At 35.2% G+C, this 72,089-nt stretch overlaps 1 protein-coding gene, 1 long non-coding RNA gene and 1 pseudogene across 2 annotated transcripts; all 3 read right to left on the bottom strand.

Annotated features, from left to right (window-relative positions):
* Window positions 1–29,821: 29,821 nt before the first annotated feature.
* Window positions 29,822–31,953, bottom strand: LOC145031228 (uncharacterized). The gene is made up of 4 exons (XR_013676897.1): window positions 31,441–31,953; window positions 31,181–31,296; window positions 30,479–30,623; window positions 29,822–30,145 (listed from the first exon to the last, which is right to left on the bottom strand). It is a non-coding gene; the product is annotated as an uncharacterized LOC145031228 (long non-coding RNA).
* A 5,224-nt stretch (window positions 31,954–37,177) lies between these two features.
* On the bottom strand, window positions 37,178–39,070 carry LOC145029906 (F-box protein PP2-B11-like). The gene is made up of 3 exons (XM_078978350.1): window positions 38,993–39,070; window positions 37,850–38,060; window positions 37,178–37,741 (listed from the first exon to the last, which is right to left on the bottom strand). Exons 1-3 carry the CDS (start codon window positions 39,068–39,070, stop codon window positions 37,191–37,193), a joined length of 840 nt encoding a protein of 279 aa, XP_078834476.1. The 3' UTR covers window positions 37,178–37,190.
* Window positions 39,071–41,364: 2,294 nt separating this feature from the next.
* LOC145029907 (putative serine/threonine-protein kinase PBL22 pseudogene) lies at window positions 41,365–42,262 on the bottom strand (annotated as a pseudogene).
* Window positions 42,263–72,089: the final 29,827 nt, after the last annotated feature.

A 72,089-nucleotide genomic window follows, 5' to 3' on the forward strand; every position in this document is an offset into this window, starting at 1 on the left:
GTAGGACTATATTAACCAATTCTAACAACTCTAACGAGTCGAATTGAAGAATCATACCTTAATTTAGACCACAACTTCGGAAATCTTAACAACCTTCTACCTCCGATTTCTCCGTCTTTTCTCTGTTCTTTATCCCAGTTCAAGTGGGGTTTCTACTCGATTTCTCGAGCTCTTTATAATGCTTAAGGTCTTGGACGTTATAAACCCTTCAAATGCTCGAATTTATTTGTTCTATTGAAGATGATGGGTTTTATTAATGAACCTCATTATTTTTCTTAAATAAACTCAATTACTCCTAATTAATCACCGATTATCTCATTTTAATAGTCAAAAAAAATTTATACCTTTATTTAATTTGAGTTATCACATGAGCAGTTACTAATAAGCAACATAGATTCTTTTGTTTTGAGAGCTTAAGTGATGTCTAACCTTTGTGTGTGATTATAATTATTCTTGAAAGTTAATAAAATCATCTAATCTCTCGTCCGCCCATGAACATAGGTCATCTTGACCGAATCATGATAAATATTGTGTTCTTTTGATTTATATTTTTCAGAAGTTTTATTTATGCAAGTTCACCGAAGATTGTTTTTGATATTTGTTTGAAGTGTTAAACTTGTTTTGCTGGCCCCAACATTTTCAAATAAATAAGTATTGATTTTGAAAAAAACTATTAGATCCTTCTTCAAACCAAAGCTTTTTCAAAAAGCTTATGAATTTATATGCTCTTGCCATAACTTTTTTTAATGGTGGCACTGTATCAGATGTTTAAAACAAATTGTAAATAGGCAACATATACAAACAACACATAAATAAACTTACTAGTAAAAAGTCTCGTAAAAAATAACTGTCATTGTGGATTCTTTTAGTTCGAATCTCGATGCCTTCCACGATAAGACCATTTTTCCAGTTTAAATGCTTAACCTCCTCGAACACCATCTCAACCTCTCCATCGTCTCCTTCATTGCACACGAATTCTCCCAACTTCAATTCCATCCACCCATCCCTGCGCTTACAAGGATACATGCGAGTTTCTTCTCGATTCAATATTCTACTACTTACCCCTGGTCTTAGAAGGTGCACACCTTCGGTCTCCATTCTTATCCCACCATAGCTCACCCTTGTTTTTGCTGGCACAGAAAGTCCCCCGCAATCGCTAGTAGTTCGAAAGATGAGATATGCAACATATGGACTGTTTGGTGACAACATTATAGATGATATTTTGCCATGGATAGCAAGCCAACATACTTGTTTAAGTAAGCACACCTCCGTAAACCTACACAATTGGAAACATATGCGGATGGTTGTGTATACAATCATCAGTTAGATCATACTCCCATTGACCATACTGTGCTTTGCTAGAGCTGTTCAATTTGGATATATGATGAAAATTAAGTGGACATTCATAGTCTTTTGCATAGATCAAAGATACAAATAAAATCTCTTCTTGGGTGGGAAAACAAATTGTAATATTTTTTTCAAGTCTTGTTGAAATGCATGTGAATATATTATAACTTGTTATATTTATTATTATGTAAAACGGTAAGGGAGACCTTGATTCAGGTATATGTTCCCAATCCCAATAGCGAGGTTCATCTTTCCATGCAATCGATAGCTCCTTTGCCCCCAACATATAACACCTTTTCCCACTCTCCCTATCTAGCTGGAAGAACTGTTATGGAATAATGAGAGACCAAATCTTAGAGAAGCCATGTTCAACAATTAAATAGAAAGAAATCATTTTCCTTATCAAGCAAGGTAGTAAAAAAAATTTAAATGTTTCATGAGTTGTATTTTAGAAAGTCTTTTAAGTTTCATGCAATTTAACGGGCACACAGATCGAAGAGGATATGTAGACGTATTTTACAAGGAAAAAGGAAATAACATATCAAAAGGATGATATGTGAGTCTGATAATGGAAAATGTGAGTCCGATAAGACCATCTGGCCTTCAAAACTTTTGCAATGCTATGTTTCCACTATTTCCAAGCCAGTTCTAGCTTTCTAAAGTTGAAAACCTTGCAAGTCTTATCCTCCTATATTTAATGTTCTATTTATACTATATATTTTAAACTATATATTTAATCTACCATTCTAATAAAACAGTTCTAACTGCCACATATAGATTTCAACAACAATCCTCCTTCAATGTTAAATTCCTAATTTGGCCTTCCTTCATATATTATGTCGATTACATTACATATACTGCTCATGTGACATTGTAACTAATATCTTATTTTATGTGATTTTCAAAAATTAACATATTCACTCTAATAAAGTCCCTGTATAACAATCAACTCCGTCAAAATCTTTTAAAATAAGGAACTGATACTCTTAAAATAAGGAAGTCATAATCCGGGTAAAAATAAGGAACTTTATTACTCATTATCATTTACTTATCCCTGTTATTTCTTAAGTTTACACTTAAACTCCCTAAGTAGTATTTATTTTAATAAGTTTCGTAAATGGTCCATATTTGTTAAATAAACAAATTCATTTTCCAAATATTTGTATGAAATTTCGACGTTACAAAACAATTTATTCACTCGAGTAAACTACCTGAAAATCAGGAAGTGATAACAATTTATTCACTCGACGTTATATTAATATTTAAATCTTAAATCATAAGAGATTTATAGTTATTACAAATATATTTGAACAATTTTCATAGAATTATGAATATTTTATTGTTGTAGACGTTTATTGCAAAACTGATGTCACATATATGCAAAATTAGTTGGCATTGTACTGATATAGATAGCCTAAACAACAGTAAAGCTACTTTTGGAACCAAAAACCAAAGAAGAAATCGCCTCACAATGAAGACTTCACGGTAATCCGAAGGCGTAAACAACTTCCAAATGGCATTGGAATCTGCCACAGAGTTGAATACTATCTACATTGCGTCAACGCAACACATATCCACGGACTTTAGGGATAGTATCTCAGGTAGTTGGCCTTCCGAAAACACTGAAATACTTATTACAAATGGCGTGAAATAACCTCTATCAATGATATTTTTGTTATGTTGCTTACGTGTATTAATTAAGGTTATAAGGCTATTAGGTGTGGACAATGCTTTCCTATCTTATTATATGTTATAACATAAATTGGGGGTGGTGTTCCCTGTGTTATTAAATGTTATAGCATAGTGTTAAAATTAGAGAGATAGAAAGAAAAAGAGGAAAACAATGATTTCATTGGGTGCTATCTCTCGTTCCCGTTACCACATCCTAATAGCACAAAGCTGCAGTGGTGTTGCGTTTTTAGAGTAAATAGACATAATGACATGAGTATGTGTTGCCCAATCCTAATAGTCTAAAGTTAGCTCTAAAAAACTATAGTGGAAAAAAGGATACCAAAAAACGTATTGATTATGATGAATGTTTTGCAATTGATAAAATCACGCATCCAATTCAACATCACATGTAGTTTCAATAAATTAATCTATCCATCTTTCTTTTGGTTATTTCTAGGTTGTACATTATTTTAATTTATAGTTTAATATTTCAAATAGTTTTTTTCCGTTTTTTTCGCCTGCCACTTCCCCACCACCTCAACCGTCACCGCCACCAACACAACCACCACCGCCATCACCACTACCACCACCTCCGCCACCAACCGACACAACCATTTTCACCTTTGTCACCTCTATCACCACCACCTCCTCCTCCACCAACAACCGTATAAGATTAATTATTTTGTGAACAAACATATATATATATATAATCATTATATTGGGCATATATGTTAAACCATGTATAATCATATATGATTATACATCTCCGCAAATGTATAATCATTTACGATTAATCATATCTCGTCATCAGAGATACTCAGTAGAAACAACGTCGTGTACACACACACACACACACACACACATATATATATATATATATATATAAGGAGTGAGAGAGTGAGAGAGAGATAGAGAAAGAGAACTTCATCTTAGAATGAAAAATATTTGAGACCACGAAATGAAGTTGGATCACACATTCCTTCATTATTGTTGCAAAGCTCCAAAGCCACCGACGAGTTGACGTTTTAGTGACCGGAAGGGTATATCATTGGGACCTCCCCCACCACCTCTACAATATCTATTGCTACTACTACCACCAATGTTACTACCACTATCGCAATCATCACCACCTTTACTGCCACCATTGCTAAAACTTCCCTCCTTCGCCACCTCTACTGCCACTACCACCATTAACGCTACCGTCTCCAATAAGTGTGACCACCGTTACAAGTACCACTAAACACCAATGTTACCTATGCTACTCTAACCATTGGTACCACTACAACCACCCGCCCACATCATCATCAGTGCCACAATCTTTGGCATAAATCATATATGAATAATTACTTGTGAGTAGACATATATTAAAAATAATATATGAATAAATCATATATAAGTATACCATTTAATATTCACTTGTGAATATATTTAATTTTGTATTTTTTTGGTTTCTTGTAGTATTATTTTCTGTTTTTGTAAGAGTTTGAATTGAATCTTGAGTTTATACATAATCATTTGAGTTTTTTGTTACCAAACAGCTTCTAGTCCAACGGTATCATGTGTTGTTCTTCCTCCTTAGAGAATGAGTATTTTTTTTTTTTTTGAGTTTTTTTTGTTGATTTTTTAAATAAGAAGTTATTGTTCATTGGAAATATTTGGTTTAAAACACTATTCCTATTCATGTGTTGTTACAATTTCTTGTAGTGCCCGCATAACAAGTGATGATTGCAAATAGCAACATTAAAAAATGACTCACATTCACTTTCTAATATCATTCCATTTCCTAATTCATGACCAACCAACTTTTTGGGTTAATTAATTGGTTTGTCATTCCAGGATGTATACTTGTTCATAAACAAATTGGACAATGGCAAGTAACCACTATATTACTGGAAATCGTATCAGTTTATGGATTAAGTGATTAGTAAAAAGAATAAATGGACTCATTTAGAACTATGAAGCAGTTGCATTTACCTGAGAATCTGTGGCAAGAATGAGTTTATGGAGGAATTAAATAAGATGATTTGGTTTCGAGACATGTACAATACAAGAACAAATCAATGTATACTTTTAGTGATACACGATTATATATATATATATATATATATATATATATATATATATATATATATATATATATATATATAAGCATGGTTAAGAAAATATCGAATAATTTATCATAATATATGATCCAGGCATGCATGATAGTTTTCAATCTTGCTATGAAAATATATTTCCTTGATAATATTGAGTAAAAGACTTACTTTAATATTCATTGCTTCCCCAATCGTCTTGATGATCCTATCCAACGTAGGGCGTTTCCTTAAGTCCAAGTTAATGCACTCATGTGCAACTTCAAACGTAGGGCGTTTCCTTAAGTCCAAGTTAATGCACTCATGTGCAACTTCATTAAATTTTTCAAAGGAACTCATATTAATATGACCTCTGATAAAGGGATCCATTAACTTGTCAAGTCCGCCAACAAGTTTATGGTCATCATAGTGGCTTCTAACTATGTCGATTAGATATCTTTCCTTAGCATCTGCAAACCGCTTTTCATAAGCCATCGTCCCACTTGACATTTCAAACATTACAACTCCAAATGAGTAAATGTCAGACTCTTTAGAGAGCCTACCTCTTTCGTTGTAAATTGGATCAATGTAATACCTTGTACCAGAAGGCATTGTACGGATATAGGTCTGTGGCTGATTTCTTGGACCTAATCTTGGCAAACCAAAATCACATATTTTGGCTTCCAGAGTATCATCTAACAAGATATTTGCACTCTTCATATCTCTATGAATTACTGTCTTGTGTTCCCCAAGCAGATCTTCAGGCGTTTAAACCTCTTGCTACCCCCAAGCAGATCTTCAGGCGTTGTGTCCATGTTAGGCAACGCCTCATATTTGGGTCTTGGAGGTGATAATCAAGGCTTCTGTTTGTAGCATACTTTTAAACTATAATTTTTCTCTTTTTCATCATCACAGTAGCCAACGATTGGGATGATGTTTGTATGGTTGAAACTTGAAACCAACTTGAGTTCATAATACTATAAAACATTGAACCCTAAATACCTGAGTGAAGGTACTTTAAACCTCTTGCTGCCCCCAAGCAGATCTTCAGGCGTTGTGTCCATGTTAGGCAACGCCTCATATTTGGGTCTTGGAGGTGATAATCAAGGCTTCTGTTTGTAGCATACTTGTAAACTATAATTTTCTCTTTTTCATCATCACAGTAGCCAACGATTGGGATGATGTTTGTATGGTTGAAACTTGAAACCAACTTGAGTTCATAATACTATAAAACATTGAACCCTAAATACTGTGTTTTGATTTGTTGGTTGGATTTATAAAGTTTGATTCTTTATTATGTTTGATTGATTGCTTTTATCTTATGTATTGAAGTTTTAATTTTTATTACCTAAAAATGATTTTTTATATACACTACTAGAAAACATGGCATTTTCCTACAGAAAATAGCTACGGAAATTTGCCGTAGCTAATTAGCTACGGATCAGCTACAAAATGGGATGCCCTAGTTTAGTAACAGAATAGCTACGGAATAGCTACGAAATCGCGTCCGTAGCTATTCCGTAGCTAATTAGCTATGGAATAGCTACGGAATAGCTACAGATCCAAAATCTGTAGCTAATTAGCTACGGAAAACCTATGGATACTAATTACCTACGTAGTATGTTTTCCGTTAGAATTCCGTACCTAATCCGTAGCTAAGTAGCTACGGATTGGCTACGAATTTATCTTATTTTCGATTTTACAAGCACCAAACGTCGTTTTTTTCGCTTCGTTATTTTCACACCTCTACTATATATAATTATATATATTTTCACCAACTTGTAGCTATTAATATCGTGCATAAGGTCGTGTGCCCCTTCGGGATCAAGTACTCGTTTCACAGTTTAACATTGTACTTTTCACCAACTTGTGATGGATTATGTTTGTATATGTATATTTATACACATGAATGAGTTGTGGTATATGTGTACGTGTATATGTGTATGTATACGTGTTTGTGAGATGTATGTGAACGTATTTATAAGCATTATAGTGTTAAACCACTAAACGAGTAATGGATCTCGTATGTGTGACAACTGTAAAATTTAGGTCAATTCAAAGTCAACTAAAGTCAACAAGTCAAACCGTTTGACTCAATTTGCCCTTGGGTACTAGAATTTACATTATGAAATTTCTACACAACTCTCTATTCTAATGAGAGATCATAAATCAAAAGTGCGAACATCTAGATCTCCTTAACCAAAAACTGTGGTACGTGGCTAGCCAAACCGATAAAACAATGTTGCATACTCATCGGGAGTGTGTAAGATCCTTAAACAAGGCTTAACGGTGTTTACGGACCTTGCATTGCGAAGCCAGACACTCACAAATGCCACACTCGAAACCTCTCTCAATCGTTTTCACTCTATCTATCTCTATTTGAAATCTCTCTAAGTATGTGAAATCTCTCCCAAATCTCTCTAAGTATGTGAAACCTCTCCCAAAACTCTCTTTGTATGAGAAATCTCTCTAAGTATGTGAAATCTCTCCCAAATCTCTCTAAGTATGTGAAATCTCTCCCAAAACTCTCTTTGTATGAAAAATCTCTCTAAGTATGTGAAATCTCTCCCAAATCTCTCTAAGTATGTGAAATCTCTCGCAAATCTCTCCAAGTATGTGAAACCTCTCCGAAAACTCTCTATGTGTGAGAAATCTCTCTATGTATGTGAAATCTCTCCCAAATCTCTCTAAGTATGTGGAATCTCTCCCAAAACTCTCTTTGTATGAGAAATCTCTCTAAGTATGTGAAATCTCTCCCAAATCTCTCTAAGTATGTGAAATCTCTCCCAAAACTCTCTTTGTATGAGAAATCTCTCTAAGTATGTGAAATCTCTCCCAAATCTCTCTAAGTATGTGAAATCTCTCCCAAAACTCTCTTTGTATGAGAAATCTCTCTAAGTTTGTGAAATCTCTCCCAAATCTCTCTAAGTATGTGAAATCTCTCCCAAAACTCTTTTTGTATGAGAAATCTCTCCAAGAATGTCAAATCTCTCCCAAATCTCTCCAAGTACGTGAAATCTCTCCCAAATCTCTCTCCAAAGTTTCCCGTAACTTTTTGGAATCATTCGGGTCATTTCGACCCTTAACTAGGTCAAAAACGGCTTAAAACGGGGTAAAAACGAGAAAAATGGACATTAGGAACCGAAACCTCTCGAGAAGAGAGAGAAGCTTCTTAGGACCCGAAGGTTCTCTTAGGGACCGAGAGCAAGAGGGCCGAACCCGAGCCCAGGAGGAACCGAACCCGAGAGCAGGTGGAACCGAACCCGAGCCCAGGAGGAACCGAACCCGAGCCCAGTAGGAACCGAACCCGAAGGTACTATTCACTACTGTTCATTCGGTTCATTTCGGGTCTGACTTCTCGCCTTTCACCTCCGGACCGAACCCTTGCCTTCACCTTCGCTTCTCGCTTCCTCACCTCCTCTCGCCTCCTCGTCCCTTCGTTTCCGGCTACAATCCTCAGCGTGGATCGAGTCTTGGCCTAGGGACCGAACCTCGGCCTAGGACCGAGAGGTCTCGCTGGGAACTCATTTTCTCCCGGTTTTCGCTTAGTTTTGCGTTTAAGGCCCGTTTTTAATTATTTTAATGCGGGATTTTCACCCAAAATCATATTTTAACATAATAAACCCTAAATATTCACAATTTAATCATATTTTCATAAAAATCTTTATTTAAATAATAAAAGAAAGTGGGTAAAGTACAAAGAGGTGGAGTGTTGACTTTGCTTTACCTTATGACACAAGCAACCACTCCCACACTCACTCTATGACCAGCCATACCTCCCCACCTTACCTAGGTCACATCAATGTCTTTTCCACTCAATTATCACTCTTTCCCACGTTTTTGAGAGCTGAATATTCATCCTCTCTCCTCACTTCTCTCATTTGCTCTCATTTCACAAGAAGATCAAACACTTTCCTCTCGCACTTTCTCTCTCTAGAAATTCGAGATTCAAGGGCTGATCTTGAGTTTTTCCTCCACATTTGTTAAGCATAATCCATTCTCTTTATGATTATCTCACTTATTTCCACTCAAATCATGGATATCTTACACAAACTCCATTATATTTGTGTTAGAGCTTCGAATCTTCAAGTGATTCTTCAAGTGTTCTTGCGTTGAACACTTCTCTTCTTCAACACTTATCTACTGAAATCACTCAAGGTGAGTTCATACCCCTACATTTTCATGTTTTCTCAAGTTTTCAGGGGGGGAATACAAGTTAAAACACTAAAAACATAACTAAATTTTTCTAACAGCCTTCATCAGAAAAGTTCAACTCCATTCACGGACTGTTTTGGGCATCTTAAACATTTTTGTTTTCAAAACTGTACAAGGTACAAATAGTTCAAGTTTTTAGCTTTAAAATGACTACTTGCACATCTCCATACGATTTTTCTACAATTTATGGTGATTTTTACAAAACTGCCTATCATTTCAAACAACAATCCGGACCAGTCTGTGATTATGGACTTTTTCACGCAAGTCGGAGGTCATTAAAAATCGTGATAAAAATTATGAGTAAACTAGACACATTTTGTGAACTTTCAGAATTTACGGATCTAGTTTTTGACTTCGTATGATTTTTCTATGATTTTTCCAAAACAGTGTAGAAAAGCTAAAGTTAGCCAACAGCATATACATATCATAACACTTTGTATTATGTTGAGCAAAGTGTGTAAATCATAAGTTCAAATTATTGAATGTGTTTCTTTGTTAGTTTATCATCATGAACTGAAACTAAGTCATTCTTAATAAATATTATGTATTCATTTTTGAACAAGTATAATAAACTATAAAGAGTATAGTTTAATAAATTCATAACACTAATACATTTCCATAAAAGAGTTCATACATATTACATACATTTTAGATAAACTATAATAGGTATAGTTTATGATACATCACTCAACACACTCGTACATAAAGGGTACATTCATACAGAAAAGATTTATATTTACACACATTTCACGTAAACTTGTTAACCTATATTGTGAGACTCTCTCTCTCTCTCCCCGTACGTCCGAGTGCGGGATATAATTCATGGTAGTTATAATCAGAATCACCTTGAGGGAGAACGTGATACTTGTATATAGATCTATATTGGGTTTGACACCCCACACCTTGCTGCTAGCTACAGTGGGACCTGTAGGTCTACGGGTGACAAATGTCATTTCAGTTTTCGCGACGCCTGAGAACGTCGTGGCAGGTTCACATAGTCATAGTATGATTATAGCGACTCACATAGGGATATAACAATCCATAAGTTTACGGGATTTTATTTTTAAAACCTAAATGAGTTTTATGTCGATTTAAAATCACTTTTTATCTCAATGAGTACAGATATTACTGTACACTTTTGGTTTTGGTAGTTACGACTACACATCATTTGAAACCACATTTATGTTGGATTAGTGTCTAAGTCCATAACTATTTTGGTATGTACTTGACCCGATGGTGCATGGTCCTTTTGGGTTGCCTTCACCAAAGCAACTTGATTGGAGAAATGAATAAAGAGAGAGAAGATAATACGATTTATTAATATGTTATAAGAATAATATATTAAAGGAGAAATCATATTTGTTTAATTAATATTGGTCAATAATTAATTAAGAATTAGTTTTGTGATCAAATGTAATTAATTAAACTAGAGGGGCTGATTTGTAATTATGTGATAGTTACAAAATAAGGTAAGGATTATCTTATTTATATGGTGGACGAATTTAAGGTTGGAAAGCCTTAGAATTCGAGTATGATAAGGATTCAAGGATTATCTTATTGGTTGCTTAATGGATAATCAACTAGATAAGGATAATGACTGAAACCCTATCTCTACACCTATATAAACACCCCTAGGGTCATGAATTCGTGTATCCCTTCCCAAGAGGTCCTAGATACGAATTCTAACCTCTCACCTCTCTCTTTATACCTTCTCCATTTGCTTATGGTGTTTGTAAGCCATTAAAGGAGTGACACTTGTGACTCTGAGCATTCCAAAGTCAATCCAAGGTGGAATTGGGATTGTTATTGCTACATAACAATCAAGGTATGATCTTAAACCTAATTACATATTAATATGATTACTTGTATGCTAGAATTAGGGTTTATAGTCTTGGATTCAAAGCATGTACAATAGAGAAACCTAGATCCAAGCATTAGGGTTTGTACGAGCACATAGGATGTCTTATGACCAAAACCCATCAGTGGTATCAGAGCCTCGCTTGGTTTCAATTGTATTGATGCATTGTATAACTGAAAAATTCGATTTTTTGGATTTTGGAGGCTGGACTCGCCGAGTCCATGGCTGAACTCGCCGAGTCCATGCAGACTCGACGAGTCCATGCCTGACTCGACATTTCTTGCTGTTTTTGCATATGGATAGTTACCTTATCATGTTAGATCAATATAAATCCGATTTTATGATATATATGACTATATTCTTGATCTAATTAAAGATAATTATCAATTAATAAGATAATTCTTTCCTTATAAGATAATTGATTAATTATTTTGAGTAAATTGATAAATTGTTTTGCAAGAAATCATTAAACAAATCAAATATGGATAATTATGTAATTAAATGTTAGTTTAGATTATTTGTTATTTGATCCTTGTTGTTATGAAAAGTTTCATATTTTCCCCTTTAGGTTTTATAGTTTAAATTTGAACCCAAAAGTTTTGGAGTTTTGAAATTTAAATAGTTAAAACCCTAATGTTTTGAAAAAGGTTTCAAAACTTGCCCTCAAGTTTTGGAATTTAAAAGTTGATTAAAGGTTTAATTAGAAATGTTAAATTCTAAAACCCTAGTAATGTTTTGAAAAGTTCAAATCACACCCTTATGGTTTTATTAATTAATTAAGGAGTATAATTAAAAGAGGTTTAATAAATCCATAAAAGTTTAGGTTGACCATTTAATTGAATTAAAAGTGTAATTGTTAAAGTTAACCATATAGTATTTTAAAAGTGTGAAATACACTCTATACTATATATAACATTAAAAGTCTAACATTATATATATGTATGAGCAAAAGTCAGTCTTACCGTTAGTAGGCCTCATTCGCGAAGCTGGTCTATAAGGGGTGTTTAAGGAAATTGCCTATAAAATGGCGATTGAATGGGTATCCACTCTTACCCACCGCACTCTTGACTAGTGGAGGGTCGTTAGCCGACCGGGTAGGATAGGACGAAACCTTCCATTATAAGTATAATGAAATACAAAGTAACTAAATGTTTTTCAAATTCCCAATCTTAGTTACTTAGGCAAAAGTGAATTGATGCAACTCCATGAAATTACACTTTGTGCCCTTGCGAAGACGTTAGTGGAGCGTGTGTGGTTTACCGGCACACTAAATGGTTCTAAGCAAAGGTAGCAAAAGGTGACTCAATGTTTGTCATAGTTCGGTGGAGCGTGTGTGTTTTACCGGCACATCGAATAGGTGATTGTAACATGTGAGGGCACCATGTAGTTTGCATGGTTATTCACACCCGCTTTGTGATCCTCGGCATCCCAGTCACAAACTAGAGGGGCATATCGAGATTTAAACATGCCATTGAAATGTTCAATGAATCTCAAAGGATCTAGGAGTTTTCATAGATTTAAAACTTAAATTTCTTTTTCGTTTTTCATGGTGGAAATTAGTGAATCGTCATTCACTTACCTTCAAATGTTCTGCAATTTGGGTTACGGCATCCCTCTCCCGAGTTGTAGGATATTGTGTTGGGTCCTAGCCTTGGAATTTCATTTGGGTGATTTACCAAGGACTCAATCAATCAACTAACTTGAATTCCTTTTTTCTCCCGATGTCAAAGTTCCACAACTATGGTCTTCTCATATCCCGTGGAACAAGCATTCCACATGAAGATGATATTCCACGATTCGATCGAGGAACAAGAAATCATGCTTCACTTCCTCCTACTCCTCCAATTATTCTCCCTAACCCACAAGATTGTAAAATTGAAATGTTCAATATCACTCAAGCCCTTTTGGCAAGTAAACATAAAGAAGGAAAGTCGGTGTGTGCACACGTCCTATGGATGAAGTCACACTGTTGGGATCTGTTGTCTGTGAGGAAATGGCTGTTGATTGGGTTCTTCAGTCACTTCCTAACTCATGTAATGAGTTCGCAAGAGAGTACTATATGATAAACCACGACGTGACCCTTATAGATCTCACCTACATGCTTATTGCTGCTGAATCAACAATGGTTTGGCGCAATAGAAAAGCAAAGTTGATTGGTGAATCTGCCTTCAAGACCTCTATGGATATAGACAATGGCAATGAAAGACATGCAATGATCGAAAAGTTTGATCATAAGAGAAAGGCGATGTATGAAGTACTTCCATGTGTTGTTCCAAAAGAGTCAATTTGCTTTTATTGCCAAGAGAAGGGGCATTGGAGATGAAGTTGCCCTATTTACCTAAGAGATCTAAGAGATGGGAGAGTCAAAAGTATGACTACGCTTTAGGTAAGAATCCACTATCTAACTCCATTAAGTTCCTATTCATTGATTCTTAATACATGATGTGATAAGATTGCATTTGAATGTTTTGAATGATCGGTGAAAAGAAAGGAAGCTTGATAAGAGAGCAAGATGAATCTAATCACAAGAGATGGATCTTGATCGCATGGACTTAAAGATTGGATTTTGAGCTTAGATAGTTATGATTGAGTTGTTAGAAATTCTTCATTTTTTTACATAGTTTTCAATGGATTTTGCATTGTAGGGACAAATGTTTTTTCCGCTGCTTTTATAAATAAAATAAATTTTGACTCACTTATTTATTTGTTTATTTCCTTGCAATGAAATCGTTATGAAAATTGATGTTTGAATATTTCTACAACGAATGGATGTGATTCTTAGTTATGTTATTTATGGAAATGTCGAGAATTTACCAAATAGGGAGAGTTTCTCATCGCCCAAGTTTCAATTGGACAGAAACTTGGAATCATGCAACTTGGTTGCATGATGAACGAGAAATTTCGTATTTGGAAATTGGACTAATTCATTGACAAAGTGTCAAGTGAAGGACTAGGAGATCGAGTACACAAAGTTGTGTGTTGATCAAGTTCACCATAAGAGTAACAAAGATATTCGTCATGATTTACTAAAGGCTTAGTAAATATGATTACACTTACAAGATTAAGTGTAATTTTGAATTGATTAAAGGGTTTAGATCAATAGCAAAACGAATAAGAAGAATCAAGTAGGCAGAAAGATAAGAGTTTCTCTATTCTAAGAAGAAGGGAGAGTAGCTTTTATGCTTTATGATAGGTCTTAATGATTAAGAACCATATCTCAATTGATCCTCTAATGAGTCTTGGTACAATTGTATGTCCAAGAAGAGGAATCAAAGATTGAAGAAATGGTCAAATCAAGAAGTCAATCATACTTCATTCCAAAACAAGTCTTAAAGTCAAGATTGTGACATTGAGTGAATAGTATTAAGAAGGTTTATAACATTCATCAATTGTGGAAAGTTGTGATGTCTTGGATAAGACAAAGACCAACTAAGACCAAAATTATGAAGTGTTTTGTTTTGATATAAGCTACACTAACTCTTGAATATTTGTTTGTCAAGAAATGTTTTTGATAAGAGAATCGTATATGTCAAGGAGTCAGTGGGAGTCTTAATAGTCTTGAAAAGTTTCAAGAACAAATCAAATAAACCTTATTGATTATCACTAGCACACGAGTTGAGGTTTACAACCTATCGTGAAGACATTATTTCGTTTCTGTGCCAATCCAATCGAGTTAATTATGCATGTGAGTCCTATGAGTTCTCATTTGAATGCATAAAAGGCAAGGACCTTGATCAATGGAAAGTACATTGATAGGAAAAGGTGAGCTACTTAACTACTTGGAAGACGTGGTGGGCAGCTGTGCTACCATAAGGCAAGAAATCAAGATTAAGAAAGTTCGATCCATATGAGTTTGAATTTGTCGTAAACTTTGGTTTTAACAAATTCACATGGATAGGAACACATACACCATTTAAATCTAAGTGTCATAAGATTTCCTCCTTCATGAAAATGATTGTGAGAAAATGCTTTCACTAAGAAAGATTTTAAAGATAGTGATTGTAAAAATGCATTCTCGAATTCGATCATGGTTACGACATCCCTTTCCATAATTTGAATTGTGAGGTTTGGCAATTAGTCTTAATTGTTAAGACACACATATGAACTATCTAAGGCAAAAGTGTATAAGTTCAAGAAGTCTTGATAAAAGATTATCAAAGCACTAAGTATTAGAAACATGAACTTAAGAAATTCAATAAGTATTGTTTTTCTGAAAGTTAAGATGTTTATGAATACATGTCGAAGCTAGTGGGAGCATAAGTGTTATGTTTTATAATAAACATCATGATAGTGGGAGCATAAATGTTATGATTGTATGATTATTAAGGCAAGTATTGCATAGTTGGCAATATTAATTATAGAAAACAAGAGTCATACTTTGCAAAGTTGTAAGAGTTGAAAGGTTGTTTTGCTATAATTAAGGGAGAGAATATTATGCTTCATTTCAAATCTAAAGGATTAGGTTGTGAAATGTTGATAAATTTAGTCAAAGGTACATAGTGCGTTCTTAAAGTTTCGATTATGATTACGACATTCCTCTTCACAATTCGAATTTTGAGAACATAGAAAATAAAACATTGTGCGTCGTGTCCCATACGCTTCGGGTATAGGATCGATTGCAAATGCTTTAATGTTTGACCATTCTAAAATTTTCCAAATGTCTAGCGCATTTAGAGGGAAAAAGGGACTAGAATTGGTTCTGACTAAAATAATTAAACAACTATCAAAGGACGATTCGAAGTTCGACGAGAATTGGTTGCTTGTGAGTAGTTGGAAGTATAGTATTGGAAAATATGGAAATGTTTCCATATTGGATGGACAATATCGAAATCATTACGAATAGATAAGATTCTATTAAGAAATTAGTTGTCATATGGAAAATATGGAAGTGTGTCCATATTGGGAAGTAAATACTTAAAATCTATGACTAGATTAGAAACCTTTATGCAAAAGGATGTTCAAAGGAATGTACTTTGAGTGAGAGACATCGTATCTAAGGAATTGTCTTGTAACAATCTTCGTTAGAGGACTTTGTAATATCATTGGCAATAGTCTTGGAGACTTTGGTGCAGTGACATTACAAAAGGATTGTTGCATAAAGTGTTAGAATCTAGTATATTCTATAAGTAACAAGAATTTGATATTCTTACACTTAAGAAAATGGATTTGGAGTTTTAAAATGAGAATGATTGGAAATGTGTTCAATTTGTCTATTTCACAAAAGTAAGAACCATAGGTAAACATTGTGTGCATGCTAGGAGCATGGGACAAGTGTTGGAATTCAAGTAAGAAGTTGACTACCCGAAACGACAAATAATGAGTAATCGGTATGGTGATAAATAAAACGTGTTTTGTTTATACTCAAAGGTTTGAGGCCATATGGGATTAGTATTATTCTTGTGTTTCACCTTGCATGTTTTGACTTCCAGAATAATTGAGTTTATTAAGAATAATCGAATTATTCAAACGGGCCACAGTCGTTCATATGTTGGAAGTAGGTATGAATGAAGATTGTCGTGAATTGGTGTGTGGATTGTCTAAAAGAGTATTAGACATAAGCAAATGTTTGCTGCAACGTTCATGAGTGCTTATGAATATGATTTGAGCATTGGATTAAACCTACGCTCACTTGTATCACTATCTCGAGTGATTAGTGAGATGATAACATCTTATATTCTTCAAACCGAGATGTGTGAGTTGTATCTTGCTAATCGGTTGCACATTGATAATATGTAAACGCACTAGTAACTTGGTGTTATAAAACATATTGTTGTGTGTGATTTGGTTAGTGAGTGCAATCAAGCATTGTATCAAAGTTTATCCGTTCCTTTTATCCAAGGTAGGATAGAAGCGATATCTTTGGGCCCCTCGATGGTTTAGTGATGACATACGTAAATGCTCGGCCGGGCTAGGGCTAATTTGATTTGTTCAATTAGTCTGTCGTCATAAATCGGAAATCGAGATATAGTACAAAGAGAATGATTAGAAATCATATCTCATACGGTATCTAGAATGGAGGAATATATGATCCCTTATCTAAGGACACGCGTATCTGATATGATCAGAGTTGACAGCGGCTTTGGAAAGCTACGATTGCAGATCGGGATCTCAAGTCATACGCAGAATAGTTGTTAGACTTATCCAAGTGGGAGACTGTTGGATTAGTGTCTAAGTCCATAACTATTTTGGTATGTACTTGACCCGATGGTGCATGGTCCTTTTGGGTTGCCTTCACCAAAGCAACTTGATTGGAGAAATGAATAAAGAGAGAGAAGATAATACGATTTATTAATATGTTATAAGAATAATATATTAAAGGAGAAATCATATTTGTTTAATTAATATTGGTCAATAATTAATTAAGAATTAGTTTTGTGATCAAATGTAATTAATTAAACTAGAGGGGCTGATTTGTAATTATGTGATAGTTACAAAATAAGGTAAGGATTATCTTATTTATATGGTGGACGAATTTAAGGTTGGAAAGCCTTAGAATTCGAGTATGATAAGGATTCAAGGATTATCTTATTGGTTGCTTAATGGATAATCAACTAGATAAGGATAATGACTGAAACCCTATCTCTACACCTATATAAACACCCCTAGGGTCATGAATTCGTGTATCCCTTCCCAAGAGGTCCTAGATACGAATTCTAACCTCTCACCTCTCTCTTTATACCTTCTCCATTTGCTTATGGTGTTTGTAATCCATTAGAGGAGTGACACTTGTGACTCTGAGCATTCCAAAGTCAATCCAAGGTGGAATTGGGATTGTTATTGCTACATAACAATCAAGGTATGATCTTAAACCTAATTACATATTAATATGATTACTTGTATGCTAGAATTAGGGTTTATAGTCTTGGATTCAAAGCATGTACAATAGAGAAACCTAGATCCAAGCATTAGGGTTTGTATGAGCACATAGGATGTCTTATGACCAAAACCCATCAATTTATACCTCTAAGTATGGTCAATACTTGTTATTGCTCGGTCCTCTAATTTAGGACTACATATATATAAAGTATTAACAAACATGAGAACATACAGAAATTTCATTTAATTCAAACACGTCCATGTCCATTTAAGTACATAACATTTTCTATTAATAAGAAAGGTTACTTATACATTTTGGTCTTCAGTCATAAGACTACATTACACAGATTTTAAAGAAAATATCGGATTTTCTGGATACATATTCTAACGCTTTTACAAGGAAAACGATTTACTTTTCTAACGAAATCTCTTATGAACTCACCAACCTTTGTGTTGACACTTTTCAAAACTACTTGTATTCTCAGGAATTCAGTGAAAACAGGAAATCAACAACGTTTTGAGGATGGGACGATAAATCGTCAAACAGTTCATTTTGTATGATAATGTAATTGATGTGAATCATGTAAACATGTGCTTTGATGTAACGTTTTCAATTATATTTGTGATGGTTGTAATTACTTTGAGCACTATTATATTCATTGTTGTGATACTCTACATGAAGTCCTCCACCCCCGGACGTTTCCGCCATCCTTGGTTTGGGGGTGTGATAGTATGTGCACACAATTTTATGAATGATATTAATAGCTATAAGTTGGTGAAAATATAAATAATCATGTATAATAGAGGTGTGAAAAATGGAGCGAAAAAATCGAAGTTTGATGCCCGAAAAATCAAAAATAAGAAAATTTCGTAGCTAATCCGTAGCTAATTAGCTACGGATGTTTCTTATTTTCGATTTTTCGGGCACAAAACGTTGTTTTTTTCGCTTCGTTTTTTTCACACCTCTACTACACATGATTATCTATACTTTCACCTACTTGTATCTGTTAATATCGTTCATAAAGTTGTGTGCCCCATCGGGATCAAGTACTCGTTTCACTGTTTCACATTGTAATGCCTATACTTTTCACCAACTTGTGATAGATTATGTTTGTATATGTATATTTATATGCATGAATGAGTAGTGGTATATGTGTACATGTATACATGTTTATGAGATGTATGTGTACGTATTCATAAGCATTATAGTATTAAACCATTAAAAGAGCAAATGGATCCCGTATGTGCACACGGCTTTGTAAATGATATTAATAGCTATAAATTGGTGAAATTATAGATAATCATGTATAATAAAGGTGTGAAAAAAACGGAGCGAAAAAACCGACGTTTGGTGACCGAAAAATCGAAAATAAAAAAGATCCGTAGCTAATCCGTAGCTACTTTGCTACGGAGCTACGGATTTTTTTTTTCGATTTTTTGGGCACCAAACGTCGTTTTTTTCGCTCCGTTTTTTTCACACCTCTATTATACATGGTTATCTATAATTTCACCAATTTATATCTATTAATATCATTTATAAAGCCGTTTGCACATAAGGGATCCATTTGCTCGTTTAATGGCTTAATATTATAGTGCTTATGAATACGTACACATACATCTCATAAACACGTATACCTACATCATCATCATCATCATAATCATCATCATCACCACCATCATCATCATCATCATCATCACCAACATCACCATCACCACCATCATCACCATCATCAATATCATCATCATCATCATCACCACCACCATCATCATCATCACCACAACCATCATCATCATCATCACCACCAGACCACTATCATCATCATCACCACCAACACCATCATTATGATCATCACCATCATCACCATCACCATCATCACCACCACCACCATCATCATCATCATCATCATCGTCATCAACACCACCACCACGATCATCACCATCATAATCACCATCACCATCACCATCACCAACATCACCATCACCATCACCATCACCACCACCACGATCATCACCATCATAATCACCATCACCATCACCACCATCACCCTCACCATCACCAACATCACCATCACCATCACCATCACCATCATCACCATTACCATCACCTCACTATCACCAACATCACCATCACCATCACCAGTATCAGCATCAGCATCAGCATCACCATCACCATCACCATAACCATCATCATTTTCATCATCACCACCATCAGCATCAGCATCAGCATCACCATCAAAATCACCATCACCCTCACCATCACCATCACCAGCACCACCATCACCATCACCACCACCACCACCATCACCATTTCCATCACCATCACCATAACCATCACCAACATCACCATGACCATGACCATCACCAACACTATCATCATCATCATCATCATTATCATCATCAACATCACCATCACCATCACCATCACCATCACCATCATCATCATCACCATCACCATCACCATCACCATCACCAACACCATCATGATCACCATCACCCTCACTATCACCCTCACCATCACCAACATCACCATCACCAGCATCAGCATCAGCATCAGCATCAGCATCACCATCAGCATCACCATAACCATCATCTTTTCATCACCACCACCATCATCATCAGCATCACCATCACCATCAACATCAGCAGCAGCATCACCATCACCATCACCAGCATCACCATCACCATCACCACCACCACCACCATCCCCATGTCCATCACCAGCATCACCATAACCATCACCAACATCACCATCACCATGACCATGACCATCACCACCACCACCACCATCATCATCATCATCATCACCATTTCCATCCACATCACCATCACCATCACCATCACCATAACCGTCACCATCACCATCACTACCACCACCACCATCACAATCTCCATCTGCATCACAATCACCATCACCAACATCACTGTCACCATCATCATCACCACCACCACCATCATAATCATCATGTATAATAGATGTGTGAAAAAAACAATGCAGAAAAAACGACGTTTGGTGCCCGTAAAATCGGAAATAAAAAATTTTTGTGGCTAATTCGTAGTTAATTAGCTATGTGTTTTTTTATTTTCGATTTTTCGGCGACCAAATGTCGTTTTTTCTTTGTTTTTTTCACACTTCTATTAACTATTCGTGTCTTAAATATGTAAGAAAATTTATCCAAAAAAAAGATTCGAATATTGAATAATAATAATAATAATAATAATAATAATAATAATAGTAATAATAGTAATAATGGAAATAATAATAATTATTATTATTATAACTATAATAGAATTAATAATAATAATAATAATAATAATAATAATAATAATAACGGAATTATAAGTGGCCAAAAATTATTGTAGACAAGGATAGAATAGATGAGGCATTCCCGGCTGGATGGTATTGTCGTTGGTTATATCTATTGAAGACGCAGGATCATGTCCCACCACCCCCATTTTTTTTAATTTTTTTGGCATTTTGGAGTTTAGGGTTTCAATACTTTTGTCCGCCTCCATTTAGAGGGATCCATCTACGAATTTTTTCATTCTCCCGCTTCTCTCTATCTCCCTCACGATTCGTTTTCCCTCTTCTCTCTCACTTCTCTTCTAGTCTTCTAGGTTACTTCCAGCCGACATTGATTTTTGATCGTTTTCATCATTGATTTTCAATTTTCATCGACGTCGATCAATAGCAAGCGGCGAGCCTGCGTGCGACGACTAGCGACCAGCAACAGCAAGCAGCGACCCTTCTTTCTTCAATCGATCGACGACCCCTTCATTGATTTTCATACCTCGCACAAGAAACAATCACAGGTCTGACTTTTTTGAAATTGATAATGGACCTCTTCTGAGAATCGATCGCATCTTTCTTTCTCTCTATTTTTTCTTGAAATTGATCATAGGTCTTATTGTTTGTACTGTTAATCTGATTTTTTGGTAATTTCTTTGTACTGTTAATCTGATTTTGTGGTAATTTGTATTCTTGAAATTGATTTCTGATTAGCTGATTTTGAATTTGAGCTTATGTGAACTTTTAGAATATGACTCTTTTGCTAATCTGTGCTCTTGAAACTGTTTGTACGTTTTTTATGTCAGTTTTTTGAGATGGGAAGACATGAACCATCAGGGCCTTGGATATAATATAAAAGAGTTGGTCAACTGGTCCCCTCTTGATTCATAAATTTCTTTGCAAGCTAATATAGGGTAGTATTTGGTATGATGGAGTTAAGGAGGGAATGAAACATGAATGAGAAATTTTAAAGATTGACTTTTGATTTGTTGTTTTAGTTAAGTAATTAGTACTTTGGAAAATTGTACCACATTGTAGCAATGTACTTTTTTGGTATAATATTGGCATATTGCATTCTTTTACGCCACCGCTGTACACTACATCTTTTTAAGCGAATCTCTAGACTAAAACATACTTATTTAGTGTAGTGAACTTTGTCTTGTGTTGTAGGTGGTTAAAATTAATCATTATCGAAACAAAAGGCAAATGAAGTTTTGAGATTAAAAGTTAAGTATATTGCTTTAAGTATTATAAAAAAAATGCATTGTTATAATAAACTAAACTACATTGCTTTTATTGTTTAAGTATTGAATTGTGTTACAATTTTTTGGGTTGATAGGTTGTGTGCAGAAGTTTCTACCATGAAACAACAACAACATTGAAAGAACAAATGGAAATGGTTATGTGGATGTTGAATATGTCTGGAAATCAACCCGATGCTCCCCCCGATAATCCACCTTAGGACAATTGATAAGTATTTTGGAACAATTAAATTTGTAAACACTTGATATTGTTTGTTTGTTTTGTTAGTGCTTACTTTTGTATGATATTTTGGAAAATTGAATGAAATGTGTCAAACTTTGTATTAGGGACGTTTTTTGATGTATTTTATATGGTTTTTGGGACAAATCTGAATTGAATGTGGTATTTGACAAAAAAAAATTGGAAGATTTTAAATTAATTTTTTTTAATAAAAACGAAGCTAGCTACGGAGTTCCGTAGATATTTAGGTCCGTAGTTATTCCGTAGCTATGTGCATCCGTAGCTATTCCGTAGCTATTTAGCTCCGTAGCGATTCCGTAGGAATTCTGTAGCTATTTATTTCCGTAGCTATGGTAGCTACGGAATTTTCCGTAGTTATTCTGTAGCGGTTCCGTAGCTAATTCGTAGCTATAATTTAGCCACGAGCCATTATGCTACCGCCATTTTTCCGTAGTAATTCCATAGCTATCCGCTTATTGCTACATAATAGCTACAGATTGTGTCGTAGCTATTGATCAAGTTTTCTAGTAGTGATAGTCTAGAGGACCAAGATAATTATATTAACTTGTATCTTAATTAGTTTATGTCCATAACTATTAGGACTAGAGATGAACCAAATCATAGGGTTAGGTGATATGATTGTGAATTTAAATGTGTAAGAGAATATTAGATATCCATGTTATGCTTCTATTGCTTTTCATGACCATTGTGATTAATCAATAGATCAATTCGTTTATAATTCGAATATTTAATTATTTATTTAGTTAGCTAATTGCATAATCATTATGCTAGTTGCTTTATAATTATTTGTATTCATTAATGGGACCAATATAACCAATCATTAAAAGCATTCGGTAATTAACTTGTCAAATCCATTGCACTTATAAAAAAATCAACTATAAGTAATTAAGGGGATTCAAAATCTAAATGAAAGTACTTTAAAACTATTATTTAAATCACGATTATTTGCTTTTGACTACTTTTGTTTAGTTGATAATTCAAGTTTAATTTATTTTAAACAAAACCTCCTTTTTTACTTTCGTGTTTCTAGTTTAATTAATTGCTTTGTTATCTAAATAAAATCATACTTATTCCCCTAATGTTCGATACTTGGTTTTACCACATATATACTCCTACACGATTATATACACTTCTTACTGTGTCCATATGTAAATAAGGGGATTCATAATCTAAATGGAAGTACTTTAAATCTACAATTTAAATCACCTTTGCTTTTGATTGCTTTTGTTTAGTTGGTAATTCAGGTTTAATTTATTTTAAACAAATCCCCCTTTTTTACTTTCTTGTTTCTAGTTTAATTAATTGCTTTACTATCTAAATAAAATCATACTTGTTTCCCTAGTGTTCGATACCTAATTTTACTACATATATATCGTTATACGATTAGGTACACTGTTTACTATGTGTTTTAGTCCGGTAGAGAATAAACCTTTCTCAACCGGTTTTATAAATTTCAAACTTATATAAATATTTACTATATAAAACCACACTTGATATTTTAAACCCTAAATATTATTTAAATGGAAAAATAGCTATATATTTTGTTCTCCTCCATGATACAATAGTATATCACACATCCAAAAACGACTTATGAAGAAGAATGAAGTAATTATTAGAACCAGGTAGTTAAAAACCCTTTTCAATAATTTTTTAAATAAAATAAAAAGGGATGAATAACAAAAGTGGTTAAGTGAGTTTTTAGCTATCTCATATAGACTATAGTAGGAGAAGGAAAAGGAAGTATATTTATAAGTAGAAAGACTTTTAATCCTTGTTGGACTTATGGAATCATCTCTCTCTCTCTCCCTCTCTCTCTCATGGGAGTGGAAATGAATGCAAAGAAAATTTGGCTGATTTCACTAAACTTAAGTATGAACGTGTCTTGTAGATATAACCACCACCACATATACATGGGCTTTTTAGCAAATATTTTTTTTAACTCCACATATACATGGGCTTTTTAGCAAATATTTTTTTTAACTGGGAATTTATCAGTTACAAAACTTGCATTAAACACAATATTAACCACATATTGTTGATTTCATTGTCAATCAAATCCATATTTTGTCCATTACTAAATTTATTACAAAATGACGGTTATAGTTGTGTCTTAGTATACATATTGTTGTCTATAGATTGAGAGAGGCAGAATACAAAAGAAACATCTCATCTTTTATTTATTTATTTTTATTTTTGAATTTTCTTGATAAGTTCAAGGTATAATTACGGCTTTGCTATGTTCGGGAGGTCAACAAGTACTGCTTTTAGTTGTTGTATTCTGAAAAACAATCGTCTAATTGCAGTCAAATTTGATTTAAGAACAGTGTATTAAACACATGCCGCATCAATTTCTTATTTTTATTGTTGTCGTACATTTCCTTGATACTTTCCGTACAGAGTTTAGTGATAGTACGCTCGACAGACAGCCTTTTGGCAACACTGAGAGACTGGTTGATTTGTTGATCATCTTTCTCTCCCTTTGCTTGTGTGTATATGTATGTTTTACAGATGGTGAATATTGATCAGTAGTTTTAGGCCGAAGCTCAATGCCCTCCACGATAAGACCATGCTTCCGGTTTAAACGCTTAACCTACTCAAACGCCATCTCAATTTCACCAACATCTCCTTCATTGTACTCAAATTCTCCCAACTTGATCTCCATCCACCCATCCTTTCTCCTATGAGGAAACACATCATTTTCTTGCCATTTTTCACTACCGTCTGGTCTTTGGAGATACACATTTTCGGTCTCCATTTTTATCCCACCAAACCTCACCATTGTTTTAGCCGGCACAGAAAGTCCTTCAGAATTGCTAGTAGTTCGAAAGACAAGGTATGCTACATATGTAGTGTATGGTGACAACATTACAGATGCTATTTTGCCATGAATGCTAAGCCAGCATACACTTTTAAGTATACAAACCTCCGAAAACCTACACAATATATATATATATATATATATATATATATATATATATATATATATATATATATATATATATATAGTCAAGATCAAATAAGAAGGAAATTTTTGGTAGAAATGTAGGAAATTTTTTATATACATATTTTCTTAGGAAAAAAATGAAATGAATCATTAGATGATTCAAAAGTAAGATGATTCACAAGAAAAAAATCCGGAAAAAACACTTTTATGATTCATTTTTAGGTAAATCAAGAAAAAAAAATTCACTTTTATGACAATTTTAGTGAATATCAACAAAATCATCGTAAAAGTGAATCATCGAAATATTTTTTCGGGATTTTTTTTTTGTGAATCATGTTATTATTGATTCATCTAATGATTCATTTATTTTGTTCGCCAAAAAAATAAGCCGAAAAAAAATTTCTTACGTTCCTACCAAAAAAAATTTCTTACCGGATCTATACCCTATATATATATATATATATATAGTTTAGCTTGTTAAGGTTAATATGTGCTTGTTATTGTACAAAAATGATATTAAAAGGGACAAAAGAGACCTTGATTTAAGTGTATGTCCCCAATCCCAGTACCGAGGTTCATCTTGCCAATCAATTAAGAGCTCCTTTGCACCTAACATATAGGACTTTTTCCCGGTTTCATATCTAGCTGGAAGCTCTGTTTATGGGATTATGTGAGACCAAATCTTAGTTAGTAGAACAATCCCCTCATCTTGCATGGTAACATTAGATTTAAAAATTCCCAATGGTTATATAGAGGTAGTTAACAAGGATGAAGGAAACATGGTATCACAAGGATGATAGATTTACCACGTAGCCTCGATCAAGGAGGATATGTGAGTCTGATAGGCAGAAGTAGAGTTCCCTTTTAGAGGCAAAACCCAGAGGAGAAACCGCCCTTTCAATAATTTCTTGGTAATCCGGTGACAGGAGCCCTTTCCAAAAGGCCTAAAAGGGCTCAGAATATGCCGCGGAGTCCAATCCACTAAGCTGCAGTGGAAAACAATAAAAAGAATGTTGGTTCCCATGAATGTTTAAAATTGAGAAAATCGCATAGATATCCTCCTCAACTACCTCACGAGTGACATTTATTTTCTTGAAAAAAATGATAAATATAGTAGTTTTTGTTAAATTTTTTCCTAAGTTTATAGTCTTTTGCTTTATCTAGTAATTGAAAAAATGTTAGTGGCTAATAATAAGTCAACACACTATGCTTGGTAATAGCAACAACCAATTTTTAATTCATGACCAACTTTTTGGGTTCACTGGTTTGTACTTATTCATGGATCCAGGCTGGAGCCTCTCTCAAATGTTTATAAAAAAATGGAAATTGAATTTACTTGAATACATGTTGCTAGAATGTGTTTATGGAGGAAAGATAAGAGGTTTTAGTTTCGAGAATGTATTGTCATAAAAAAAAAAAGATTATAAATACAAAAATGGAATAATATGTCATATATGATAAGCATTAAAGTTTTCATTCTTGCTATGAAAATACGTTTCCTAAAAAATACTATGAAACAAAAGACTTACTTGAATATTCAATGCTTCGTCAATAGTCTTGATGATCCTATTAACCGTCGGGCGTTTCCTAAAATCAAAGTTAATGCACTCATGTGCAATTTCATTAAATTTATCAAAAGATCTCATATGAATCAGATCTTTGATAGTGGGATCTATTAACTTGTCAAGTCCATCAACGAGTTTATGGTGGTCATAGTAGCTTCGAACGAGGTCGATCAGATACAGTTCCTTATCTTCAAAGTGCCTTGCATTATAAGCCATCATCCCACTTGACATTTCAAACATTACCACTACAAATGAGTATATGCCGGACTCCTTAGAGAGCATATGTCTTTCGTTGTATATCGGATCCATGTAAAACCTTGTACCAGCAGCTCTCGTACGGACATGGGTATCTTGCTGATTTCTTGGACTTAATCTTGACAAACCAAAATCACATATTTTGGCTTCCAGATTATCATCTAACAAAATATTTGCGATCTTCAAATCTCTATGAATTACTCTGCTGTCGTCCCCAACACCCGAGTGAAGGTACTTTAGTCCGTATGCTGCCCCTAAGCATATCTTCAGGCGTTGTTCCCATGTTACGCAACGCCTCTTATTTGGGTCTCGGAGGTGATAATCAAGACATCTGTTTGTAGCATACTTGTAAACTATAATCTTCTCTTTTTCATCATCACAGTAGCCAACGAATGGGATGATGTTTGTATGGTTGAAACTTGAAACCAACTTAACTTCATTATGGAACTCTTTGTTTCCTTGATGAAGAGTACAATCAAGGCGTTCGATGGCTACTAGCTGGTTAGTGGCCCATTTGCATTGCTAGTATGGTCCAAATCAAACATATGCTTGATGGGCTAACATGTCCATAAGCATACTCGACAGCCTATAAATAACACACATGATTAGTGGTCCACATCGTCCTTTTTCGTATGTTATAGGCTTTATTCTATACTATGTAAACATCAAACGGGTTGTAATCAATGTTATTCAAATTCATGGGGTAATAATTACGATTTAGTGAGAAATTATCGGTTGACACCAATATGTGTCGGCCGTAGTCTGTAAGTTGTAACCAGAGTCTTTTAAAGGGAGAGCGAGAGTTTGTGTATAGATCTATACGAGAGTGACTCCCCCACACATGAGTTGTTCGCTACAGTTAGACTCAGCCAGTCTAGGGTGACAAAATCTTAATAAAACACGACATTTGTAAAAATGCCAAGACAGGCGAAATAGTCATTATCATGCATGGTTATAATGACTCACATAGAGATCCATTACCATTTCATCAATCATGGGAAATCAACTTCATACATGGTGGCTATTCAATGTGGTTAATGCGATAATACAGAAACCATACTATTGTTTTGAATCGGAAAATATCGGATTTTCCGGGGAATTTATATCATTTATTTAACACATCAAATACAATAAAACGAACATTTTTGGTAAAGTCATACAATTATACATGTTCTAAAAGCACGTATACATTTACCCATACTGGATCATCACATCATATATAAACAGATTTTATTTCGGAAAATATTGGATTTTATGGGTTATACAACGATACAAAACATTTTTATATCAAACATGCTTATGAACTCATCAACATTATATATGTTGACCCGTTTTCAAATAACTTGTATTTTTAGGTAATAGATAAACAGAAGAAAACCGTCAAGTGTATTAGGCTTTCATGTTTTGTGACATTCAAATGAATATGCGTTTTAATTATGTAATATTTGTTGAATGTACTTGATGTGAACTATGTAAGTTGTACTATGTAATGTTGGTGATGTATGTGTTTGATTCATGTATATTCATTGTAATGGTATTTAATTGTTCGTCACGCAAGCCCTCGGACGTTTTCGTCGTTCGGTTCGAGGGTGTGAAATTTCAAGAAAGTAATCATTGTGAGGTTGAAAGCACTTCTTAACAAAGATTCTTTTGTTTTGGGAGCTTAAGTGAGGTGTAATATTGTATGTGATTATAATAGTTCTTAGAAGTTAATAAAATCTGCTATCTCTCATTCGTCTGTCTTGACCAAACCACGTTAAATATTGTGTTCTTTTGATTTACGTTTTTCAAAAGTTTTATTTCTGCAAGTTTACCGAAGTTTGTTTTTGATATTTGTCTGAAGTGCTTAACTTGTTTTGCTATCCCCCAACATTCACTACTAGAAAATAGGAAGGGTACCAACAGCCTATTGCGTTGGTATTTAGTAGGAAAAAGGGTTTAGCAACAAAGATCCAACGAAATTGGTTTGTTGGAAAAAGCGCCGTGGGAAACAAGGGAGTGACAAAATTCCAACGAAATTTCAAACAAGTTTCCGACGGATAAATTTCCGACACATTTGGAACAAAATATTCTGACACAATATTTCCTACAAAATACCAACATAACATGTTTCCAACCTCTTTCCAACAGAATTTTTCCAACACATTTCCAACAGAATGCTTTTTATTAATAGTCTCATTAATGCATATTTTTGTTGGTAATTTGTTGGTAAAAATTATAGTAAAAAAAAAATGAAAATTCCAAATTATTATTTTGTAGAAAAAAATACAATAAATAAAATCCAAATACACTTTAAACCACAATGATAATAAACATTAGTATAAAAACTATCCAATACAGGTTCAACCAAATGATACTACTATCTAATACTAGTTCACTATGCAACAAATGTTTAGCTCATATATATAATACATAAATTAAGAACTACTGGATGGGTTGAACTGTCTAATAATGGATGCCAATTTTTGTTGCATTTTCAATTCCATTTCATTTTGCATTTCTTGAAGTGTTGGAAACGGAATCTGAACGTGTAAACCTATGTTGTGATGGCACAATTTTCAACCAAATATGATTACGGAGGCATCCACTCTCACTTACAGTCCTACGAATAACCTGTTTTTAAATTCACAAAAAGAACATCAAAATCAATTTAAATACGTCGCTGATGAAAGGGAATGTGAACTTAACAATGATGGTAATTTGGAAATGGCTGATAAGTCCAATTTCAAGGACAATAATGGTCATTTTTAGTTTTGTTGTGTTATTATGCAGGTTATGTTTAAGAATAGGCTACAAAAATCCAAATTTGAAAGATGGAAATGCATTGCACTATTCAATAAGACATGCTAGTATGATAACTAGAATATTTTCTTGTAACTTATTAAGATGAAGATAAAACTATGTCATTTGGTGAAATGTAAGAAAAATTTAGGACACGGGAAGTACCTGGTGGTAAATCTCAGCCCAAAGTATGAGTAATACAAGTTTTCTGTCCCATTACAACATGCCAGCATCCTAATTTCATAACATCAACATATCCATCCCATTTTGGTGAATGTCCCTTTTGATTTTTGTGACTATTTTCCATACCCTAAAATCAAGAATTTCACAACCAAAATATTAGAATAATACAAGTGTCTGTTGGAATACTAAGATAAAACATTGACATTCAGGAAACATTTAGTGAATGTAAAACAGATTGACATTAATAATTTCATATAATGATGTTGATCAACCCTTTTTCTTTCAAGGACTCCAGTGAAACCTCTTCTCCTTCTTTAAATCCTGCAGTTTCTATGACTTTCAAGTTCACTTTAACAAATTTCAGTAGTCCATCATGCATACCTTGATTCAATGGGCATTAAAGTAATTCAAGTATAGAAGCATGTAATATCTCACGCAAAAAAAAAAAAAAAACATTTCAACAAGCATGTGGTAGTCAAACACAACTCAAGTATGAGAAGCTTGGAAATTCACTTTTAAAAACATGCTAAATAATCAGAAGAATAAGAAATGGTATGAAACAAATATATATATATATATATATATATATATATATATATATATATATATATATATATATATATATATATATATATATATATATATATATATATATATATATATATATATATATATATAAAATACCTCCAGCAATACCCCATAAATTTCGAAGCCTATGGTAACGAAGCATCTGACCACCGTCAAAACCCTTACGTGAATTGGGCCCGGACCTCAATTTTTGGTATGCCCTTCTTCGCTTCCTGCCAATAACATTACTAGTCTCATGTTATTTGGTGAGAAATTTGGAATGTGTTCTACATATTTCTTTTAACAGTTCAATTGTGATATCAAATTGTTTTGTAATTCTTATTTCAACTAATGAGAAAAGAAAGAATTTTTCATACCTTGATACCCGACATTAGACTATTGAAGCTACATCAAAATCTCCAATCGATTAACGTTTATGGTTGGCTGCGTTTCTTCCAAATATGCCTCGCCCTTTGCATGCTACATCCACTTGAAACAGAACCAGCGGCATGGCCCCTACCTTTTCTCTTCACTTTCTTCTTCATACTTCGAATTCGACTTAGATCGCCTGATGTAGAGAATCAGAGACATAGACGAGGAATCGAGGATGGCGATGGATATAGTAGCCTTGGGGTTTCTGTGAGGCTGTGGGTGGGTGGGTGGCTAGAAGAGTTGGTGGTGGTGGGGTGACTGGGCATTGCCTGTCGAGATAGAAGTTAAGGATAGTAACGATAGAGAGAAAGATATTAGAGAGAATAACCGAATATGGGAAGCGGTAGTGGGAGAGATGGACATTGACGATGGAAGGCGGCCATCTCAATTCGCCCTAATTTCGAACCCTAGACAATGGGAGGCGGGACTAGGAGGGAAATCCAACTTTTGGAGATTATCATTTCGTCGGTATTTTGTAGGAAAGTGCCGACAGTTTTCCAACGAACATTTAAAATTATTATTATTATTATTATTATTATTATTATTATTATTATTATTATTATGATGTTTATTTACAAATTTATAAATTATTCTTCAAGTTTCATAATACAACTATTAAATGGTTTAACCATTATAAGAAGGGTTAGGTCTTAATCACATCCTAATAGACTTGATAGAGGACGTTATAAATCTAGTTATATACAATCTATACGTAGACAATAGTCAAAATGTGCCAGCTATCGGAAGATATGACGGACCCTAAAAAGTTGCAAGATGAAAAGGATAACAAGGAGAGTGAGAATCAACAAATATAAGTTTGAAACTTGGTTGATCAAACACTTGATCTTAAAACTATAAGTGGATCTTAAAATTATAAGTGGATCTTTAAGAAGATAATAAGTGTTAATAAAAACAAACATATAGTCAAACCATAATAGGTTGTCTATAATATGTAATCTCATGGAAACAAACATGCAAGTTATACACAAATATGACCACACAGACTGTCCAAATGAAGGTCTTACCCTAAGTCCACAACCAAATAACTGAGTCGATATAAATGCCAAGTAATACATGGCATACAGTTCTAGTGACTATAAAGCATCACACAACTAAGTGCTCTACTGCAAAACTGGAAGGTCCCACACTAGCACAACAAATAACCATAATCGTGGGTCTACGTCCCAAATCTAGACCCCTAAAATAAAAGCCCATTTTACCCAACCCATAATGGACCTAACCAAACTTGGCCCACTATCACAACTGTAACGACCCAATTTTCACGTCCAAAAATTTCGTTTTTAAAACATTACTTTAGAAAACGTTAATAATTAAAAACATTGTTTGATCAAACTACATCACAACGTAAACCATGTCTAAAAGCCAAATCATACAACCAATCAAAATATCAGAGTATAAATCCCAGAGAAATCTAATAGATGCGGAAACCAGTGTGTGTGTATGATGTACCGCTACCGTGTCAGCTCCTTCCCCTTCGATGAAGAGGTACCTGAAACCAAAACTGTAAACTGTAAGCACAAAGCTTAGTGAGTTCCCCCACCGTACCACATGCCATACAATACATAACATACATACTGCCAGGCTATTCTGGGGTGCCTGACTACCCGGTACGGCCATTCTGGGGTGCCGACTACCCGGGCGGCCATTCTGGGGTACCGTCCTACCCGTGTCAAGCCATTATGGGGTGTTGACCTACCCGTGTCGAGCTATTATGGGGTACTGACTACTCTTCGGTCCTAACAACCGAACCTCGGAGACTATTTTCACCCCCTATTACTACCATCACATATATCATAACACAAACATAATATCAGACATATCTGGGGTGTCTGACTACCCTTCGGTCCTAACAACCGAACTCTACTACTATCACATACAACATATCATGCTAGCATATAACATATCAAGTAGTAGAAAGCATAGATGATATCACAAAGACAATCATTTATCATACATCTCCTACTGGTGGGTCGTCATTGTGGCCTTAGACCCACCGCTACTGGAAGGCAACTCACCTTGGAGTAGCTGCTGATCTGATCGGGAACTGACTGTCTACTGCTGCTCCAGAAATCCTCCAGCTGTAATCCCCACAACTTACTCAATCAAATACTGCTAATTGCCCTTTGGGTAAAAAGACCATTTTACCCCTGATCATGCCCTAAGTCAAAGTCAGAGTCAACTTTCAGTTGACCCGACTCGCCGAGTTGGCTCGCCAACTCGCCGAGTCCCTGTCCAATCTACTGACCTGGATTGTATTTCTACTTGTCGAGTTAGGCGTTGACTCGATGAATTCTCCATCCAAACTAATGTTCAAGTCCTTCATCTTGCTCGTTGAGTTGTATGAACAACTCAGCGAGTTCATCTTTATCTGATGAACACTTATGCAGCGACTCGTCGAGTTGTATGAACAACTCACCGAGTCTGATCTTGATCTAAGGAGATTGCATTGAACTCGCTGAGTCTGGGCATCGACTCGTCGAGTTCCATTATGGGTGAGTTTTGGCTTCCAACTCACCGAGTCCACCCTGGACTCACTACACAACTCGACACAACTAAAAGGGGACAATCTCGGAGACTCGTGACTAGACTCGCCGAGTCAGATGAGCGACTCGCCGAGTCTGCTTCATGCAAGAGCCATATACACGATTTTGCTCGAATCTAGTCCATTCCATTCATAGATCTGGGCTCCTAGATCATGAATAACACGTAAAGTTTCCAACTTTACGTGTAGATATTCATCCATGAGGTTTTTAGGGTTCAAAATGAACCAAAAGAGTAGATCTAAGGTCTTCATGCAATATGGGTCCATAAAGGTAGTAGATATGAGTTGTTGGAGCTCAACCATGCCTAGATCTAGAGGCCAATCAACTTATTACGAAATATGATGCACATACAAGCTTGGGGAAGGGCTCAAGGAAGACTTTAATGGAGTTATAAACATAGAGACAGGGGGAAAACGAGTTTTACCTCAAAGAAATCACTGAGAGAACACTAAGATGCTTGGCTTCCTTCCCTTCCTCTTGATCTACTCTACTTCCTTCTCAAAATCTTCAAGAACACACACTAAAATGCCTCAAACTCACAAGAACAAGAGCTAGAACGTATGGAGAGCTTCTGGGGGTGAATGGGGCGGAGTTGGGGCGCAAATGGTTGTTTAAATAGGGTGCAAACCCTTGGAAATTAGGGTTTCATCAGTCAGCGCAAACTCGCCGAGTCCATAATATGGACTCGTCGAGTTGCCATCTTAACCGCGCCCCAAAGTCTCGTCTCTACTCGGCGAGTCGGGCCTCCAACTTGCCGAGTCCACGGACAAAAACACAAAGTACTTAGGCAAAAATTCACGTACCATGAACCAGGTGCTACAACAATACTAGACCCTAAGGCCCAAAAGGCCCAACTCATGCAACTCAAAGCCCACTAACGAAATTATAAGGCCCACCTACTATAAACAGGCCAACGTCTAACACCTAACTAAGGTCCAAATGTTCAATACCCAACCAATATCCATAAACCCATTGAGAGGTATACGCTCGACATACACGACCGATGTGACATCCCCAAAATCTCGGCCAGAAAAGACCGATTTCATTTATGCTTTTTAAAATAATTTCAGAGTAAATCCTTTTGATTTAAATATATATTTTTATACATAGTAAATCCTTTTTAAAATAATTTCAGAGTAAATGCTTTTTAAAATAATTTCAGAGTAAATCCTTTTTAAACCCATTGAGCATGGTCCTTTTGGGTTGCCTTCACCATAGCAACTAATAGGATGAATTAAGGAGGAAGAGGATTAATTATGATATATTAATATATTATGTAAACAACATATTAAAAGAGAAAATCATATTGCAACAAATAAGATGAATAAGAACACATAATTAATCTTCAATGCACACTATTATAGATGAATAGGCAGGTACATAAGATTCACGATTCAATATTATAGACCAGTTCAAACAAAGTTCGAACACAAGTTCGTCAACTATTGAAAGCCAAAAATCAATGTTATTGTTTCGTGAAATACAAAAACCAGAAAAATCCTAAATTAGACCCTGTTACAAGCTTACACCGATGATTTCTTGAAGGCGTTTCCATGGTCAGTCTATAACATACGCATCATCTTTGTCTTGAGCTTGCTAGTCAAGGTATGTTAATGGTGATCTTCCTAGATTGGCCACCGAGTTTGCAATCAGCTCTTTATTCTTGGCAACACAAATTATGGAAATCTTATGCTCTGGCCCGAAAACTACCGATTGCAATATTATCATCACCAGTAGGGCGGCAACTACATGATGCCCAAAAACACAATCACTATTGTTTTAGTTATAGAGAGCTTAATCACACACCAGAGCCACCACCTTAGGCTCTAAAACCCTAAATTGGAGTTGGATTGATGTTGAAAAAAAAAAAAAACAGATCCTAAAGAAGAAGCTCCATTAAATTGAGAACCCTAAATTGGAATCGGAGTATGCTCTGGTGAGGATGGAGAATAAGCTCCACGAATTTAAGGCGGTACAAAATGATTGTTACACTTATGTGATGGGATTCAGTTTTCAAACATTATCCGGTTTTTCAATTCCAGGAAGAACATGGTTATTGCCACGAAGAGAAAAATAGAGCCGAGGGTAAACTGGTGAGGAAGAATACGTTGGAGAAGATGAACTGGGGGTACTTCGTACATGAGAGAGAGAGAGGGGGAGAGAAAGAGAGAACCTATTTTTATTTACTATATAAAACACTTATAGAAAAAAATATAGAAATAAATCTAATAAAGGTTATTTAGTCATTTTAATTTTATGAGGGACCAAATCTCCATACAAACATGGTCAAAAAGACCATTATGCTAAAAAAAAGTTGAGGTTTTGACTAGACCTCGGAAAAATGCATATAACAGGATCGTTGTTGCATTTTTTTTCTTCTTATTATTATAAACATAATACAAAAAATACAATTATAATAAATCTACTAAGAAAACAGTAACAATAATAACCAAAATAACAGTAATAAATATATTTATTTTTATATTAATAATAATTATTATATGTATATTATTAATTCTTATTATATATATATATATATATATATATATATATATATATATATATATATATATATATATATATATATATATATACTAATTGTTATAATATTTATGTTAGTAACGATATGAAATAAATGTTATTATATTTATAATTCTAATATAAAATAATAGTAGTTATAAAAATACTTAAAAGAAAAATGAAGGGAAGACAAAAAGAAAAGGAGGGAACATTTGGCTCATTAATATTCCTACGAAATTCCTACAAAATAACATTTTTTAAATATAATTAATATTCCGTTGGAACTCTGTTGGAAATTTCCAACGCTTTTCCTACAGACTTTTCATGATTTTTATGTTTGCCGGTATTTTGTTGGAGTTTTGTTGGGTTCTTCTTTTGTTGTATTTTTGTTGGAAATCTGAAGCAAATTACCAACAAAATATGTTTGTTGGTAATTTTTGGTAGCTAAAACCAAATTTTCTTGAAGTGATTTTCAAATAAATAAGTTTTGAAAATTTGAAAAAAAAAACTATTAATTTAGAGCCTTTATCAAACCAAAGCTTTTTCAAAAAGCTTATGAATTTATACGCTCTTGCCATAACTTTTTTCAATGGTGGCACTATATCAAAAGTTTAAAACAATTTGTACATAGACAACATATACAAACAACACATAAATAAACTTACTATTAAAAAGTCTTGTAAAAAAGAACTGTCACTTTGGATTCTGTTTGTTCGAATCTCGATGCCTTCCACGATAAGACCATTTTTCCAGTTTAAATGCTTAACCTCCTCGAAAACCATCTCAACCTCCCCATCGTCTCCTTCATTGCACACGAAATCTCCCAACTTCAATTCCATCCACCCATCCTTGCGCTTACAAGGATACATATAAGTTTCTTCCAGATTCAATATTCTACTACTAACCCCTGGTCTTAGAAGATACACACCTTCAGTCTCCATTCTTATCCCACCAAATCTCACCCTTGTTTTTGCTGGCACAGAAAGTCCCCTGCAATCGCTAGTAGTTCGAAAGATGAGATATGCAACATATGGACTGTTTGGTGACAACATTGCAGATGATATTTTGCCATGGATAGCAAGCCAACATACGTGTTTAAGTACGCACACCTCCGTAAACCTACACAATTGGAAACATATGTGGATGGTTGTGTATACAGTCATCAGTTACATCATACTCCCACTAGGACCATACATTGCTTTGCTAGAGTTGTTCAATTTGGATATATGACGAAAATTAAGAGGAAAAATCTCTTCTTAGGTGGGAAAACAAATTGTAATATTTGTTTCAAGTCTTGGTGAAATGCATGTGAATATATTATAACTTGTTAAATTTATTATTGTATAAAATGGTGAAAGAGACCTTGATTCAGGTATATGTTCCCAATCCCAGTAGCGGGGTTCATCTTTCCATGCAATTGATAGCTCCTTTGCCCCCAACATATAACACTTGTTCCCACTCTCCCTATCTAGCTGGAAGCACTATTAAGGAATAATAAGAGACCAAATTTTAGCAAAAGACATGTTCAACAATTAAAGAGAAACAAATCATTTTCCTTATGAATTAAGGTATTAAATTTTGTTTTAAATGTTTATGATTTGTATTTTGGAAAGTCTTTGTAGTTGCATGCAGTTTTAACCGGAACACATATCGAAGAGGATATGTAGATATACTTAACAAGGAAAAAGGAAATAGCGTATCACAAGGATGATATATGAGTCTTGATAATGGAAAATGTGAATGCGATAAGATCACCTACATCGACGACTTCAAAACTTTTGCAATGCCATGTTTCCACTATTTCCAAGCCAGGTAGGGTGAGTTCTTTCTAAAGTTAAAAGTCTTTCAAGTCTTATCTTCTTATATTTTAATGTTATATTTATACTATGAATTTTAATCTATATATTAAATTAAATGTTATATAAAACTATATTTTAATGTAATATTTATAAAAATTATAATATATTATATATTTTAAACTTATGATTAAATTTATATCTATAAATAATGTGACAACAATGTATATAAAACTATATTTATATTAGCTCTAATAAATATTATATTATAATTTTATGTTATTATGAAGACCTAACGCACAAACAATTAATATATATTATTTTTTTGCTAATGAAATAGCAAACTAATACATTAATATTTAAATCTTAGGAGATTTCTACTTATTAATATAATAAATATGTTTGAACCATTTTGTTATTATGAATATGAATATTGTATTGATGTACATGGTTTATTTCAGTACTGATCCTGTCATATATATATATATATATATATATATATATATATATATATATATATATATATATATATATATATATATATATATATATATATATATATATAATTGATATTGCACTGATATGGATGACCTAAACAGTAAAGCTACTTTTAGAACCAAAAACCAAGAAAGAAAACCACCTCCAAATGAATACTTCACGGTAATCCGATGGCAGAAACAACTTCTCAACGGCATTGGAATCTTCCTATGAGTTGAACACTATCTAGATGGCGCCAACTTAACACATATCCATAGACTTTAGGGATAGTATTTCTGTAGTCGGCCTTCCGAAAATAGCGAAATACTTATTACAAATGGCGTGGCATAACCTGTATCGATGATATTTTGGTTATGTTGCTTCATGTATTGATTAAGGTTATCAAGTAAGCTCTAAAACGCTATAACGGAAAAGGATAACAAAAAGGTATTGATTATGATGAATGTGGGGTTAGCTAAAGGGACACCCCATATTACCATTTAGACACCCTAAATAGTTTTTAAGGTATTTTTATTGGTTAAAATTGCATTGTTTTCTGAAAAAGATGATTAAAATAAGTTACCTACAGGTTGACTTTTGATAAAGATGTTTATAGGGTGTCTAAAATGTGTCCGTGCATCCAATTCAACATCATGTTGACCTTTATTTTTGATAAAGTTTAATATTCCAGATAGCTTTTTTCCGTTCTTTTTTTCCTTAGCCACTCCCCCACCACTAAAACTGTCACCGCCACCGTCACAACCGCCATTGCCACCATCAGTACCACCACCTCCGCCACCAACCGACCAACCATTGTCAGATTTGTCACCTGAACCATCATCACCTCTTCCACCTCCAACAACCATAATCATATATAAAATTACCATTTAATATTCACTTATCAATATATTTAATTTTATATTGTCGTGGTTTCTTGTAGTACTATTTTCTGTTCTTGTAAGAGTTTGAATTTCATCTTGAGTTTATACATAATCATTTGAGTTATTTTGTTATTAAAGAATTTCTAGCTCAGCGGTATCAGATATTGTCCTCCCTACTTAAGGTTGAGGATTCAAGTGCGGTCTGGACATATGTGAAATGAATGAGTAGTTTAGGAGTTGATTATATTTGTTGTTCGAATTATTATTTTTTTATGTTTTTTTGTTGATTTTTTAAATAAGAAGTTATTATTGTTCATTGAAAATATTTGGTATAAAACACTATTCCTATTCTTGTGTTGTTACAATTTCTTGTAGTGCCCGCATAACAAGTGATGATTGACTGGCACTTGCAAATACCAACATTAAAAAAAAGAATCACATTCACTTTTTAATATCTTTCCATATCCTAATTCATGACGAGTTTTCTGGGTTAATTAATTGGTTTGTCATTCGAGGATCTATAACTGTCCATAAACAAATTGGACAATGCAGGTACCCACTACATTACTGGAAATCTTATCAGTTTATTGATTAAGTGATTAGTAAAAAGAATAAATCGACTCCTTTAGAAGTATGAAGCAGTTGAATTTACCTGCAAATCTGTTGCTAGAATGAGTTTACGGAGGAATTAAAGATAAGATGTTTTGGTTTCGAGACAAATCTATATATTCTTTTAGTGATAGACTATTGTTATTTAAAAAAAAATAGAATAGAAGCATATATAATATACTAGTTTATAACCCGTGGAAACCACGGTTATAAAATTAATGAAACTTTTATAGTAAAAATTCAAAATTATTAATAAGTTATTTTAAATAAATTATTAATTTAAGAGATATTTTTTATTAGTTATGTGAAATTATAATCATTGATTCAAATAAATATATAAAATTAATTTTTAATATATATTAGATATTTTTTATTTGTGAATTAATGAAAACAATAATTTAAAATTTAAAATTTAAAATAGAATCACATTAATGAGAAGGTCTAATAAATTTAAAATGGAAAACTAATATATTGACACGTGTCAACACATTAATTAAAATATCTAATATGGTGACACATGGCAAAAAAGTTACTATTTTATTAGTGTACTAGTTGTAAGACCCGTATGTTATACGCGTTAGATAATACAAAAATAATTAAACATAAATGTTTGAACAGAAGTTTATTTAAATTTGAAATTTTAGATTTGAAATTAAATTTTAAAATTTGGTTTAAAAGGAAACATATTAAAAATACTATATAAGTAATATTGTAATTATTGGTTATTTTCAATTAAGGCAATTATTAATTAAGGTGTAAATATGATGTGTTAATTAAGAAAAGATAAAAAAAATTGAGAAAATGACAAATGGAAAAAACATTTATTCAAAAATACTAAAAAATAATGTGTCCAATTTAATAAGAGAGTGACATATAGCAAAATTATTTTCATTTATTAGGAAGGATGATCCAGGCATGATAGTTTTCAATCTTGCTATGAAAATATATTTCCTTGATAATATTGATGAGTAAAAGACTTACTTGAATATTCATGGCTTCCCCAATCGTCTTGATGATCCTATCTAATGTAGGGCGTTTCCTTAAGTCCAAGTTAATGCACTCATGTGCAATTTTGTTAAATTTAACAAAAGAACTCATATTAATATGACCTCTGATAAAGGGGTCCATTAACTGGTCAAGTCCGCCAACAAGTTTATGGTCGTCATAGTGGCTTCTAACTATGTCGATTAGATATCGTTCATTAGCATCTCCAACGCCCTTTTCATAAGCCATCATCCCACTCGACATTTCAAACATTACCACTCCAAATGAGTAAACATCGGACTCTTTAGAGAGCCTACCTCTTTCGTTGTAAATTGGATCAATGTAATACCTTGTACCAGAAGGCCTTGTACGGACATAGGTCTGTGGCTGATTTCTTGGACCTAATCTTGACAAACCAAAATCACATATTTTGGCTTCCAGAGTATCATCTAACAAAATATTTGCACTCTTCATATCTCTATGAATTACTCTCCTGTGTTCCCCAACACCTGAGTGAAGGTACTTTAAACCTCTTGCTGCCCCCAAGCAGATCTTCAGGCGTTGTGCCCATGTTAGGCAACGCCTCATATTTAGGTCTCGGAGGTGATAATCAAGGCTTCTGTTTGTAGCATACTTGTAAACTATAATTTTCTCATTTGCATCATCACAGTAGCCAACGAATGGGATGATGTTTGTATGGTTGAAACTTGAAACCAACTTGAGTTCATTATGGAACTCTTTGTTTCCTTGATAAAGATTACCATCAAGGCGTTTGATGGCTACTAGCTGGTTTTCCCAATGGTTAGAGAGCCGTCCTCTGTAGACCATACCAAATCCACCATCTCCGACTACAACTTCTAAACTGAAGTTTTTTGTGGCACGAATGATCTCGTTCAGTGGAATTCGATGTTTTTCTAGGTTTATCACCGAAGACATTGTTTTTTTCTTTTTTATATTGGTGATTATGTATGGTTAATGGTAGTATCATCTTTTCTGTGAATATATATAGAACCCAGTTTGCTTAGAAGCGCGTACGTTGTGGCTTAGAGAATCTTTTAAAGGTTGACTAGCATGAAGTCGTTTAAAAGTCAAATGTTGTATCATGTATATTTTATCATATATAGCAACTTAGCAAGACATGTAATAGGTGCAAGAACCACTAGGAGATGTTCTTTAAAGTCAAGTGTTGTATCTTATATAATTTATCTTTGCAAGACATATAACAGGTGGAAGAGTGGGATAAAACTAGTAATGAAATGTTGAAGCTACCACAATAAAATACGTATTTGGAATTTCACAAACCGAACATTAATCTGGACTTGGTAATACTGTCCTTTTTTGTGATTATTTATTAGTTATAAACCTTCTTTATTTGCCTTTACAACGATGTGATGCATATCTCATACTCTCGGTTGTAACTTTTAAACAGAACAACAAAGCCTGTGGATCAACCATGAAATAGTCAAATAAAACTAGGAACATTTATTATATATGGCTGACTTTTTCTCGTGGCGTGTTTAGTTAGGTGGTTCACATCGGAGTTTAAGGGAATTCGTATTCGAGATAAGGACTAGACAAATTGACATGGAAGAGAAACCCCTTTACAAAGACTAGAGATCCTACTTTTTATCTCTCCTAGGCTTGCATAAACACTCTTTAGTTGGGAACCTATAAATAATACTACTTGAATCACATTTTAAATCCTACAAAAAGTTTAGAGGAAAAAAAAGCATGGGAGATTGCTACAAAATTCCAACACAGATGAAACCCAAGATAAAATATTGATAAAGTTTGAAACGGTCGGAAATGTGATTGAACTTTCGGACCATTTTACGACCAAAATAATCAACATTAATTGGATATTTCCTGAGAAATTTGTCATAAATTTCAAATACATAACACTAAAATAAGAAATATCATTTTCCTCCTACCGAAATTTCTCAACTTCTTCCGACCAAAATAATTTAGATAAAAAATATGTAATACTAGGTGTGAGATCTATTTTTACATTAGTTTAAAAATAAATATGAAATGTTAATAATTTAAGAAGTTTGAATTTATAAAAATAATTAGAAAAAATTTAAATTATTAAAATTAATTAGGATTTAATACATTGAATACATTAAATATATAAAGCCTTCTAAAAAATACATTACATATATTACATATTTAATGTGGAATTTTAATTTAATAAAATGAAAAGTACAAAAAAAATGATAAGTGGAAAATAAAATTTTCAAAAATTATAGAAAATAACACGTATTCAAATAAATGAGAAGACGACATGTGATAAAAAGATTTTGATTTATTACGAAGGATTATTATTATTTTAATTACTTATTATACATATTGATCTTATTATTGGTAACTTTACAATTAATCTAATTATTTTAAATATCTTATTTTTATGAACTTTTATTATTATCATTATTATTATTATTATTGAACGGCAGGGTTAATAGTTAGGAAATAATATAATGAAATCATCAACATCTTGTTTAGAACTCGATACCTCCGATTTAAGAGGCAAACCTCTACCAAGTGGGCTAATCACACATTGACATTACTATTATTCTTATTATGATTATTCTTATTACTATTATTATTATATTTCAAACTTTTATTATTATTATCCTTATATTAAAATATTCTTATATTTAATATTAACATTGTTATTAAGTATATTATTATATTTAATTATTAATAATAATAATATTTTTATTTTAGTATGTTTGATATTTTTTGAGAAATTTATTATTATTATTATTATTATTATTATTATTATTATTATTATTATTATAGTCGTTAGTAATTGTGACAACCCGATATTTCAACTACAGGTAAACGACCTAAAAAGTCAAGTATTGTAACCGCGTTCGTGATAATAAAATTAACTTCGAAAATAAAATATCCAAAAATCACTAATTAAATTACCTATTATGTTAAATGTTATTAAACCGTGATCGTACGTAAAAAGAACGCCCAAATCCGACTTCGTATAAGAAAGTTAGGAATTTTCCAAGTTCGACTTAACGATAGACGGCTAAAAACTCGAATCAGAGATCGAGCGACTTTTGGCCGGAATGACCTAAACGAGAATTGAAGGTCTCGACAATGGTATTTCAGCGGTAAAAAGTCTAGCAAAAACTGACGTCAGATAAAGAAGTTATGAATTTCTAAATAAATTTTCTTATCGCGATCTTTTAAAAATAAATATAAAAATAATTTCAAAATTTACCGACGGGATCTGAACAAAAGTTGTAGAGTATGGTCTCACCTTCGCGTGGATATAAAGAACGTCGAAAACGGAGTTCGTATGAAGAAGATATGAATTTTTGAAGTTTATTAAATAATTAAAATATAAATTTTAATTAAAACCCTTGGTATTATCCGAAGGGGAGTCATCAGATAGGGCCGAGTTACGCCCAGCGTACGCGAGGCCTTGGCCTCGGATCGTCCACATCGCGCCTATGCGAGGCTATGCCCCGTCCCATCCGAGCTCCGAGGCAGTCGAGGATTCGGTCATGCGTGACGCACCCGTACGCCCAGCGTACGAGGTCGGTTCCCAACCCCTATAAAAGGGATGCGAGGGTTCCGAAGAAAATGCACCATTTCTCTCATTTCTCTTGCGTTCTTGCTTCGTTTTCCGTGCCCGTGCTACCCCGAAGCCCCGATCACTTTGCTCAAGTCCCGAAGGTCGTTTGTGCTCCCGAGATTCCCGAAAATCCCGAGGAAATCCACTTTCTCGAGTCGAAATTCTGTCCGGTTTTCATCCCACAACCTCCGATCTTTCAAGTGAGTTCATACCCCTATAATGCACACTTTTAAATGTTTTATGAGTACTTTTATATGCTTTTAGGGGGGGGGGGGAATACAAGTAAATGTGACAACCGTCATATTCGGGTCAATTTGTGACAATCGTCAATCTTGAGTCAAGTCAAGTCATCAAGTCAAGCCGGTCAACTCTATTAAACCTTGTGTATTAGGGTTAGTGTTATGTTCGCATTTGTATGAGTGTAGTCGATGAATCGATAAAGCAAGAACATATGAGTTTTTGATTCGCATTTGGATTGATGATTGAGGGATGATTCGTGAAGAAAAACGCGAAGTCAAGGACTATGAAATTGTTGGTTGCAAGAATTTAAAAACTCGATTGTGGAGTTGTTGATGCTCATTTTGCGAAAGTAAAACAATCGAGTGTTCGCATCTATGAATCAATTTGAAGTCAATTGGGTTAATATTCGCATATGGGTTCAACATATGAAAATTTTGATTTCGCAAGTTTAGAGTTCAAGAACTAAACTGTGTTCGCATCTGGAATGAAAAATTTTGTGAATCGCATTTGATTAATTAGGTTAAAATGCGAAGGTGATTAATGCGAAGGGATGCGAAGGGTGTAAGAATGAAGATGCGAAGTATTTCACAGTAGAATGCGAATTGGGGAAGAAAACAGAAGATTTCAAATTTGATTAATTAGGTTAAAATGCGAAGGTGATTAATGCGAAGGGATGCGAAGGGTGTAAGAATGAAGATGCGAAGTATTTCACAGTAGAATGCGAATTGGGGAAGAAAACAGAAGATTTCAAATTTGATTAATTAGGTTAAAATGCGAAGGTGATTAATGCGAAGGGATGCGAAGGGTGTAAGAATGAAGATGCGAAGTATTTCACAGTAGAATGCGAATTGGGGAAGAAAACAGAAGATTTCAAATATTGTCCCTGGAGTTTCGCATTTTTGGAAATAAATACTCAACTTCGCAAATGGGGGTCATAAAATGATGAAATTGCAGAATTTAATGCGAAGGGATGCGAAGGGTGTAAGAATGAAGATGCGAAGTATTTCACAGTAGAATGCGAATTGGGGAAGAAAACAGAAGATTTCAAATATTGTCCCTGGAGTTTCGCATTTTTGGAAATAAATACTCAACTTCGCAAATGGGGGTCATAAAATGATGAAATTGCAGAATTTTTAAAGAGATACACACACATAGACAATTATAAGACATTGTTCTTGACTTTTGAGTCCAAAGACGTATGATCCGAACTTTAATTGTGAAATCGTCCTTGATTGAGTCAATTTCCTTTATAGGAGTAATATATTCCATTGTGCCTTGCAAGTTAAAAAAAAAAAAAAAAAATCAAAGTCACAAGCAACCACCCCACACCCACTCTATGACCAGCCATACCTCCCCACCTTACCTATGTCACTTCAATGTTCCCTTACACTCAAATTTCACTCACTCCCACGTTTTTGAGCTGGAACAATCAACCACACTCCTCATTTTCTCTCATTTCTCTCATTCCACTAAGTAACAAACATCACTTTTTCTCTCAAACTCTTCTACACAAATTTTCGAGATCCAAGGCTGGATTCAAGTGTTCTTCCACACTTAGTAAGTAAAAATTCATCCTCCCTATTATTATTTCACTTCATTCTACTCAAATCTTTGGTTGCTTACACAAACTCCCTAACTATGATGTTAGATTCTCGAAAACCTTCAAGGCATCTCCAAGTGTTCTTGAATTAAACACTTCCATTCTTCAACAATCATCTACTGAAATCACTCAAGGTGAGTTCATACCCCTACATTTTCATGATTTCTCAAGTTTTCAGGGGGTGAATACAAGTTAAAACACTAAGAACCTATCAAAAGTTTTCTAACAGCCTTCATCAGAAAAGTTCAACTCCATTCACGGACTGTTTTGGGCATCTTACACATTTTTGTTTTCAAAACTGTACAAGGTGCAAATAGTTCAAGTTTTTAGCTTTAAAATGGCTACTTGCACATCTCCATACGATTTTTCTACAATTTATGGCGATTTTTACAAAACTGCCTATCATTTCAAACAACAATCCGGACCAGTCTGTGATTTTGGACTTTTTCACCCAAGTTAGAGGTCATTATAAATTGAGATAAAATTTATGAGCAAACTAGACACATTTTGTGAACTCTCAGAATTTACGGATCTAGTTTTCGACTTCGTATGATTTTTCTATGATTTTTCCAAATACAGGGCAGAATGGCTAAAGTTAGCCAACAGCATGTAAATATCATAACACTTTGTATTATGTTGAGCAAAGTGTATAATCATAAGTTCTAATATTTGAATGTGTTTCCGTGTTAGTTTATCATTATGAACTGAAACTAAGACATTCATATTAAATATTATTCAATCATTTTGGAACACGTACTATTCAACTATAAAAAGTATAGTTTGATAAATTCAAAACACTAATACATTTCCATAAAAGAGTTCATACATATTACATACATTTTTAGATAAACTATAATAGGTATAGTTTATGATACATCACTCTACGCACTCGTACAAGAAGGGTACATTCATACAAGAAATATTATATTCACACACATTTCACGTAAACTTGTTATCCTATATTGTGAGTTTCTCTATTTTCTCTCTCTCTCTCTCTCTCCCCGTACATCCGAGTGCGGGATATAATTCTTGGTAGTTATAATCAGAATCTCCTTGAGGGAGAACGTGATACTTGTATATAGATCTATATTGGGATTGACACCCCACACCTTGCTGCTAGCTACAGTTGGACCTGCAGGTCTACGGGTGACAAATGTCATTTCATTTTTTCGCGACACTGAGAACGTCGTGGCAGGTTCACATAGTCATAGTATGATTATAACGGCTCACATAGGGAACAATCCATAAGTTTACGGGATTTTATTTTTAAAACCTAAATGAGTTTTATGTCGATTTAAAATCACCTTTTATCTCTATGGGTTCAAATGCAAAGTGCCGGGTCTCTATACAAAGCTATTATGATATTAAAACTACACTTCCTCTAAAATTGTTAGACTTCAACTATAGTCGCTGAGCGTATATGTTGAGTCATATAAGAATTTAGTCTTGATTGGCCTAGAATTGGTGGTGCCCGCCTCATCTCCTGTTCCTCGTTGGGTTGTGGACCTAGGGCAGACCCACTATATTCAACGTTTTATCTAAGTTAAGCCTTATATAACTTTATATGTTGGACGATTATAGAGGAACTCTACGGATTACTCTAGGGTTCATTACAGCATCATGTAGGATTATTTCTATTCATACTTAACTAAGAAAATATTGGATTTTCTGGAAATCAAACTAAATCGATTTTACAAGGAAAAATGGTTTCTACTTCAAACAAAACTCTTATGAACTCACCAACCTTTGTGTTGACACTCTTTAAAACTACTTGTATTCTCAGGAAATCAGTGAAACAGGAAAACTTCATCGCTTTGAGGATGGGACGCTAAACCGTCAACAAATTATTTTGTCATCATAATGTAATTGCTTTTGAAACATGTAAACATATACTTTGGTGTAACTTTTGCAATTATATATATGGTGGTTGTTTTTACTTTGAGCACTATTATACACGTTGTTATGATACTGTACATGAAGTCCTCCACCCCCAGACGTTTCCGCCATCCTTGGTTTGGGGGTGTGACAGATTGGTATCAGAGCATTGTTTATAGTGAACTAAGTATATCGAACCACCTAAGATATACAAACTATAAATGCATTGGGACTAAGGTCTCTGATTTTAAGATTTCAAAACCACTATACCTTTAAGAATAAATAACTTTTGTTAAAAGTATACATGCATGCATACATACTAAGGTCAGCATCAATTTAGGACAAAACAAAAGTAACGATTGTTGGATATCACAGTTAAGCCTGGGGATGTATGATCAGTCTTGGGAATAGCATAGCCTGATCAACTATGCTGGTCCGAGGAGTGATTAGCATATGCCCAAGAATGGTTGTGATGTGGCAACAAGTCTAAAAACTTACCAACACTACCACAATGAAATACCATAGGGGTATTTTGGCATTATTAAAAATTACATCTGCAAGAACTAAATAGATCTTTATCAATAGGTCAATAGTTGCTTAGTGGATACATTAAAATTTTATGTATCCAGGACGTCATAGACTTAGAATCTGTGGATCTTTGCTCTACTTCCTGTTCTCGTTGGATTGGGGATTTAGAGTTAGGGTCGCTTATTCGAAGGTCTATCCTGTCCCGAATACATATAATTAGTATGCACTAAACAATTTGTTGAAGTACCTGATAAAGATCATCGTATAATTAGCAAATTAGTACGTTTGCTTAATCATTTCTTATATCCCCATTTCTCGCGAAGATATCATGGCTGGATTCCACCCACACGACGACCCGTACTACCCTAACCACTACAATACCAAATGGCTCGGAGAGGAGCCAGAGAATGATTACCCAACCCCTGTAGATGGTCACCAAGCTGAAGGCTATGCTGATGGTTCTGACTCCGACCCTGAAGTGGAGAACTTAACCCCGATGACTCTTGTTCCGAATCCCAATCCTTGACCGGCTTTCAAGGCCCGATGCCTCCTTGGGTAGAGTGCTTGGAAACTTGGAGCAAAGAACAAGACCAACATATGTCGTTTAATAGAGAACGAAGCTTCTACAACATAAACGAAGGAAACTCAGCAGATAAAATTTTTCCAATCCTAGTCTATAGAGTTGCCCGAAACGAGATTCAGGGTAGAACAACTCTCCATAGTATCGCAGAGGTTGATGCAAATAACGAGAATACATACGATCCGCACCAATCGCCTTGAGCACACTCGTGAAAAATCTAAGAGAGACCACAAAACCCACTAACTCGTGAAGTTCATTCATATGGACTTCCTTTATGAACTATATATAAGGAATTCTTAAATCGAAGAAAAATGCAGGAAAAATCAAATTCTATAACAACTGACTTGTCTTTACTAGTAGAAACTTACCATCTGATCAATTTTCCTTTTTGCAAACTCATGACAGAACGATGCCACCAAGGAAAAGACCCAGACCTTCGGGCAGCACAGCGCCACCACCTCCAACGCCACCTCCCCAGTTTGATCCCGAAATGTTCCAAGCTGCAGTAACAGCAGCCGTGGTAGCTGCAATGTCACAAATTGGCACAAATAGCACTGGTGGTGCTGGATCTGGAGCCACAAACCCTAACCACGGGGATAGTGCAGGACGCACAAGGGAATGCACTTACAAGGACTTCACAAATGGCAAACCCGATTCCTTTGATGGAAGAGGGGGTGTCCTCGCACTAATTCAATGGTTCGAAAGGACCGAAGCAATCTTTGAGATTTGTGCTTGCCCCGAAGCGAGCAAAGTCAAGTACGCGACATTCACCTTCATCGGAAGAGCTCTCACTTGGTGGAACGGCAAAGTTAAGTCGCTTACGCTTGCAGTGGCTAACTCGTTAAGTTGGGAGGACTTAAAGAAGATGATGTTGAAGGAATATTGCCCAAGAGGTGAAGTGCAAAAGCTGGAGCAAGAACTATGGAATCTCCGAATGGCAGGCTCCGACCTTACAACTTACACCAACCGATTTTGTGATCTAGCACTCCTTTGTCCCGCTATGGTCACCCCGGAAGACAAAAAGTTGGAGCGTTACCTCTGGGGATTGTCCCCCGAAATTCAAGATAGCGTGCTCGCCTCAAGACCAACTACCTTCGACAGCGCCAAGGAGTTAGCACAACAACTCATTGACCATCATGCCCACCATGACACTATGGCAACCACCCATACCCAAGCAAGAGGAGGGAACAACGAAAGAAAGTTTTGGGACAACAAGAAAGACCAATCAACCCAAGGCCTCGCTAAGAAGCAACAGATCCTTGCTGTTCATGCTGCCACAACCCTCACCACACCAACTCCCATGAAACCATACGCAGGAACACTTCCAAAATGCAACAAGTGTAACTTCCATCACACTGGGGCTTGCCGAAAGTTGCATTGCAAAAACTGCGACAGAGAGGGGCACACTGCTCGTTTCTGTAAGGCACCAGCACGACCCATCAACCAGGTACCCGGCTCTGGAGCAAGCCCAACCTGTTACGAGTGTGGAGAAACGGGACACTTTAAAAGGGAATGCCCAAGAACAAGAGATGCTGGTGGTGGCGGGAGGGTGTTTGCAATCACCGAGGGAGAAACCACTCCGGAACTGCCCGCAAATATCAGTACGTGTTTCTAACATCGACATTTAAATCCCGAATTTCTTTATATGATAAATCTAGCATCGATTAAAGCATGCATAGTAGTAATCATGTGACATCGGGCGAGTTATTCCTCGCCATAATCAAATTCTGGTACTACGAAAAGTCATCCCCATCTTTCCTCTAAATTCCTGGATCCCCATTCGAAGTGCAAATTTCGGGACGAAATTCCATTTAACGGGGGGATGATGTGACAACCGTCATATTCGGGTCAATTTGTGACAATCGTCAATCTTGAGTCAAGTCAAGTCATCAAGTCAAGCCGGTCAACTCTATTAAACCTTGTGTATTAGGGTTAGTGTTATGTTCGCATTTGTATGAGTGTAGTCGATGAATCGATAAAGCAAGAACATATGAGTTTTTGATTCGCATTTGGATTGATGATTGAGGGATGATTCGTGAAGAAAAACGCGAAGTCAAGGACTATGAAATTGTTGGTTGCAAGAATTTAAAAACTCGATTGTGGAGTTGTTGATGCTCATTTTGCGAAAGTAAAACAATCGAGTGTTCGCATCTATGAATCAATTTGAAGTCAATTGGGTTAATATTCGCATATGGGTTCAACATATGAAAATTTTGATTTCGCAAGTTTAGAGTTCAAGAACTAAACTGTGTTCGCATCTGGAATGAAAAATTTTGTGAATCGCATTTGATTAATTAGGTTAAAATGCGAAGGTGATTAATGCGAAGGGATGCGAAGGGTGTAAGAATGAAGATGCGAAGTATTTCACAGTAGAATGCGAATTGGGGAAGAAAACAGAAGATTTCAAATTTGATTAATTAGGTTAAAATGCGAAGGTGATTAATGCGAAGGGATGCGAAGGGTGTAAGAATGAAGATGCGAAGTATTTCACAGTAGAATGCGAATTGGGGAAGAAAACAGAAGATTTCAAATTTGATTAATTAGGTTAAAATGCGAAGGTGATTAATGCGAAGGGATGCGAAGGGTGTAAGAATGAAGATGCGAAGTATTTCACAGTAGAATGCGAATTGGGGAAGAAAACAGAAGATTTCAAATATTGTCCCTGGAGTTTCGCATTTTTGGAAATAAATACTCAACTTCGCAAATGGGGGTCATAAAATGATGAAATTGCAGAATTTAATGCGAAGGGATGCGAAGGGTGTAAGAATGAAGATGCGAAGTATTTCACAGTAGAATGCGAATTGGGGAAGAAAACAGAAGATTTCAAATATTGTCCCTGGAGTTTCGCATTTTTGGAAATAAATACTCAACTTCGCAAATGGGGGTCATAAAATGATGAAATTGCAGAATTTTTAAAGAGATACACACACATAGACAATTATAAGACATTGTTCTTGACTTTTGAGTCCAAAGACGTATGATCCGAACTTTAATTGTGAAATCGTCCTTGATTGAGTCAATTTCCTTTATAGGAGTAATATATTCCATTGTGCCTTGCAAGTTAAAAAAAAAAAAAAAAATCAAAGTCACAAGCAACCACCCCACACCCACTCTATGACCAGCCATACCTCCCCACCTTACCTATGTCACTTCAATGTTCCCTTACACTCAAATTTCACTCACTCCCACGTTTTTGAGCTGGAACAATCAACCACACTCCTCATTTTCTCTCATTTCTCTCATTCCACTAAGTAACAAACATCACTTTTTCTCTCAAACTCTTCTACACAAATTTTCGAGATCCAAGGCTGGATTCAAGTGTTCTTCCACACTTAGTAAGTAAAAATTCATCCTCCCTATTATTATTTCACTTCATTCTACTCAAATCTTTGGTTGCTTACACAAACTCCCTAACTATGATGTTAGATTCTCGAAAACCTTCAAGGCATCTCCAAGTGTTCTTGAATTAAACACTTCCATTCTTCAACAATCATCTACTGAAATCACTCAAGGTGAGTTCATACCCCTACATTTTCATGATTTCTCAAGTTTTCAGGGGGTGAATACAAGTTAAAACACTAAGAACCTATCAAAAGTTTTCTAACAGCCTTCATCAGAAAAGTTCAACTCCATTCACGGACTGTTTTGGGCATCTTACACATTTTTGTTTTCAAAACTGTACAAGGTGCAAATAGTTCAAGTTTTTAGCTTTAAAATGGCTACTTGCACATCTCCATACGATTTTTCTACAATTTATGGCGATTTTTACAAAACTGCCTATCATTTCAAACAACAATCCGGACCAGTCTGTGATTTTGGACTTTTTCACCCAAGTTAGAGGTCATTATAAATTGAGATAAAATTTATGAGCAAACTAGACACATTTTGTGAACTCTCAGAATTTACGGATCTAGTTTTCGACTTCGTATGATTTTTCTATGATTTTTCCAAATACAGGGCAGAATGGCTAAAGTTAGCCAACAGCATGTAAATATCATAACACTTTGTATTATGTTGAGCAAAGTGTATAATCATAAGTTCTAATATTTGAATGTGTTTCCGTGTTAGTTTATCATTATGAACTGAAACTAAGACATTCATATTAAATATTATTCAATCATTTTGGAACACGTACTATTCAACTATAAAAAGTATAGTTTGATAAATTCAAAACACTAATACATTTCCATAAAAGAGTTCATACATATTACATACATTTTTAGATAAACTATAATAGGTATAGTTTATGATACATCACTCTACGCACTCGTACAAGAAGGGTACATTCATACAAGAAATATTATATTCACACACATTTCACGTAAACTTGTTATCCTATATTGTGAGTTTCTCTATTTTCTCTCTCTCTCTCTCTCTCCCCGTACGTCCGAGTGCGGGATATAATTCTTGGTAGTTATAATCAGAATCTCCTTGAGGGAGAACGTGATACTTGTATATAGATCTATATTGGGATTGACACCCCACACCTTGCTGCTAGCTACAGTTGGACCTGCAGGTCTACGGGTGACAAATGTCATTTCATTTTTTCGCGACACTGAGAACGTCGTGGCAGGTTCACATAGTCATAGTATGATTATAACGGCTCACATAGGGAACAATCCATAAGTTTACGGGATTTTATTTTTAAAACCTAAATGAGTTTTATGTCGATTTAAAATCACCTTTTATCTCTATGGGTTCAAATGCAAAGTGCCGGGTCTCTATACAAAGCTATTATGATATTAAAACTACACTTCCTCTAAAATTGTTAGACTTCAACTATAGTCGCTGAGCGTATATGTTGAGTCATATAAGAATTTAGTCTTGATTGGCCTAGAATTGGTGGTGCCCGCCTCATCTCCTGTTCCTCGTTGGGTTGTGGACCTAGGGCAGACCCACTATATTCAACGTTTTATCTAAGTTAAGCCTTATATAACTTTATATGTTGGACGATTATAGAGGAACTCTACGGATTACTCTAGGGTTCATTACAGCATCATGTAGGATTATTTCTATTCATACTTAACTAAGAAAATATTGGATTTTCTGGAAATCAAACTAAATCGATTTTACAAGGAAAAATGGTTTCTACTTCAAACAAAACTCTTATGAACTCACCAACCTTTGTGTTGACACTCTTTAAAACTACTTGTATTCTCAGGAAATCAGTGAAACAGGAAAACTTCATCGCTTTGAGGATGGGACGCTAAACCGTCAACAAATTATTTTGTCATCATAATGTAATTGCTTTTGAAACATGTAAACATATACTTTGGTGTAACTTTTGCAATTATATATATGGTGGTTGTTTTTACTTTGAGCACTATTATACACGTTGTTATGATACTGTACATGAAGTCCTCCACCCCCAGACGTTTCCGCCATCCTTGGTTTGGGGGTGTGACAGTAAAACACACGATTATTATTGTGTGTTATATAAACTTTCACTATACGCGTTTTATCAAAGGAATCATATGTGATTTATAACTATTATAGGGAAACTTTCATATGCAAATTATACCACGACAACATTTTATCTTTTGAAATGAGAAATGATTTTTGTATTTATATAAATCAGATACTTTGCTTATACTATATTTATGTGTATCGGTTTTGGCACTACAAAAACTACACTTTTCATAACAAGTGAACATTTTCACTAAGGGTTTATTATACAAACGAAACACACTTTTAGGAAACTATAATAATTATAGTTTTACGATAATACTACGAACTTTTACATACATGGAAATACTATTTCAAGAAGCTACTTTTATATACAATAACAAACGAACATTTTCACACGTAAATCTGTTTTATACTAAGTTTTGTGAGACATTAACTTCACGTACGTTCGAGTACACATTTCAAGTCCTATATTATATACCAGAATCCCTTGGAGGGGGAGCATGGTGTTTGTGTATAGATCTATACGTGCTTGACAACCCGCGCGCTGACTGTTAGCTACAGTCTACCATTTGGGGTGACAAACGTCAGAACATTCCAACGCCTGAAGAACGTTGTGTATAGGCATTCCTTGTCAATAGCATGGTTATAAAAGTCACATAGAGTATTAAAAACACATTGATTTATGGGGGTTTTCAGATATGGTGGAGGTTTTATACATACATAAGTTCATTTATTTTATGAATGAAAAACCCAATTCGGATATAAGTTTGGAACTTCTAACCACCACTCATGGATGGAAAAACATCAACTTTTTAACATATATTAGTCTTGATTTAAGGCTGCATTTATACTAGTAGGAAATATGAGATTTTCTAGAGACTAACGTACAAAAACGAACCATTTTATTTTCATACAAATACTATCATTAAATGCTTATGAAACTCACCAGCTTAAATGTTGATCTACTCTTTCAAAACTACTTGTATGTCCCAGGGATTCAGTAATTACAGGTACTAAACCGCTTTTGAAGATGGAACGCTGCGACACTAGTTTAAATTCATATTTTGACATCATATTGTAATTGGTTTTGAACATGTACTCTTTTAAACAATGTAAACTTTCAATTATATATATGATGGTTGTATTGCTTTCTTTACTATGTATTCATTTGTTACGTTACCACATGAAATCATCCGCCCCCGAACGTTTCCGCCGTTCCGGTTTGGGGGTGTGACAGATTGGTATCAGAGCAATGTTTATAGTGAACTAAGTATATCGAACCTCATAAGATATACAAACTATAAATGCTTAGGGAATCAAAGTCTCTGACAAAAGTTTTCATACCTAAAATATTTATTTCATTTAAATAGATTATTTTAGGTCATGAAAATCCAAAATACATGCATACAACGACATATTTTCATGATGAGAATTATACAAAAGTATTAAGACAAGTTGGACACTACGATTAGTTCTCGAGATATGTAATCAAATTTGGGACGAATATAGCCTGATCAACTATGTTTATTCGAAATTAGACTAACGTATACCGAGGAATGATCGTAGTGAGCAACGAGTCAAAACTTACCAAAAATAGACACTAGTATCAAACGTACAATTTAAATACTATAGGAGTATTTGGTGCATACAATAGATTAATTAGTATTACATGTCTCAAGTTTTGTTCAAATGTTATAACCCTATTCTCGTATTGTCAAATGGCTGGATTTCACCTGTATGGGGACCCCTACTTCCCAAAACAAGGCAATGCTGGATGGCTAGAGGAAGAACCAGAAGATGATCACCCAATCCCTTTGGATGACCACCATGCTAAGGGTTTTTCCGATAGTTCAGACTCGAAGCCTGAAGTCAACAACGTACCCCTAGCTGCTCAAAATCCAAACCTGAACCCCCATCCCGCATTTCAAGGACCCACACCTCTGTGGGCCACAAACTTGAATACATGGAGCCAGGAACAAGGTCAACCCATTCTCTACAATGGAGACCGAAGTTTCCACAAACTCACTGAAGGAGGTTCTGCTGACAGAGTCCTACCAATCATGGTTCGTAGGATTTCTCGAAACAAAATAATGGCTCAAGCAACTATCAACCAAGTCTTAGAGGTTGACGCCAACTCTGGCGTTAACACTGTCCGCATTCGCCAACTGGAGTCTGCTTACGAAAGAACTCTAGCCCGCATTATAGCTCTGCAGAGGGAACTTACTAAAACACGAGCTGAAGTTAGGGAACTTCGAGCTCAACAAACAAGAACTGGCAGGCTTATGAGGGACATGGAACGTCTACTATCAGGATCAAGGACTCATGCTAGCAGCTCTCGTCACCGATAAAATCTCGTCGACTCATCTTTTGGATATAACCTATTTTATCTAAAAACTTTGGTCTAATTTCCTATCTTTGTAAATCTTAGACCTGTTAGGTCTTGATCTAGTCATAGTTCTGTCAAAAAATTTCCTATATTGGTTGATGTAAGGCCTACTTGTAGGCCATTTTCCTGAACTTGTTACATCTGTAATCCCAATATTATTGACAGATATTTAATCGTATGGAAATTATTATCCAGATGTTCTCATCTTCATTTAGTCATACTATTCATTTTGTTGTTGGACTATGTGGAGTTAGTCCATGATACACATTCATTATTCATTTATTCTTATCCATATCGTCATCTTTTAAACGTATAGTTAAAGATGCCGCCACGCAGGAATCCCAGGCGTAACCCTAACAACGAAACACCGACACCACCACCTCCACCTCCTCAATTTGATGTTGTCATGTTCCAGGCAGCAGTCACCGCAGCTGTAGCAGCTGCCATGTCACAAATCAATACCCCTGTTACTACTGGTTCCTGAATTAGCGTACATCCTTCCAACCATTGCGGTAGTCATGGGCAACCCCGGGAGTGCACCTATAAAGACTTTACAAATGCTAAGCCCCGGATGTTTAATGGAACGGGTGGTGTGATGATTTTATGGTAGTGGATTGAAAGAACGGAATCAGTATTTGAAATCTGCTCCTTCTTAGAGCACAGCAAAGTCAAGTTTGCAACTTACACACTTACTGATAGGGCTTTAACTTGGTGGAATGGCCACGTTAAGGTACTTACCCTGATAGTGGCAAACTCAATAAGTTGGGAGAGCTTGAAAATCATGTTGATGAGGGAGTACTATCCACGATGAGAGATTCAAAAACTCGAGCACGAACGCTGGACTCTGGGAATGATTGGTACCGACATAGCAACTTATACCAACAGATTCTGCGAGCTGGCAATCATTTGCCTAGATATGGTTGCTCCCGAGAGTAAGAAAATAGAGCGATACATTTGGGGATTCAGTCAAGCGTGTTAGCTTCAAAACCTAACACTTTTGAAAGTGCCAAAGAGCTGGCACAATCGCTTATTGATCACGGAAATCATCAAAACTCAACAACTTCTGCACCAGAACCACACAAGGGAAACAACAATAACAACAACAACAACAAGAGAGTGTGGAATAAGGGGAAGGGTGGGTCTTCCCAAGAATCCTCGAAGAAACAACAACTGGTTGCCGTAAACGATGCAACGGTACCTACTACCGTTCCTACAAATCTCTACCCAACAAAGCCTTATGTGGGCAACCTCCCAAAGTGCACCAAGTGCAATTACCACCACCACGGACCTTGTCGGGAAATGCAGTGCTCCAACTGCAACAGAAAGGGGCACACTGTCCATTTCTGCAAGGCCCCCGTAAAGCCGATCACTCAAGTTCCCGATGTTGGTGTAGGCCAAGCATGCTACGGTTGTGGCGAGGTGGGCCACTACAAAAGAAACTGCCCAAAGGCAGCAAATACCGGCGGAGTGGGACGAGTATTAGCTATTGGTCATGAGGAAGCCGTAGCTGATCCTACAGTAGTTGCTGGTACGTTTCTTCTCGATAATTCATATGCATGCATCCTATTCGATAGTAGAGCAGAGAGAAGCTTTGTGAGCCAAAACTTTATTCACTTACTTAAACGTAAACCTAGCATGTTAGAAGAATCATTCACTGTAGAAATGGCAAATGGAAAAACGGAAAATACTAATTGCATATACATGGGTTGTCCGTACCCGTGCTACCCCGAAGCCCCAATCACTTTGCTCAAGTCCCGAAGGTCGTTTGTGCTCCCGAGATTCCCGAAAATCCCGAGGAAATCCACTTTCTCGAGTCGAAATTCTGTCCGGTTTTCATCCCACAACCTCCGATCTTTCAAGTGAGTTCATACCCCTATAATGCACACTTTTAAATGTTTTATGAGTACTTTTATATGCTTTTAGGGGGGGGGGGGGGGAATACAAGTAAAACACACGATTATTATTGTGTGTTATATAAACTTTCACTATATGCGTTTTATTAAGGGAATCATATGTGATTTATAACTATTATAGGGAAACTTTCATATGCAAATTATACCACGACAACATTTTATCTTTTGAAATGAGAAATGATTTTTGTATTTATATAAATCAGATACTTTGCTTATACTATATTTATGTGTATCGGTTTTGGCACTACAAAAACTACACTTTTCATAACAAGTGAACATTTTCACTAAGGGTTTATTATACAAACGAAACATACTTTTAGGAAACTATAATAAGTATAGTTTTACGATGATACTACGAACTTTTACATACATGGAAATACTATTTCAAGAAGCTACTTTTATATACAATAACAAACGAACATTTTCACACGTAAATCTGTTTTATACTAAGTTTTGTGAGACATTAACTTCACGTACGTTCGAGTATACATTTCAAGTCCTATATTATATACCAGAATCCCTTGGAGGGGGAGCATGGTGTTTGTGTATAGATCTATACGTGCTTGACAACCAGCGCCCTGACTGTTAGCTACAGTCTACCATTTGGGGTGACAAACGTCAGAACATTCCAACGCCTGAAGAACATTGTGTATAGGCATTCCTTGTCAATAGCATGGTTATAAAAGTCACATAGAGTATTAAAAACACATTGATTTATGGGGGTTTTCAGATATGGTGGAGGTTTTATACATACATAAGTTCATTTATTTTATGCATGAAAAACCCAATTCGGATATAAGTTTGGAACTTCTAACCACCACTCATGGATGGAAAAACATCAACTTTTTAACATATATTAGTCTTGATTTAAGGCTGCATTTATACTAGTAGGAAATATGAGATTTTCTAGAGACTAACGTACAAAAACGAACCATTTTATTTTCATACAAATACTATCATTAAATGCTTATGAAACTCACCAGCTTAAATGTTGATCTACTCTTTCAAAACTACTTGTATGTCCCAGGGATTCAGTAATTACAGGTACTAAACCGCTTTTGAAGATGGAACGCTGCGACACTAGTTTAAATTCATATTTTGACATCATATTGTAATTGGTTTTGAACATGTACTCTTTTAAACAATGTAAACTTTCAATTATATATATGATGGTTGTATTGCTTTCTTTACTATGTATTCATTTGTTACGTTACCACATGAAGTCATCCGCCCCCGAACGTTTCCGCCGTTCCGGTTTGGGGGTGTGACAGTAATATCCTTATCATTATTCACTATTACGAAAAAAGATCTTCAACTACATCCGCATTACAACACAACAATTTTATGGCAGACAAATCTATAAAATGTTAATGATTTCCGACGCCCACGATTTCCTATCAAAGATTATGCAATTCTTTATAAATTTTATGACATACAAAAATATTAGTTGTATTTTATTTTAAAAAATAAAATAAAAAAGACATGCATCAATATTTGTCAAACTTAATATCTAAATATGATATTTATCCTTTGTAACTTCTAAAATAACATATTTATTCAAAATTTTATTTTTAACATTTTTTTAATATTTTTATTTATGAAATGACTATTATATCCTTTTGTCAACTATCATATACGTGTACATCAATAAGAAAACCATTCCTTATAATGTCAAATGTGTATGCAAAACTTTCTGAAATATCTGTATTCACATCCCGTTTAATTATTAAAAACTCTAAACATCTACTGCTTTCTTCCCAAAATTATAGTCCATCTTTCCTTTTTGCTTTGTCCCAAAATAATAATCCACTTCTAAAAATAAATAGCATTTTTACCAAAATACCTTTCATTATTACTTAACCAGCTAAGTATTTAATCGAACATTAAATGCAAAGTAAGGATAATATCATTTTATTATATAAAGTTGGTGGTAATTAATGTTTTTTTAATCTGTGTGTTTGTTGTCTAAGAACAATAATATTGGGACGAAGGGAGCATATCGCAAGACATAATTCATCGTGTCATTTTCTCAAAACATTTGCAGGATATGCGAACACCTATATCATACACCGAGATTTGGTAAATGCTACGTGGTTTTTATAAAGGTAAGAAATAATATGAAAACAAAACAAGTTTACATATCTATTATAATATCATATATGAGCACACACAAAAATTTATAAATATACCATGTGATTTTATAAAAGTAAGAAAGTGTTTATCTACATCCTTATCATTTCAATTTGAATTTTTTCCGATTTTTGATTTAGAGATTAATATTTATCATTTTGGGATAAACAATGATTGTATATTTGTATATGTATGTGGTTTTGTGTATAGATAGATATGAATAAAGCACAATAGAAGGCAGGCACACAAGCAATTATCGCCATGTAACTTGTAACGGTTAATTATTTTAGGTTTAGGGTTCGAGTCAAAGGGGTTCGATTGTATAGGAAAACAAACAATTAGTGATGATGAAAAAATATATGATTTTTCTTATAGTAAATTACACGAATGGTCCTTATGTTTTGGGGTAATTTGTACGTTTTGTTCTTAATTTATTTTTTTAACTTGGAGGCACCCTACAGTTTGTGTTTTTTGTACGCTTGATCTCTATCTTACTTAAAAATACGATTTTGCTCTTAATTTTTTAATTTATTTAAATAAGGTGGAGTAGATAAGGTAAGGTAAAGTGAGATAGAAGTGAGGTTGGGTGTGTGTTTATTTAAATAAATTAAAAAATCAAGTGCAAATTAAAATAAATTTTTTAGGTAAGATAGGGACCAAACGCGCAACAAAAACAAATAATAGACCTTCCGAATTAAAAATATATGTTAGGGACCAAACTTGTAAATTAACCCTAACCATACGAACCATTTGTGTAATTTGCTATTTTCTTATTAATTATTTGGTGAACCACATGATGGGATTGATTTACAAGTTTGGTCTTTTAATATATATATATATATATATATATATATATATATATATATATATATATATATATATATATATATATATATATATATATATATATATAGAACATTCATAATTAGGACAACACGGATGGAACTAATAAAAGAAGCATGACCACACATTTTATACACATTTTATATACACAAGCATATTTAGTCCTTAATTTTTTTTTTTTTTTTTTTTTTTTTTTTTTTTTTTTTTTTTTTTTTTTATAACTCTGTGAGTCCTTCAAATAAGTTTTTGTTGCATTTTTAGTCCTCATAAGATACAAAAATACTATTATACCCTTAGGTATTTTATGCATTCAAACACTTCTACATTTGATTGTTCAACCCATTTTCACTCATGTTTACCATGTCTTTGTTTCGTTTCAATACCCATCAATTTTAACATTCATTTTGTAAATCTAACCATGGTGTAACATCTGTTTTCTTGGAGGGATCAAATTAGGCTTTAGAGGGACAAAAGGTCGGATTTTGGAGAAAAAAGGGTCCTTACGACGTGAATCATGGAAGCTCACAACGTAAGAGGGCCAAATGAAGATTTTATCAAAGGCTGAGCTCAGGACGTAAGCCATAAGAGATCACGACGTGAGGACTGTTGTAGCCTAAGCCCACGAAGTTTTAGGGTTTCTCACATATTTAAGCCCTCTTTACTCGGTGTTAGGGTTCATTTCTCCACCTTCACCTTCCCTAACTCAGAAAAACCTAACCCTAATCTATCTTGGTGATTTTGGATCCATTTTAGTTTTTTGGTAGCTAGAAGAAGAAGAAGGAGAAGTCCTAGACTGTTAGTTTAGCAAGGAGGCTTCATCATCATCATCTTGTGCACATTTTGGACCATTGTAAATCTCCACCATCAAATCTTTATTAGCTCAAATTGCTAGATCTAAGTTCTAAGCTCCTTTTTTCTTGTTTATGATGGTTGCATGGTTGTGATCCATAAAGTTGGCAACTTTATGAATCAAGGAGTCATTCTCTATGATTTAGTCTTATGGATCTAAAGTATGGTTATAATTTATGAATCTTGTTTGAGTTTGGGGCCATTTCTTCTCATATTGACCTAAGATGGGTTTAGGACATCCTTGGGGAATGCATGTTCATCAAGTAATCGTTTTTATTGGCCTTTAGAGTCATTGATAGCTTTTGGAAGAATTAGGAATTAAAGCTCAATGGTTTAAGGACTTAAAAGTTGAATTTTTAGCCTCAGACTGTTCTCACGATGTGAGACACAAGGTCGCACGACGTGAGAAGCGTTTAGCCCCATTTCTGGTTATATGCTTGAGGCTCAAAACGTAACAAGGCTTCTCACGATGTGAGGGAAATCACTTTGACTTTTCCTTGGCTAAGTCGGCTAGGTTGAGTTGTGATGAGTTAGGATCTATGTGAGTAAACTCTCACAATATGACCAAGACTGGTTATGACATAAGATGTGGTTTTGGGCTTTGTTGGGCCATTGAATTTCTGATTGTCGGCCATGGTTAGGGTGTGGGCTTCCTGGTTTTGGTCCCATAATAGTTTTAGGCCCAATTAGGAAGTTGGGCCATATTGGGCTTTAGTGTGTGACAACCCGAAATTGTTTTGCTTTATAAGTCCAACAGTCAACTCAACTAAGTGTCAAACTCGTTTCTGCTATCATTTAGCCTTGTTTAGAGTACGTTAAAAGGTTCAAAACTCAATACATTGAAGCATTGAGTAAAGGAATGGATCGCGTACACCTTAAACACCAAAATCCAGCCATACACTCCATATGAGGGAGTGTAAGGCCGTACACCCATGTTGGGCCGTACACACCCCTCCATATGTATATACTCCCTTCATTTTCATGTCATTCTTCAGTTTCAAGGTCAAGAACATCGATTTCTCTCTCAACTATCATCCGTTTTTCATATCGATCTTCAAGAATGTAAGCCTTTCATCCGTTTTGACTTGTTGTTAATACTTTTAAACTAGTAACACCCTCTTGATCCATCCATTAACAACATATTTTGACTAGAACTTCAAGCCTCGCCAAGAGCACCAAGAACATACACTTGTTCTTGGTGATTATGAACCCTTTTGAGCCTTCATATCGTAAGTACTCCTTACTTAACCTTAATGCTTGTTAGAACACTAGATTAACACATAGAAAATGCCCATAATTGATGATCATGACGTGTGTACGGCCGTACACCCATGTGTGACCGTACACCCCTCAAAAAAACCCCTCAAGTACCTCTAAAATGCATTTCTAGCTTCAAGACTTGAAGAGCAATTGTCCCACAAGCATCCCTACCCTTGGAAATTGATTTTGTGCACTTGTTACCATGAGTGTACGACCGTACACTCCCTGGCCGTACATTCCTGGCCGCACACTCCACTATGTGTCCGTACACTCCCCTTTAGTGAATCACATGTGATTACAACACTTGATCAAAGTGTTTCCTAGTCCCGTGAGGTGTTTTCTTGCATTTGGTTGCTTCTAAACGCTATATTTATGTCAATATATGCCATTATATGTCATTTAGGACTCATTAAGTCTCGGGAGATCATTCATGGAGCTTTTCATGCTTACACGCGTATTCGTTTAATTCACCCACATCAGGTGAGTTCATACCCCGTAATCAATCTTTTAAACTGTTTTAAATGCTTTTAAAGGGGGGAATACAAGTTGAACACAATTTATAATTGTGTAATTTTCTGTTATAACATCTTCCTAAGGTTGCTTATGTCTTATATGAGTGATCAAAACATTTCAAAAACTCTTTTAAAGTTATGTTACTTTTTAGTTTAACAAAACACCATTTTTAAAGTACAAGCATAACTTAGTAGTAAAATGAGTCTTTTCAATAATAGTTCAAGTAGAACATTAATAAACTATAATGGGTATAGTTTAGAGGTTCAATTCATACTAGATACAATACATGATAACATAAGAGAACACACAATAAACAGAAACAGGGAGGAAGATACAATACACGATAACAGGAAGAACATACTAAAATACTATAACAGAACAAACATAATTTGGTGCTATAGCATGGGACAACTACAGGATCTAATTATACCAATGAATCAGTAACGAATTGTTCTAAATAAAAGGTGATAGTTATATTGGGTGTACATGATCACATAACTTTAATGTGAAGTTCCACGACATAGCAACTCGTTTGCTGAAGTTGCGTTTGGTTCCCAGAATCTTTAGACAGAGATGGCGTTTAGTATGGGAACTAGCCTTCACATTATGACCTTAATAAAACAAATATGTTTTAAGGTAATTAGTACGTCAGTCGTCAATTCATATGACAACTGAGTACTTATTTTTTCCTATTACTTTCATAAAGTGACAGTTCCACTTGAAAGTTATTACAAACTATTTTAGAGTCAAGATAGTTATAAACTAGGGAACAACTTACATCTTTAGAAACGACAAACAGAACAGTCGGGTCTAGTACATTCAGTAGGAAGGGACCATAATGCTAACCTTATGACTTCTTAATGTATATGTTGGGCTGAAAATTATTTTAAAGATTGCGTCTTTTTGGGCTCGATAGTATAAGTTTCTTTGCATTCCGGTTTGGGCCTGTCCAACCGTGAACCTTTTATGTTTTGTATATAAGTTTACGCTTGCATGCATATTAGGTTAAGGTTTTTAGAGATCTGCGAAATAGCGATTCATCCAGTAGATAACAGGTTTCTTTAATCGTTCTTGTAACCTTCCAATCCTCTACAGTTGATGTTCTTAATAGAGCTCTTCTGAGGATTTTGTTTAATCATTCGACACGTTTGATTCAATCTTGACTTGTTCTTATTATTGCGTTCATTCAGTTTTGTATTTACATACTTGTTCAAGATCTAATCGATCTTTATAGATTAAAGGTTGGTTTAATCTCATCAATTGGTATCAGAGCAGGAGGCTGTGTAATCTATACACATCTTTTCTGTGAAAAAGATTTCCATTAGGGTTTTTCCGCAATTATCAATATTTATTGAGCCGTCATCTCTTTATTGACGTATCTTGATATTTATTGTTTTGCCCTAATCTGCTTTATTACAAGTCTGATCTTTGAACAGGTTTTTACGATCATAATGGACGCGACGCAATCAAACCTTATTAATATTTCCAACAGCATCGGTTCGACGACAAGCATTCCAATCTTATACACCCATGACTATGAAGTATGGGCGCATCACTTCGAAGACTACGTAATTGGATCGGAGGATAATGGGTATCTCATATGGGAAGCCATCACCAATGGACCGTTTTCTCATTCTGCAACGTCCAGAATCATCAAGACACAAAAGGAGTACAATGATCTGCTAAAGGACGTGAAGGATATTGCACAAGATGAAAAGGATAAATTCCAGTGCAATATCAAGGCATTAAGGTTGATTAGATTCGCCCTTCAGTCCGACACATTCAGGTTGGTCAGCTCATGCACGACGGCAAAGGAAGTTTGGGATAGACTTCGTGAACTGTACTCTACAGACGAGGATTTTGAACATTCTATTCAAACTTTTCTTTTATCTGAGTTTGGAGAATTCAGGCAAGGAGCCGAAGAAACGGTGACCCAGACGTTTGATCGTTTTAATCATCTTCTCAGCAAGATGATTAAACATGATATTGAAAGGAAGCTTATCGAACAGAAGGTTACTTTCTTGAACGGATTGAGGTCTGAATGGAGAGCAGTAGTTTCCACAGTCAAAGCTCATGAGCAGTTTAAATCATACTCTTTGGCGAAACTGGTGGGTATTCTTAAGTCCCAAGAGAAGATTGTGGTGCAAGAAAAGAACGTCGTTACTAGTCTTGGTTCGTTGGCCCTCCTATCTAAAAGTAAAGCTGTGATGGAGGATGAAGACCTCAACCTGGAGGAATATGATCTCACGTTTGAGGATTATGCCATGATGGTGTCCAATCCCAAGAAGTTCATAAAGAAGAGATTCCCCAGCAACAAAAACCGAAACTGGCAGGGGATTTACAGCTCTGAAAAGGTGAACAATGAACCGAAGGTTGAGGAGCACAAGAAGGAACCGAAGGTGGATGGTGATTCTGGAGTAAGTTGTTTCTACTGTGGTGGGAAAAACCACTATGCCAAGGACTGTGTCCTTAAGAAGATGGCTGAAAAAGATGATGGAAATGATGAGGAAGCTGTGTTGCAGAAAAGATTGGACGAGTTGAGAAAGAAGAAGTCTACCGCTAACCCTTCTATTAATGCTCTCATTGTGCAAGGTTCGGTTAAAGATGACGAGTTCGGTAGCACGGAAGTGTGGTCTATCGACTCAGAAGACAATGAAGTGAGGAAGCCTACCCATGGAAAGGCTTATGTGGCAAAGGAGGAAAGCAGTGGAGGAAGATGCTTCATGGTAACTGATGTATCTCAAATGCAGGGATACAACACCGATGGAGGAAGCGATGGACCGAAGGTACAGGAGGACATGTGCTTTACGGCCAAACCTCTCAGCCAGCAATTCAATGAGCTCGATGAACTGATAAAGAAGGTACAATCTGTTTTTGTTTCATCCAAAGTACCATCAACCTCATATGAGAAAGAACTAAAAAATGTTAATACAAGAATTTCTCATCTAGATAGTAGCTTAACTCAAACTCGAGTCACCAATTCTAACCTAACTGATCAATTAAGCAGGGTGGCATCGAAAAGTGAGGAGCGGAGAATGTGGATCGAGTTAAAGGAGTCGGAATTAGTTAAAGTTAAAGACGAAAACATTTATTTGCAAAGAGACAATTTAAAATTGTTAAAACAGCGGAATGTTTTTTGTTTAATTGCTAAACGTTTGTACTCTAATATTACTCAACTTCACTTGGATTGTGAAATAGGCCAAAAGATCCATCGCATGATTTTGCCCTTCCTAGAGTTTAAGGAGGATGAAATCGATGCCGAAGCCTACAATTGTGAGAGTGTGATATCGTCTGATGATGTCAATCCGACCTACATGTATGGACTGGACAAAATTGAGTCCTTCATTAAATCCAAGGACCACACGGACATGCTTAAAAACCTTTTGGATGAAAACGACAGACTTAAACTGAGAACCGAAACCATGCAAAAATTTAACTCTTTAAATGTCAACGTAAGCTCAAAAAACAAAATTGATGTTGAAAATGCATCTGAGCTTAACGAGGACGAAAACATGAGTGAAATTTCTGTAGAGGACACCGTTGACTGCTCAGAATTTTACTAAAAACGAACCTGAAAACCACAAGAATCTTATTTCTGAAAATTCAGTAGAGTTCGCTCGTTTGTCCCATCAAAAGTCCCCAGTATTAGTTGAGAAAGCAGTTGTGTATCAAAAGTTCAGGACCACTCCGAATCAAGTATACAAGGTGACAGGAGTAACCGAACATCAAACAGCTGAACTCACAGCTATTGTAAACGAAGACAATGTTGATGGCTGCGATGAGTACTTCTGGGAAGCTCCAATAGATAATGCAAACGAAACCATTGGTTTATCTGAAAGAACCTCCTGGAAGAGCAAAGGAAGATACATACCTGAACCCTTGAATAAGCCGGACAACTTCGATGAGCCAAGCACCAGTGGTACAAAAGATATTCCTCAGAAGATTGATCGTTCGGCAAAAGAAGACATTCCCTCTGCTCCTTCGGCTCAAAGTAATACTCTTGTAGTTCAAAAGGAACCAGCCAAGGGGACACCAAAAACGAAAGCGAATGTTCATCATCAACCTAATCAGATGAGGAATAGGAAGAGAGAAAGGAACAATAGATACAGGAAGAACCTTTCTGAAAGGAAACAATTCTGGCATTCCCAGAATGCATATTTCTCACACCAAGACAAGAATCTGAAGTATGAAAACAATCCTGTAGGAAAGCCTGAAAGTCACAACAACCGAAAGCCAAGGTTCGGGTCACGAGAAAATATCAACCGAAGGCTAAGGTTCGGTTCTGAAAAAGACTTCAACCGAAACCAAAGGTTCGGTTCCAAGGACAGCTCCAACCGAACGCAAAGGTTCGGTTCTGAAGTCAAAAGAGACCAAGACTCTAAGGACGGTCCCTCCAACGATCAAAAGCAAAAGGGTCACCTAGAGTCTCAAACCAGGAAGTCCTCTCAATCCAAACCCTTTCATTCTAATTCTTCTCGTTCTTTTAATTCTTCTACTTCCACCGATTCCTCTTGTTCTCAAAAATCTCATTCGTCAGCTGAACAAAAGGAAAAGCAGAAGGTCAATGAATCCAAACCAGAGTCCAAATCGAACACACCCAATCCTAACAAAATAAAAGTTTTTACCATTAAAAAGAAAGATGAAACAACTCTTATAAAACGAACTTATCTTGTTGACGTCTCTCTTACTGTTCCCGTTCCCATGAAAAGCTCACGTGGACCCAAGAAACTTTGGGTTCCTAAATCTGCCTAATTTTTGCAGGTTATAAGTGACGAGCAGTTCGACGAAGAATGGTACATCGATAGTGGCTGCTCACATCACATGATAGGGAGGAAAGAGGAGCTTAGGGAATACAGATCTCTTGCAAATGGTGGCAACGTCAAGTTTGGAAATAATTCTTTCGGCACCATAAAGGGATACGGGATGATAACAAATGGGGACTTTACTATAAGGAAGGTGGCTTATGCGGAAGGACTCCAACACAACCTCATTAGTGTATCTCAGCTTGTTGGAGGTACAGGTCTCAAAGTCTCGTTCGATGATGAAGGTTCTGAAATCATAAAGAAAAAGACAAAGAAAGTGACTCTCAAGTCAGAGTGAAAGGGTGAAATGTTTCCCTTAAACCTTAAACCCATCAAAGGAAACCCGACTATATGCTTGTTGTCAAAAGCTCAATCCGAAGAAAGCTGGTTGTGGCACCGAAGATTATCTCATCTCAATTTTAAAGATATCAACCGACTTGTCACTGGAGGTCATGTTAGGGGTCTTCCATTGCTCAAGTTCGACAGAGATCATTTGTGTGCTGCATGCGAAATGGGAAAGCAGAGTCGTCAAAGTCACCCATCTATAATCAACACAAAAGTTGTTGAATCACTCGAATTACTTCATATCGATTTGTGTGGTCCTTCATCTATCGAAAGCATCGGTGGTAGCAAGTATATTCTTGTTATTGTTGATGACTTTTCACGATTTACATGGGTATTCTTTCTAAAGCTCAAATCTGAAGCGACTCAAAAGCTGAAAGTGTTTATCAAGCAAATTGAAATACAGCTTAAGAAGGTTGTCCGCAACATCAGGAGAGACAATGGTCTTGAATTCAAGAACAGGGAGTTTGAAGAGTTTCTTGCAGAAAAGGGAATAAGTCACAATTTCTCAGCTCCCTACACACCGCAACAGAACGGAATAGTTGAAAGACGAAACCGATCTTTGTGTGAAGCTGCCCGAACTATGCTAAGTTTTGCTTCCTTACCTCTTTATTTTTGGGCTGACGCTATTTCGGCTGCTTGTTTTACACAGAACAGGTCCTATCTCAACAAGCGATTCACGCTCACTCCATATGAGATACTAAACAACAGAAAGCCCAATGTGAAATTTTTCCATGTGTTCGGCTCAAGGTGTTTCATCTTTAACTCTAAAGAACACCGCAACAAGTTTGATGTCAAAGCCGACGAGGGAATTTTTCTGGGTTACTCGCTCACATCCAAGGCGTACAGGGTCCTAAACAAGCGTTCGAGAAGGATTGAAGAGACATACTATGTGACCTTTGATGATAGCTATGTCAAGAAGCTACAGGCCACAGAAGACACCGCTGGAGACATCTTTCCTCTAACTGACCAAGTCACAGTCTCGGTCGCCAATTTATACAAGAAATTTCTGGAGCATTTTGATGAACCGGAGATATTCTACTGGATGAATCGCTATTTCGCAGATCTCTAAAAACCTTAACCTAATATGCATGCAAGCGTAAACTTATATACAAAACATAAAAGGTTCACGGTTGGACAGGCCCAAACCGGAATGCAAAGAAACTTATACTATCGAGCCCAAAAAGACGCAATCTTTAAAATAATTTTCAGCCCAACAATCTCCCCCTTTGCGTCAATTTGGAGCGAGACCTTCACTCTCTTTTCACAGCAGAGGGCTTCTTTACCGTTTCAAAAATTTTCGGTATTATAGCCAGAATCTGATGCCTGAAGGTGATATACCAACGAAGCATGTCAGTGAAGTTCTTCTTATCTGCCGTTGAGTTCTGTTTGCAATGGTGAATGATATTAATAATATGCTCCAGACAATCTGTAGAGAACAGATGTTTGTCTACCAAAGCAAACAGAAACTTATGCTTGTCGCCTCTGGTGAACATAACTGTCAGATTGGAAGAATCAATTTGCCCTATCTTCATTTTATGAACATCTCCTGTCTTGGAAGTGGGCTTGACGGTCGGTTTCTTGCTCATAACTTTTGCTATTTCCTGATCCATAGTGGCGAGCTCATGGACGTAGGAAGCCAACATTCTCTTAAGATGTTTAAGAATTGGTTCATACTCTCTTTGGTTGGAGAGAAGAATGTTGTATAGCAAAATCCAATCATGCGGATTCAGACTGGGAAGATCTGCCAGAGAAATAAGATGTTCTGTGTTGGCCGTTCCTCTGTTGATTTTGAAATTAACGTTCACAAATTTCCCAGCCTGTGTCGGTTTCAGTACCTTGACTTTAATGATTTTCTGAGCACTCCATGTCAAGTACTGCGGTTGACCATATTTCAG

The sequence above is a fragment of the Lactuca saligna genome, chromosome 2 (genome assembly GCF_052625555.1).
Source record: "Lactuca saligna cultivar CGN05327 chromosome 2, ASM5262555v1, whole genome shotgun sequence".
NCBI lineage: Eukaryota > Viridiplantae > Streptophyta > Magnoliopsida > Asterales > Asteraceae > Lactuca > Lactuca saligna.

Excerpts from the sequence above, each read along its gene's own strand:
- LOC145029906 (XM_078978350.1), bottom strand. The coding sequence starts at position 39,070 with ATGCCGTTGAGAAGTTGTTTCTGCCATCGGATTACCGTGAAGTATTCA. Across the intron at positions 38,061-38,992 it reads GTTTTCTTTCTTGGTTTTTG|TGCTTCCAGCTAGATAGGGA; the intron begins GTTCTAAAAGTA and ends ATTCCTTAATAG. Across the intron at positions 37,742-37,849 it reads TGAAACAAATATTACAATTT|TGACTGTATACACAACCATC; the intron begins GTTTTCCCACCT and ends TGATGTAACTGA.